General features: G+C 37.3%; 7 protein-coding genes and 1 non-coding gene across 28 annotated transcripts in view; 4 read left to right on the forward strand and 4 right to left on the reverse strand.

Annotated features, from left to right (window-relative positions):
* The window catches only part of LOC141608477 (uncharacterized), a 1,236-nt gene extending 47 nt beyond the window's left edge, over nucleotides 1-1,189 (forward strand). The window contains exon 1 of the mRNA XM_074427827.1: nucleotides 1-1,189. This exon is cut by the window's left edge and continues 47 nt beyond it. Coding sequence (XP_074283928.1) covers nucleotides 1-1,189 — 1,189 coding nt within the window.
* A 282-nt stretch (nucleotides 1,190-1,471) lies between these two features.
* Nucleotides 1,472-5,792, reverse strand: LOC141606302 (putative fructokinase-1). Its single transcript, XM_074425386.1, has 4 exons — nucleotides 5,253-5,792; nucleotides 3,406-3,738; nucleotides 2,054-2,170; nucleotides 1,472-1,868 (listed from the first exon to the last, which is right to left on the reverse strand). The coding sequence occupies exons 1-4, from the start codon at nucleotides 5,682-5,684 to the stop codon at nucleotides 1,737-1,739; spliced, it is 1,014 nt and encodes a 337-aa protein (XP_074281487.1). The 5' UTR covers nucleotides 5,685-5,792; the 3' UTR covers nucleotides 1,472-1,736.
* Nucleotides 5,793-8,294: 2,502 nt separating this feature from the next.
* LOC141606303 (calmodulin-like protein 3) lies at nucleotides 8,295-9,183 on the forward strand (the record flags this gene model as incomplete). The annotated part of the gene is made up of 1 exon (XM_074425387.1): nucleotides 8,295-9,183. A coding segment is annotated over one exon (579 nt), but the record flags the coding sequence as incomplete, so codon positions are not given.
* A 780-nt stretch (nucleotides 9,184-9,963) lies between these two features.
* LOC141606300 (uncharacterized) lies at nucleotides 9,964-18,909 on the forward strand. 18 transcript variants are annotated; one of them, XM_074425372.1, is made up of 11 exons: nucleotides 9,972-10,160; nucleotides 11,010-11,113; nucleotides 12,187-12,346; nucleotides 13,376-13,493; nucleotides 13,850-13,935; nucleotides 14,815-16,104; nucleotides 16,191-16,228; nucleotides 16,443-16,650; nucleotides 18,091-18,174; nucleotides 18,286-18,349; nucleotides 18,622-18,909. In XM_074425372.1, the coding sequence occupies exons 3-9, from the start codon at nucleotides 12,212-12,214 to the stop codon at nucleotides 18,130-18,132; spliced, it is 1,917 nt and encodes a 638-aa protein (XP_074281473.1). In that variant the 5' UTR covers nucleotides 9,972-10,160; nucleotides 11,010-11,113; nucleotides 12,187-12,211; the 3' UTR covers nucleotides 18,133-18,174; nucleotides 18,286-18,349; nucleotides 18,622-18,909. The 18 variants fall into 18 exon arrangements, with proteins under 18 accessions (XP_074281471.1, XP_074281472.1, XP_074281477.1 ...); XM_074425367.1 differs by lacking the exon at nucleotides 11,010-11,113 and adding an exon at nucleotides 11,305-11,432 and having other exon boundaries at nucleotides 10,008-10,160; XM_074425368.1 differs by lacking the exon at nucleotides 11,010-11,113 and adding an exon at nucleotides 11,305-11,432 and having other exon boundaries at nucleotides 10,008-10,160; nucleotides 18,091-18,169.
* Nucleotides 18,910-19,754: 845 nt separating this feature from the next.
* On the reverse strand, nucleotides 19,755-19,826 carry TRNAT-UGU (transfer RNA threonine (anticodon UGU)). The gene has a single exon. It is a non-coding gene; the product is annotated as a tRNA-Thr (tRNA).
* A 1,987-nt stretch (nucleotides 19,827-21,813) lies between these two features.
* LOC141606304 (eIF-2-alpha kinase GCN2) lies at nucleotides 21,814-40,416 on the forward strand. 2 transcript variants are annotated; one of them, XR_012526647.1, is made up of 30 exons: nucleotides 21,814-22,306; nucleotides 23,569-23,637; nucleotides 23,726-23,785; nucleotides 23,926-24,031; nucleotides 24,661-24,765; nucleotides 24,869-25,270; nucleotides 26,407-26,535; nucleotides 26,619-26,705; nucleotides 26,796-26,882; nucleotides 26,994-27,105; nucleotides 28,304-28,421; nucleotides 28,667-28,721; nucleotides 29,521-29,696; nucleotides 31,082-31,266; nucleotides 31,551-31,702; nucleotides 32,164-32,413; nucleotides 33,366-33,645; nucleotides 33,729-33,822; nucleotides 34,131-34,211; nucleotides 34,320-34,376; nucleotides 34,841-34,972; nucleotides 35,070-35,153; nucleotides 35,302-35,410; nucleotides 35,514-35,650; nucleotides 36,183-36,287; nucleotides 37,806-37,891; nucleotides 38,292-38,394; nucleotides 38,479-38,601; nucleotides 39,599-39,770; nucleotides 40,039-40,416. XR_012526647.1 is itself a non-coding variant. In XM_074425388.1 (29 exons), exons 1-29 carry the CDS (start codon nucleotides 22,185-22,187, stop codon nucleotides 39,707-39,709), a joined length of 3,717 nt encoding a protein of 1,238 aa, XP_074281489.1. In that variant the 5' UTR covers nucleotides 21,826-22,184; the 3' UTR covers nucleotides 39,710-40,416. The 2 variants fall into 2 exon arrangements, 1 of the variants encoding a protein (XP_074281489.1); XM_074425388.1 differs by having other exon boundaries at nucleotides 21,826-22,306; nucleotides 39,599-40,416.
* An 846-nt stretch (nucleotides 40,417-41,262) lies between these two features.
* LOC141606305 (tetrapyrrole-binding protein, chloroplastic) lies at nucleotides 41,263-42,343 on the reverse strand. Its single transcript, XM_074425389.1, has one exon. It carries the CDS (start codon nucleotides 42,250-42,252, stop codon nucleotides 41,389-41,391), a length of 864 nt encoding a protein of 287 aa, XP_074281490.1. The 5' UTR covers nucleotides 42,253-42,343; the 3' UTR covers nucleotides 41,263-41,388.
* Nucleotides 42,344-43,180: 837 nt separating this feature from the next.
* On the reverse strand, nucleotides 43,181-50,143 carry LOC141606306 (uncharacterized). Of its 3 annotated transcripts, XR_012526648.1 has the most exons (13): nucleotides 49,796-50,142; nucleotides 48,825-48,898; nucleotides 48,549-48,624; nucleotides 48,393-48,465; nucleotides 48,099-48,150; nucleotides 47,161-47,222; nucleotides 46,336-46,399; nucleotides 45,528-45,585; nucleotides 45,350-45,436; nucleotides 44,508-44,601; nucleotides 43,845-43,949; nucleotides 43,444-43,496; nucleotides 43,181-43,229 (listed from the first exon to the last, which is right to left on the reverse strand). XR_012526648.1 is itself a non-coding variant. In XM_074425390.1 (12 exons), the coding sequence occupies exons 1-11, from the start codon at nucleotides 49,858-49,860 to the stop codon at nucleotides 43,857-43,859; spliced, it is 798 nt and encodes a 265-aa protein (XP_074281491.1). In that variant the 5' UTR covers nucleotides 49,861-50,143; the 3' UTR covers nucleotides 43,181-43,496; nucleotides 43,845-43,856. The 3 variants fall into 3 exon arrangements, 2 of the variants coding, with proteins under 2 accessions (XP_074281491.1, XP_074281493.1); XM_074425390.1 differs by having other exon boundaries at nucleotides 43,181-43,496; nucleotides 49,796-50,143; XM_074425392.1 differs by having other exon boundaries at nucleotides 43,181-43,535.
* Between the last annotated feature and the right edge of the window lie 15,503 nt (nucleotides 50,144-65,646).

Here is a 65,646-nt window from a genome sequence, read left to right on the forward strand (position 1 = left end):
GGCTATCATTGTCATACCCGGGTTGAGGTTGGCTCGCTCGATAACCTTAAATACAGAGGTTGATGTCCTGCGAGCGCTCAAAGAAAGGATTGACCCTAACTCGATTCCAGATACCGCGTTCCTTAACACCTGGGATTTTGCGCTGGACCCTTGTGAGAGTACTGGTGCTCACTTCTTAGGGGTTCTGTGCAATATCCCAGAGGATAATTCTAGTAGTAGAATAATCCAGCTTGATTTAGATGGTGTCGGCTATGACGGGTTTCTTACAGTGGACATCGGAAACCTAACGGAGCTTACAACGATAAACCTGGGCAAGAACAAGTTTAGAGGACCGATCCCTGAGAGCATCACTAAACTCACAAAACTGACAGCATTTGTACTGTCTGATAATTTCTTCACTGGGAGTCTACCTATGGGATTAAGAAGACTTAAAAGACTCCAAGAGCTTGATGTCTCTCGGAATAAGCTAACCGGTCTAGTACCCTCCTGGATAACCAACTTCCGAGGGTTACAGTCGCTAAAAATGGCAAGCAACGGATTCTCAGGGAGAATCCCGAATCTTGCAGGGTTATGGCAACTAACCACCCTAGATTTAAGCGGAAACCAACTATTTGGGATTCTTCCTCAGCTACCTACAAGTTTAAGGACACTGTCTTTGAGCCACAATGTACTTTCAGGCAGTATTCATTCACTGTGGACACTTCGGAACCTCAAGATAGTCGACCTCAGTGATAACAGGTTCAGTGGCCGAATAAGGGGAATTGTTAGTTTAGCAGAGATCACTACCCTCAATTTGTCGGTCAATTGGTTCACCGAAATCCAAGTTCCCAGGTTTGCTGGCGAATCAACGAATCTTGAGGTGCTTGATGTGCAGGAAAACCGACTGCAAGGCCACCTACCTGCAAATTTACCAACAATGCAGAGATTGACAGCCATATATCTTAGTCATAACAAGCTATCTGGGCCTATACCCAGGAGTTTTGGGGTCAGACTTGGGGCACCTTGGAGACGGGTGTACCTAGATAACAACTTTCTTGTGGGGAATGTACCCCCAGAGTTCGTCACTGCAAAACTAAAGGTTAAAGGCAGTTTAGCTCATAACTGCCTCAAGTGCCCTAGAAACGTTACAATGTGTGACGGTGGCCAACGGCCGGCTCCAGAGTGTGCCGGGCAAAGCGTATCTAGGTGATCCATATCAGTAGAGAAACGAGGTCCTCAGACGACGCGAACTTGTAACAAAAATTTTATTCTATAGTCATCAGAATAATGTACTGGTAACACATATATAGCCAATAAACTCGAAAGAGTTGATGAATTTTGCACATATGCTCTCAGTTTATATATCACCCCTCCTGTCACAGTAAACGAAAGCGCAATGAAATTATCTTTTTGCAAATTTCTGAATAAAATCTCGAACTGTGTATGGCATTTTTATAGGCCAATAAAGTAGATCTGTAAATGGCTCTTTGTAAAAGCTAAAAAGAAACATTTATAAAAACACAATAAAATATCAGTCAATGAAATTCCAAAGGTTTTCTTCTCCATTACATAATTGAAAGAAATTGGGGGAGGGAGGATTTCCACTGTGAGACTTTCTTCCTCCATCCCTCCTAGCTAATTCACTAATCGAATCCCGTAATATCAAAATCTGACCTCTCTTTTGTAAGAGCACGGATTACTCGAGACACAAGAATAACCTATAACAACAATGAAGAGTGAAATGGTATTGAGAATGTTTATGCGTAGTTCTTCATGAACTCCAGGGTTTCAGCTTCTGTTGGAAGAGCAGGGATTGCTCCTTTCTTAGTCGTGGTAATGGCTCCGCATGCATTAGCAAATTTCAATGCTTCTCTCAATCTTGGTTCGTCCTACAGACATTAGTAACATTCGTAGTCAGAAGACGTTACAATGTACATATAGCTAAGTCATTGAGTGAAGCCGTAAGGGACTCGTGAAGTCATGACCTGTAAGCATCACGAATGCCCTTGTGGCTCCTATACCCAAGAAAAAAAATATTCAGCAAGATAAATATAGCAGAGCAATAGGGATTAACCTCAATAATAGAGTGGTCATCGACTATCTTGCTTAGAAGAGCACCAATAAAGGAGTCGCCAGCACCTGTGGTATCTACTGCCTTAACCTTGAATGCTTCTACACTTCCCTTGAAGGTCTGCAGAATTTTAACAGATAAGGTAATCAGAACATGATAATAGTACACGAGTTTCTGGGGATCAGGATGAAAATTGGATCGAGAAGTGAGAACTGTATGTATAATAAAAAAAAGCGCGGACAGTTTAATAGTCAATTTTGCTTTATGTAATCACAATCCAAAACCAAAGAATAGTTGATCTTTGGCTCCATTGGAATGGTGAGGACGCGATTCATAACTACTCGGAAAATCAGGGATTTCTTGGATGGTCCCTGCAGATCAATAGGCAACACTTACCCTTGAACATTCATGATTTAAGATCCCTCTGACCTATGCTACTTGAACATGCACCCATGTCGGATACTTTTAAACGAGTTAGAGTAACAGTTTTTGACACAACATTCAAATTCGACTTATAATGTCATTGAAAACAAACTATTTGTTCCTTCAATAATTAATTTTTCTACTACCTTGACAAGATGATTATATTACATTACCGTCACACTTATTTGTGTCTGTATGTCGATTAAAAGAATCATCTAGTCTTACTATTGTGTTGTTCTAGTTTTGCATCGGCCAATACATATACAAGGTCTTCACCCGATTTTGCTGATATGAAAGGGAATATTAAAACTAGCTAACAGAGTTACAGCCCAATTATGTCCACTATCAGTTACCTGCATTTTTCATGCATCTGTTCTATTATAAAACAGCACCGGAAACATCTGGCCGAAACCAGGCAACAAAACAACATAATAAGCCAGCTCTATACTAATTAATTCTGAACTAAAAAAATATAAAGGCAAGATGCATGACAGTTGACATCAGCATGCAGATCTTTTATTATATACAGCTAATGCATATTAATTTGTCATCTATAACTAGTAAAGGGTGGTTGTGATCCAATATAAAAATGGGAAATGATTCATTAAGCATGCGTTTCTTTAATTTAAAATAATGATGTTGCAATTGTATAAAGTAATGACAATGAAGTCAGCAAAATTATAGTCTATCATGGAGGTTTGTACCAATCACCATCACTCATAACTGGAGCATTGTGGACCCGTACATTTAACACGTAAACTTAAGAGTCGTGTCACTCAAGACTCGTTTAGAAGTATCATATATGAACATGCCGAGTAAAATACACTAAGACTGTAATGATTGATGTCTTGGTGATATTACGATTTTGAGATAAATGTTACGAATAGGACAAATACATTTTAAGTGCTAAAAAATAAACGGAGGAAAATTACCTTAGTGTAGTATCGACAGCCATGATCACCGAGGGTGACCAAAAGGAGCTTCAAATTAGGATGCCACAAAGACATAGCAGTAGCATCGCCAATGTCACTGTTGCCCGTAAGGAATTCAAGCTCGTTGTCGCTGACCTTGATGACCTCAGCCTTGTCCCAGATGCTCATAATCTTTGTACGGGCTTCCTCGGGTGATGGCCACAGTGGCAAGCGGAGGTTAGGATCATATGAGAGTAGAGCTCCGGCTGCCTTGGCCTCTTCCATTGCTTTTAGGTGAGCAGATCGACATGGCTCCACTATTAAGCTGATTGACCCATAGTGAAATATCTTTGCCTGTAATCACATAATTGCTCAGTTAATTACACTCTTTTCATTTACAAATCACGACAACAATTTTGGTCACTTTATTTCAAGTCCGAGTCCATGATGAAGGAGGTCAGTATGGAAAAAAAAAGTTGCATATTATTGGCGGACTACTACTTCATAATCTTTTAGTAATATCGGTACAACATCCTTTTACTGTACTAATTTTCCGAAATTATACACTTAATAATGCTAGATTTAGAATGTAGTGATCAAACTAAGAGCAACTAAACCATGTGTAATGTGTATTGATTCTCTCCAGCTAAATAATGTTTATTGATCCAACAACCAATCTTAGCTTTTCTGCTAAATTGGTGAATGTTGCTCATAACTATAGGTCAAAAGCATAAATCAAACTGTAAAATAGTTCAATACTTGTATTAAACAAGTACCTTTCCTGGTACCCATTTGACAACATGGTTGCACTAGCCAATTAATTACTCGTATATTTCACCAGTTTCAATCATTTATTTACTTTTACATTGTTCGTGACACGTGAGATATAATAATCTAATGTCTTTGCTTCTTATATGGAGTCAAGTCGAGTCAAGTCAATCAAATTACGATGTTATTGAATCAACTCATTAAGTCGGGTCAATTTTATCAGGTCGGCGACTTGTGACCAACTTTTGATGCAACAGAGAAGGCATTAAGGTTAATGCATGGAATAGTACTGTAAATAACGTGGAGCCCATGTGACATTACCAATGTACCTCGGAATCTGAGATTCAGACGCACGAGATGCCACTACCAAATTCCAAAGTCAATCTTAGACAGCTCAAGCTAACCGACAATTCCACATTCTACTCCTCCTCACACCAACCCCGAACTTCTTTACTCCTATTCCACCTAACATCACTTTACTGTGGTTTTTGCTTAAAATCGTTTTTAACTTAAATTTCTCCTAATCTTTTATTGTCACCTCTATTTTAATTGATTGTTTAAACGTAATAAGTTAAAGATGATTTTAAACAAGAATTGATACACACTTTAATCATACTGCATTTTTTCTTATAGCCCGATTATGTTATAATATTCGTATAATATGGGATCTTAATCAATTAAGAGACCCTTTCGAGAAAACTCAATCCGTTTATGAAATTTATCTACTACTCCATATTACTCACTATTGATATAAATTCTCCTCTTTTTATCCAATTATTTATTTACCTTTAATTAAAATAATCATCACGAAAATAATAAAAGGTGAACATAATCTATATCAAAACGCAAATTACTCGCTGCAAGACTACAACTTACACAAAATTTAAATCAGTGAGGTGGGCAACAAGACATCACGTATATTCGAGATTTTACCTAGAGCATACTGCACACTAAAGATAGTGACCGCGGGTTTCCTTATTCAGAGAACATAGAAACAGAACAACTAAAGAAGTAGAAATTAAACTAAGTAATCCGTACAAGAATACAATCTAAGAACAAAAGAAAACAAGTTAAGACGGTCTCAAGCAAAATACGCGTACCTTACGAATAAGATCAAGATTAAGTTCATCAGGACGAAGTAACATATCAGCACTAGGATTCCTATAAAACATAAACTCCCGTTCACCATCAGCTCTCAAAGTAACAAAAGCCAACGCCGTCCTGGCCGCTTCATCAAAACAAATCCCTTCAACATTAACACCATTCGCCTTAAGTATCCCAGCCAACATCCATCCAAACTCATCCGCACCGAGTTTCCCAGCAAACCCGGCCGCGCCCCCCATTCTGGCTACGGCTATAGCCACATTAGCGGGGGCGCCCCCGGGTGCTTTCAAAAACCCCGGGGCTTCCGCTAAGGATACCCCGGAGACTGTCGGTACGAAATCTATCAACATCTCTCCAAATGTTAGGACGAACCCCTTGCTGTCGGGGTTCGTCCCGTTAGTAGTAATTGTTGTTGTTGTTGCGGCCATTGTTTGTTTGTTGGAAGGGAAGAGGGAAGGAGATTTATGAGAATAATAAAGGGGGTGATTATGTTTGACTTGAGTATTACGAAAGAAGGAGGTTAAAGGAGGAGTAAATTATAGGCAAAGGGTGAGGGGAGTGGGGACTATATATAATATATGAAATCTTGGATTAATGATGAGGTTAATCCGATTAAGATTGTGAATTATTTTTAACTTGTGAATCACGACAACGATAATAACCACTTTGTTTTTAGATTCTTACTCTATTTAGGACAAATAAACGGTTCAAGTATTATATATTTAAATTAAAATTAAATTGCATATATGAGATAAGATAATACGGAGGAATATTTGAGGAATAACAAAATTTTATCTAAATAATGTGGTATTTGATCCATTTTAACTACTCTAAATTAGATATCTTTTGCTTAAAGAAAACTAATTTATTTAAAAAATAAAGATAAATAAAATAAAATGGAATGATTTGAGATCCCGAGTTGACAAAAAAAAACATGCACCCTAAAACTTGGCCATTTGGCTAGATGTATGGATGGTAAATGAGGTAGTAAATCTTGAGGGATTTTATAAGTTTGGAAAACCTCCATATCTATAAACACAAAATCTCATTTGTGACGGCACGTATCCGTCATTTTGGAGTGACGGATACCATTTTCCCTCACAATTGACCCAAATAGAGAAGAGAAGGAAGCACATGGGGGTGCCCCCATCTTGTCTCTCTATCCGTTTTGTGAGTGACATTACCCGTCACTTGCTCCGACCCATCTTCAACAAGACTAACTGATCTATAAATTCAGTTTAAATTAAGTATAAGTCTCAATAATGGAGTAATAAAAGTTTAAACTCGAAAGAACACGGCCTAGTAAATAAGATACATAAGTTATTAAAAGTTCATGATACGACATAGGATGCGACATAGGATGGTACACAAAAATTTGAGATTTGAAGATTTACTCTCCTTTGTAAGTTTAAACAATTACTCCACTAATATCTTATCGAATTCCAAATAACGCGAAACCAACGAGGACAAGCATAGGCAGCTAGGCACTAATTAGGGTGAGCAGTGAATAATTTGAAATTTTTAGCTAAAATTTTGAATTTTTATAATTCGTTATTTTATTAAATTAATCGTTCATCCCTTCCAAATAATCACTTAATCCAAATATCCAATCAAAATCGAATGAGAATTTGTGATGGTGAAAAGTAGAAGAACTCCACTTGTATTAGAACTCCACTTAATCCAAATATCTAATCTCCTAACTAAAGATTCTGGTTCCGGACTCATGTCGTATTCCATTTGCAAACTACCAATTATTTCCTAATCTATAACGGGTTTAGAACATGACCCGTAAAAAGTAGGACTGCATGTCCAGTATTGTATACCGGGTACAATAAAACTTTACCGAGCTGGTTGTAGGGCCATAGCCCATACATTCGTATGTAACCCAATACTATTATAGCTTATTTAATCGCCATTTCGGCCCATACATTAAAACGATCCATTCAACCCATAACATTCTATATATGGTTTAGACCCTGATCTTTTGGACTGAAATCGTCTGAATTGAACTTACTGGAGCTGAACTGAACTGAACTGAACTGAATTGAATAGATCTGAACTGAACTAAACTAAAATAAAAAGTTAATTTGTGCAGATAAAAGCTGAACTGAATAGAGTTGAATTGAACTGGAGTGAACTGAAATTAAGGCCAAAAGAAATAGGGCCTTAGTCGTATAGCCATAGGCACAAATGGATACTAATATTTTCCTACTCGATTATTTATAGGGAAATTATGATCGATAAATTATATTCCGTAGGTTTCGATCATTTGTTTACCTTTGATTTTAGCACAAAGACGAAAGAAAAAGGAGGCCCGGGAGGGGGTCAATTATTAGGTGACAAGTGGACCAAATTGGGTGTGGTTGATCAAATTGTTCATCAAAGACATCCTAAAATAAAAAAGTAAACAATTGACTAAAACACCGTAAAGTGTAATAGGTAAATAAATGACTGAGACATAAGAGAGTAATATTATGGTAGATTAATTTGCTAAAATTGTTTTTAAAATATTTTTTATAGTTGTTGGATTCCGTTTATGACCTCGATATTTTCAAACTTACATGTTTGATTTAAAAAAAAGAAGGGTTTTTACATATTACATAGATCAGTTTAATAATGAATTTAGAATGAGACATAAAGTTTAGGAAATTGTGATATTACAACCTAGATAACAATACTCATATATTTCTGTGTACTTATACGCTAATATATTTCAGACTTTAGAGTATATGTCTTCTCTTTTTTTTGTGTAGAGAGAGTCACAGAGGCAAAAATAATGTCATTGTACTTTGAACTAGATTATAAATATCACTACTTGTAACTTTATCAATTAAATTAACTGACATCTACAAACTTCAGAGTATATGGAAGTAAATAAACATACAAGAACTTTGTAGAAATGATCATATATCCATCAATTTTATTTGAGGCACAAAATTTTCTCAACATAAAAACTTACCAATCATTTGTTGACCAATCCACCAAAAAATGTCAACCAACCATACCCTTTTTTTTTTCCTACTTAACACCCTAATCTTTTCATTTCTTCTATTCCAACACCAACACTTCCAAAATATACATCCCACATTCCCACCTCCCTCCTCACCGTCACCATTTCGACACCGCCACCAAAACCGCCATCTCACACAATAGACATGGCGGACGTAAGGCGGGTATTCGACATGTTCGACCAAAATGGTGACGGGAGGATAACAATGGGAGAGCTTAACACATCTTTACATAACATGGGCATATTTATTCCAAACGATGACCTAGCTCAAATGATCAACCAAATTGACATAAACGGAGACGGTTGTGTCGATGATCACGAGTTCGAATCCTTGTATAAACTTATTATGGAAAGGGAAGGTGATGATGGTCAAGATGATGAGGATGATATTAAAGAAGCTTTTAATATTTTTGATAAAAATGGAGATGGATTTATTTCTGTTGAAGAACTTAGATTTGTTCTTGAATCTCTTGGTTTGAATCAAGGTAGAAGTTTAGAGGATTGTAAACTTATGATTATGAAGGTTGATGTTGATGGAGATGGGAGAGTTAATTTTAAGGAGTTTAAGAAAATGATGAAGGAGGGTGGTTTGGCTTCATTTAATTAATTAAGAGCTAGGTTAAATTATTATGAGGTGATTAATTCATTTTTGTAGTTTTGATGAAAAAAAGTTGGTGTAATTAAGTTTTATATTTTGTTGTTTCACAACATATATAGAATTGTGTCTTATGAGTAAGATTGATTACCCGTTATTAAATTAGATTCGATCATTGTATTAAAATATGTAATTTAACTTGGTAATTGGATACGTATGATTATTAAAAACTCTAACCGTTATGACTTTTCCATCATTGCAGATGTGATAGTAAAATTGAAAATTATATAAACTCATGTGTTACCCTTGTTTAAATAAGAAAGTTATTATGTGTATATGCATGTGTAATTGTGTATGCACACTTATTACTCGGTTAAACCTGTGTTGGATCTTTTTTCTGGTGGAAATTGGGGTATTCATCATTAATAATAGTGAGCATTTCCTCGCCACAAGGATCTCAAGAAGAGGCAAAAGGCTAGCTAGTAAATCGATCGAATCCCTACCTTCATTATTGTATCCCAATCAAGACACATGAAATGTAATCCCCGTTCAAAGTAAAATTAGACAAGATAAGTAAGTCGCCAAATGGTTCCTAAATCAAGCCATTTTAATAGACTCACCTTTATAAAATTCGAAAAAACAAATCTGTTAATTGTTATTAATCCCTACAGTAACAATTTCAACCCTAAATTTATAACTAATAGACAAATACTCAATAATAATCGATCTCCATCTTGAATCTATTTGTATCCCTATACTCTTCACTTTGATGTAACTATGTAAGTACCCCCAACTCTTAGATGACCAAATCTAATCTTATCGGGAGTCATTCTTAAATGTTTATGGTATAATGACGTTTCATTAGATGGTACTGAGTCTCGATATCACCCTCTCATATAATATCCGTGTATATTATAAATCAATTACTTTAATAGACATATCATCATTATATTTTCAGTACCACCTAATACCCGGTGACGATATTTCATTTTTTAATGCCCTAAACAGATAAAAAAACATTGAAAATACATTGTACAATACATTTCTAAAAATGGAATGTAGAGTTAGTTTTATACTGTTAAAATGTTCACCTTATTTTCCTTCCTCAAAATACACAAAAATACATCACTACTGCCCTTCTTCTGTACTTGACCTCATTCTCTCTCTCTCTCTCTCTCTCTCTCTCTCTCTCTCTTCCACCCCTTTGATTTCCCTTTGACACTCTCTTTCTCTGTCCTCAGTCCTCACCCTTACTTTTTCTTCACTGTTCTTCCAACTTTCTGGAATACCCTCGATCAGGTACACCCTAATTCCTTAATTAATCTGTTTTATTTATTATTTTTCTGTTTTTTAGCTCTGATTTTGGTTAATTATGTTTTTAATTATGTGGGTATGCTTTATATTATGTTGATTAATCATGTGTATTCTTGTTTTATGATTGTAATTGGGGGAAACTCTGTGAATTTTTCTGGGTTTTGAGTAGATTGTGTTGGTTTAGGAAAGTAAGAATTTTTATTACAAAACAGGGTTTAATTTCATAGCTTTATCATGCCTTAATCATGATTGTATTTTCTAAGGGTTAATCTTGGTTGTTTTGATTCGTAAAGGGGTTAAAGTTCGATACTTTAACGGGTTTTGATCCGGGTTTTTGAATATACGGCTTTATCTGCTGAGCTAGTTGACATTGTTTGGGTATCGTATCATTCGATTGTGAGTGATTTGGGGTGGCGGGGGAGCTTTTGTTTTTGCTTCATTGAAAGTCGATACTTTAGTGGGTTTTGAACGGTTTTTGAATGCGCCAATCTACCTGCTGCACTAGTTGACACTGTTTGGCCATCGTATTATTAGTTTGTGAGTGAGTTCTAAATTGGGGTGGCGGGGGCCTTTTTTTTTTTTTTTTTTTTTTTTTTTTTTTTTTTAAATAACTTCCTTGAAGGTCGATACTTTAATGGGTTTTGAACCGGGTTCTTGAATGTACCCTTTTAACCGCTGAGCTAGTTGACATTGTTTGGACATTGTATCGTTTGTTTATGATTGAGTTCTAATTCGGGGTGGCGGGGAGCTTTTTTTTGCTTCATTGAAGAGCAGTTTTGTATTCTTATTGTGGATAAATGAGCTCATTGAGTGTTTTGTGGATATGACAATTAGGGATAGGTTTACATATTCAGCTCTTTGCTGTGTAGACGAGTTAAAGCTTATGAATCAGCAAAACTGTGATTCGATGGGTTCCTCACCATGATGGATTAACAAAGGTCATCACTTTGTTACGCTCTTGTTGTGATAGAAGCTTATACAAGCACATGCCTGACACGGTTTTTAGATGCTCAATTAGTTGTCGATTGTAGACATTCCGAATCGTATTAGACTTTTGAGGCAAGTCAGCTTCCATTTCGATAGAACAATCAATTTAAAAAATATTAATAGTCACCTTCGCCTGTTTTAGATTAAAAATGTCAACTTTCTTCAACATCAAGTGAACAAGATATATTGTGGAGTTTAAAAGCGCAACAATCTTTCCTCGATGGATGTCAAAAGGAAGCCAAGAGTAGAATGATGCTGATTATCAATGAAGTAACAACTCTTTTAGGTCTCGATGGGAATAATTGACCTTACATGTCTGTTTTACCCATGGAGCACCAACCATGTATCTAGGGTACTTGTGGTGGGGGTGCGGTTAGGGCTATTTCATTCATCATGGATAGCTTTTCCGTCGTCATACGACGAGTGCTTGCTCTAATAAGCATCTTTAGTTACTACTTACTACATTTCCTTTTACTGTAGGCTGTAATATGTCCCTTATTTTTGTTTTAGATTTCTTGTTGTACAAGGGCTATAAGTTGAAAATGGTTTTCGTCTATGCAAAATAAGTAACTGGATATATAATAATTATTTTCAAAACTCGGGACTATTTAAGATAATAAAAATTATTTGTATCAGAATTTGATACATTTGAGTTTGAGTGGACATTAACATGCCTTAATATGCGCTTCAACATACTTTTTGATTTTCCTTTTAAGTCGTGGCTCAAGTCATAAGCCATCTCTCCTTGGAGTGTACAAGGAAAGCTAAACTAAACAGGAAAGCCTGTCTATACTCACTATACCTCATGTGATTAGCCGTATTTTTAAAACAATCAAATACTCCTTAGAAAAAGAGAGAGCAATTCAGTAATGATTAATGACTGACTTCTCGCTGCAAAGAGAGGACTTGAATCTGATAAAACTTTTTCACGTTGTTCCCTTTTATGATTTGTACATATATTTACCAGATAATTGGTAGCTGTCACTGAATTAAATGGCCTAAACTGGTGGTTTCGCTGGTGTAGATGTTGTTGCTTTTGTTGGAAACATATGGGAGAAAAGAAAGAGGAGGATTTGTATCGTAACTTTTCAAGGAAAGATCTTCAAGGCTTGTGCAAGAAATATGGGCTACCCGCTAACAAGTCAAGTTCTGAAATGGCAACATCTTTGATCCTTTATCTCGAGGTATTATGCTGATATTGGTGCAACTTTTCGAACGTAATTTGTAAAATCCAGTATTGAAATTTGAGAAACTTGAGCTGTTCCGTAGCCGAGTTCTCAGACTATTTATGGCCGCAGTTTTTCTAATCTTCATCTCATTAGTTGGTTTCCTTACCCCCTTAACCCCTTTCAATCTAGATGCTAAGCTGGGGTTTGTTTGTGAGAATGAGTTGTAACTTGTATGGTATGTGAAGGGAAGGATTAAATGAAAGTTGAAGTATTTGCCTAGATTTGAAACTATTGGTGATGAAATGAAACTTTTGTCGTGTTGTCATAGAGCCCTATGGAGGACTGTAAAGTTCCTACATTATCATGTTGAGATCAGTTACTGTGAATGTATTCCCTGGTGAATGCCCAAAGCATATACCACCTTTCATGTGTTCCAGTGGGTTCCTTACATCTATTTTTGGCACAATTTTTACTAGAAGAGAGAGGGTGCAAGTTGATGCCAAAAATACCATGTGGTTACTTTCAATTGCTTACCCAAACGGCAAAAAGGAAGTTATGGCATTTTACTCCCCAGTGTGGACTGAGCTTTTCTTTTCAAATGCCTTCGTGCAACACTGCAGTATGGTTTTTGAGTTCTGAGCTTTGAGAATAGAATTGGACAGAGAGGATTCGCTGCATAACATAGTTGACTGAGTGAATGTTCAATAGTTTTATGTGAGAGAATTCTATGCCTTTTAATCTATCACTCCTCGCTTTCAATTGGCATGCTGTAGTGTTGAATAGTTTCCCTTATTTATGAATATATGAAAGGTATGCCTTGTGTGGAATATGAAACCTAAAAAGATTTCCAACAATAAATATCATGCGCGCCAAATGAAATTCTTTCTTTAGTAATTGAATTTTTCCGGTCGAGTTTGAGCATTTACAGCGAAGCAAAGATGGTCCTAAATATTCACCTTTTTTCGCATGCCTCTGCAGGTTCTATTCTTGATATATTTCCTTTCAGGGGTTTAGTGATTAACGTTCTTCTTCTTTTTAAATCAGAAAAAGAATATTAGCTCAAAAACCATATGGGACGTGTCTAAAAGTGATCCTTATTCTTCACTGTGGTCAGAGCTGCAGCCTGGAGTGAGGATGAATTCGGCTGGTAATAAGAAAACAGGTATACTCTGATAAGGCCCCTTATTTTTCGCATGTCTTTTTAAAACACAAAAAAAATGTAGATTACTAGATACGTTGCTTAGAATCAACAGATCCAATTTTCTATCAAAGTCTGATCTTATGTTGATAAGGTTTTTGCCGTTTTTCTTTGGCTGTTTTTTGATGATTGACGATTTGCAATCTTATTTAATACCTAGTTCTACTATAGACACTAGGTTGTTGGAATTTAATACCTGATTTCTTAGTTTGGCATTACTCTCATCTCTTCTGAGTCAAGCAAAGTTACTATATAAAGGGCAGATTGTTACCTTTAGTCGTGTGAATCACGCCTTCACTGTTCCATTGGCTGGCTTTCAGATATGAGAGAGATGTCATCCCACAATGGCTTTGGACAATTCCTAAAGCATGGAGATCCAGATCAAAATGATTTCCAAAGCCGCAAGGTTAGTCACATCTGCAAATTTATCTGGGAAGAACTTGAGATCTGCAGGCACTCATTGATCTGTAATTTATTATCATGAGGTTCATTCGACAACTATGTTAGTTAGACACATCGACAAGTTTGTAACACGAGTGCGTGTCTATGTGTCATACCCGGTTATTAGTTGAATTTTGTCAATTAGTTTCTCCAAATCTGCCGTGAGGTCACGGGTTCAAGTCCTTGGATTGGCCTCTTGCCAAAATGGCAAGGGAAGGCTTGCCCCAGTTACACCCTTGTGGTGGGACCCTTCCCCGGACCCTTGCCTAGCGGGGACGCCATCGTGTACCGGACTGCCCTTAGTTTCTCCAAATCTGCCACCAAATCTACACTGAGTCATTGACCATTAGTGTCTCCATGTGTAAAACTCGGCTTCTTAAATTCAAGACACCAGAACGCTCTCCTAAAATAAGGGTACAGCTACAGGGACTCGATTACTTAATTGAATTTTTTTTATAAAGAGGTGTCCCTGTAATTGTACAAGTACTTATTAGGACAGCGTTCACGTGTCTTGAGTTTAAGTAGCCGAATTTGAAACGTGAAGAAACTAATGGTTAGTGTTTAACTTTAATTTGGTGCCATACTAATAGTCACAGTTGATTTCGGCTGACCACCGAAGTCAGATGGGAACGATAAATTCAGGATGGAGGTAGTGCTACTGAGTACTGACTATCTACACCATTGAGAAGGCGTCGCATATGGATTGACCTGTTAATAACAAGGTTACATTATTAAATTATGTGGAACTAGTAGATTGCTATGGGTTATGTTAAAGACTACTGCAGACTTGCTCAATTTAAAGTTTTGAAGATGTGATTCTTGACTTGGACGTTGTCAAATGCAGGCTTCTGAGGATATGGGTCGTTTGACGCAACTTCAGAGAGATAGCAATAGTGGTGCAGGTGATGTCGAGAATACCTTCTCGTCTGTCTTAAGTACTACTGCAGAAGCTTCGCTCCCTACTTTGACATATGATATTAGTTGTGAGGATGGAATTCAACTTTTTGTTGATTTAAACTCAACCGCATCAGACTGGATTGAAAGTTTGAAAGCTGGAGTGCATATATGTAACGATATTCAAAACCTTCAGTCAAGTAGTTCTGATGAAAAGAAAGGTTCTTTTCTCATGGATTCACGTAACAATCCGCAACTTGAAGATGAGTCTCGCCCAACCACAGTAGGGACAAATGTTGTACGTCAAGATGAAGAATTTGGTGGAGGATCTTTGATTACGCCCAGACCCGACTCCTTTGAAAATACTGTGGAGGAAGTAGGTGAACAGCAAGCAATGTTATCATTTAAGTCGAAACATGATACAGAACAGGAAAATCGTGGTTCAGAATGTTCGGTAAGAAAAGAAAACGAGTTAGTAATACATAAGTTCTCAGGAAACACCATGCAATATGATCCTAAATGGTCAAAGATGGGTGATGACAAGTATAAGGAGATTCGTTGGCAGCAAGCTTGTAGTCCTCCAGATCCGGTCCTTAAAAATAGCAGATTATCTGCAACTCCTTTTATCGGCATTGAAGCATCACCCAGTGTTAATTTCTTGCAGTTTCGTGATGTTGCATCTTCTTCAAGGGTTGCGACACGTTTGGTCTTGGCCGATCAGCCACAAAAGAGCAGCATTCTGCACTTCGGACCGTTCACCCCTGGTCAACTTCGTGGGGATGTTCCTCAGATGTGGCCTGTTCAAGCCATGGATCAAAGCCGATATGCATCCTCTTCGTATCATATGAGCGGACTTTCTGATGCTGGCCACCAATTAGGAATCGAGCATGGTAGAGTATCAATACCGAGCAAGTCCAGTAGGCTGGCCCAAGAGGTCCAAATACAGTCTGTCCAAAGATGTGAAAAAGTCGGGCCCTATTTTCCTTTCCAGGGATTACCTTTGACTAATCCAAATCCTGATATCAAAATTATAGCTGGAAATGGTGGGTTCATAAGCTCAAATAAAGTTGGTCAGGAAGCAGTTGAGCTGCCAAAGAAAGATGCATCTCTTGGTCCTTTCAACATCGATGGGCCTCTACACTTTGCTATTCCAAAGAAAAATCATGCGGATCATCATGTTTTTAATTACTCTAATAACCTTGATAAGGACGTTGACCGAGGTCAAGTGAGAACTAATTTGGTACATGTAACTTCAGTAATTTTTTTTGGCTTGGTCTCCTCTAATTTACTCATTTGGCTTCTCAGTGACACCTGCCTTTTATACAGGGTAGCAGCAAAGCTGGTGATGGAACCCAAAACTCAGGGTAAGCTCATTTCTAAGGACTTGCTTAAATTGATGGCAGTTGTTACTTGTTAGGGAGGTATTAGAGGAATAATACAAAGAAAAGTAGATGTAGCGATGGCAGTGGATAAAAGAAGGAAATAAAGATAGGCTGATAAGAGTAATAACCACCTAAATGTGACTATGCTGAGTCCGCTCGATCCTTTAGCTAACAAGCTACTGTTTTTCTCTCTCAGATTGAACAGTTTTAGACAATCAATGGAAGAACCCCGGGTAAAGCCTACTAATTCTGATTATAGTGAATTTAGGATGAAGAGGCATTTCAGTAGTGCTGATGAGCAACGTCAATCTGAGAGCGCAGAGGCGAAGTTCTTAAGAACCTCAAATCAATTTTCTGGTGATGCTCGTGCAAGTCGTAGAAGGTCAATGAGACCTTTTACTAAGGTTTACCATCTTTCTTTATTTCTTTTTACCTTTTTGTCTGCTTATATCTATGTTCTTGTATCTGTTTAAAAGATTAACTAGTATTATCAGACCTATTTTTTTGCCCTATGAAGAGTGGAAACTCTCTCCTCTTGGCTCTTACTGAATCTGCTTTGGGCCTTGGAAGTTGAAATCCGTCGAAATATTTTTCCTTTGTTGATTTAATTTTAAAAAAAATTATTTGTTCTTCTCTCCTTTATTACACCTTTTTACCAACCACTTTCTTATATATTTTACTTGGTTTACTTTTAAGGTATCCCGGATCCTTAAATTCTACTTCGGTTTTCAAAATCGTTTTAATCTTTATTCTCGATTTAAATTTTAAATTTTTTTAAATGAAATCCGGAATTCGATTTTAAAACCTATAAGTTTACCTTGACTTTGTATTATGTTTCGCTCCTTTTTTCGCATTTTGAGGTGTGCGTTCACCCATGGACGGTTCTAAAGGATGATTCATGTCAGCCGAGCCCAAATCATTTTGGGACTAAGGCTCTGATGTTGTTGTTGTTGATTGAAGTGAATGAAAGAAAGTGTAACAATGATGAAACTGCTTAACTGATGAATTTTGTTAGGGTTTTTTGTCGAAAACTACCTTATATTTATGGGTATTTGTAAAAAAACTACCTTATATTATTTTTTTTATTTTCAACTACCTTGGTTTTCTTTATTTTTGGTCAATACCTACGCTAAGCGTCTTGACAAATTTGCTCTAATTAGTGGCTGTAACCTATCCTACATGACTCTTTTATGCTTTAATCTTGCTTAGGCCCGATTTTGGGAAGTCATGATGTACTTATGCTTAGCTTTAGTAGATGTTCGTAGTTATTATTGAAATGTGAAAATATAAATCTTGCTTACATGAAGTTAAATTGTGGTTTGGACGCAGTTGATTATTGTTGTTATATGCAGACAGAGTCATGAGAGATATGTTAATGTAGCTAAATGGACCAAATCTCGTCATAGTTTCAGCATAGGTAGTTTTTGACCAAAAAAGGAGAAAACAAAGGTAGTATAATACAAGAAAAATAATACAAGGTAGTCTTTTTACAAATACCCCTAAATATAAGGTAGTTTTCGACAAAAATACCCATTTTGTTATTCATTCAGAATTAGTGGATGTTATGTGCTTCTCTATATCTACATGTTTGAGTTATGCTGTTGGGTATTGAGAACAATACTGAAAGTTATGCAACAGTTTCTTGAATCTACCACCTTAAATTGTCTAGAAAGTCAGGAGACTCGAGAGCAACTTCAGTCAATAACCAATATAATGTTTGTTTACATTGTGTCTAATCTGTTTATTTTCGTGATTTCGTATATGAAATACAATAGTATGGATCAGATCACACTCATCACATGAGGCTGATTTTGTAACTGTTTATATTGGCTGGCTAACAACAGGACATGGTTACATCAAATCATCAATGCCCGACTAAGCTATAAGCCTAAAAGAGGGCGTGAAGTCACTGAAGTCGATTCCGTGGTGTAGTGTGTTCATTATGTGTGAACATTCCTTTTCAGTGTGTAGTCTTGTGTTGTTTATCCTTGAGATTTTCGGCTCTGTTAATTAGGCATTTGCATTTGCTTCTGTTATAGTGAGCTGTACAAGACGAAAGTGGAGATGCTTGTGAAGATCTGTGAAGCTGTATTGTACTTTACGGTTTGTACTTATTCTTTTACTCCGTATTTCCCTTAATAACGGACAAAGATTGAAAGTCTTAATTTTTGCCTTAAAATGAAGTTTCCGTGTGTTGTGCATGGGTCGTGAGGTAATAAGAATACTCGAATAGTAAAGATATACGGAGTGTAATACTGTAATCTTATATCTTTCAACCTGGATATTTAGTCGAGCAGATGACTCGACTCACGATGTATACTACATATATATAGGCCATTATTGATGAATGACTAGGAATGTGAATTGTGTTGCAGGTTGCTTTTGATGTTGGAGAACATACACAAATACAAAGAATAAAAATGCTACATACCATATACATTCTAAATAGTCGGTTTTTGTAATATAAGTCTGTTATTTGTTGTTATATTAGTTATGCCCTTAGTCCCTCCTTACATCTATATTTTTCTCCAAGAGGCCATTGATCTTTTCATGATTTGGTCTCTATTTTCGGCTTTTATATGTATTATATTAGGTTGTATTTTAAATGCTTCTTTGTGGGCTTGTAGTTATTTATTCAGTTGGTTCTCTCTTCTTCTCCTTCTGTTTCTTGAATTCTTGGCATCCATCCTTGACATCTCTTGCTGGTCGAAATCTTTTTACGCATGAACTACTGACTACTGAGCTGGAACGGCTGTATTAAGTGTCCCAACTCCCGACCATGTTCATTTGGTGGTCTCATGGACTGAGCTGGTGAGTAGTGAGCTTTGCAGTTGATACTCCATGGCTTGGCATCGCTTGTAGTTGACGGCCCATGTTTATTTGTTGTTGACAGAGAGTATCTTGAGTCATTCAGGGTATTAACTCCATGGATATTTTGCTTTGATATCGGGCAATTTCATTTGCAAGGATCTTAAGTTGAACCCTTACTCGAGACAGAAAAAGCTCTTTATCATTCGAACCTATCAATTTTACAGTTGAAATGCAAGACCGTGACGAATCACTTGTTAACTAGACGAAAACTCGAGTCTTTTCCATAAACTCAAAGCAGGAACTTGTCGAATGGTGAAAATCATGTGTGTGGTTTGAGAGAACTGTCGGAAAAAAAAAAAAAAAAAAAAAAGCAAATATTGTGGTGTAAACTATAATCATATTTGTAGTACCGAGTTGTTCGTCCTTGCAGCGCAACTGTCGCAACGTTTTCCTTGTGGTGTAAACTTTGGTGTTCCCATGGACAACAATGAATAATCCCCTTGCCACTGTGCGAAAAAAAAGAGGTAAACAAGTAAAACAACTAACCAAGAAATTTGCTCCATTTCCATGGAAAGGAATTGAACCTCTAATCTCATGGATAATTACTCGAAAATTATGGATCATGCATAAACAGTGAACGGTGAATTGGTTTAAGACTTTGAGAAAATGAACTGCGGCAAAAAAAAAAAAAGAATTATGCCCTCACGCAGGATCGAACTACGGACCTTCAGTTTACAAGACTGACGCTCTACCACTGAGCTATAAGGGCTTGGTGTTTAATCAATGCAAGTTCAAGTGTTTATTAAATAAACGGAGAAAAAAATTAATTGGCCATCCTTTAGGTTCTTCCATAATTAGCTAGCATTGTAGACCACTAAACCGTTTTTGTACAATGATGACCTTCCATAAATAAAACGAGAATACATAATATTCAATTACATACTACCCTGTTACAATACAAAACGAGGGATAAAAGAGAATCCCTAACTAGTAAAATGGCGACATTTGGCCCGTCTTCACCTTGTGATGAAAAGTGTCCGGCTTCAATGAAAATTGGTGCTCTAATTCAGCTCGACTCATTTTAATCGGATCAACTTTACAAGGTCTATCCTTTAGACCATCCTCAAACAAGGTCAATTGCTAGGTTATGACCTTGCTTGGTCACACTAATTACCACTTAACACAAAAATTAGGATCACCTTTGGAGCCAAAAGGTCAATTTGTGAATTGTGACCTTTACCAACCAAATTGACCTTCCTCATGACCTAGTGAGAATGAGGTGTTCTATTTTTATTGGGTAGGAGCAAAAGTAATACTTCCTCCATTCAACTCCACTTTGCAGGTTTCTCTTTTGCACACTATTCAATTAGGGTTGAGCAAAAGCGGGTACCCGACCCGGTTTTACAAACCGGTTCGGGCACCGGTTTCAAAAACCTTAAATTTCGTAAACCTAAACCGCACCTCTTTAAATCCGGTTAACCGTTTTTTTCAGTTTTCCAACCCGGATCCGAAAATCGGTTACCCGACCCGGTTTTCAAACCCGGTTCTGAGTTTAAACTTCTTGTTCCAGATTAGTTTGAACTTTCTTTTTTGTCAAATTTGAGAGAAAATTCTTTCATACAAAAGTCATCTATTGTCCATAGTTGATAGTCCTCGTACATCCATACATAATAAAGTCCAAAGACATCGAAATAATGTTAAGAAATTACTATTCAATTAAGACAGAATAATGAGTACATACAAATTGATTAAAAGTTTTCACTAATTAACCATCCCTACTGCAAGTTCTCTTAAATATCCATCAGAAATCCATGACTACAACAGCCCATATGAATAAATAAATAATACTCCGTAAGACGAAACAAAAACGACAAAAAATAAATATGATAACAAAAAAAAAATAGAATCAATACAAACGAAAAATATATAAATACAAAGGAGAAAACCAGTATAAATGAAATAGGGGATAAATATAATCCTTGCTTTGTGATATCTTGAAGTTTGGTTGATAACAGCTTAATGTTTGATGAACAGATCTCTTAGAAAAAAGGGAGTGAAATAGTGAGGGAGTGAGAGGAGGCGGTGTGGATTTAGAAAATTAGGGTTATGTTGAACTTTAAAGATTTTGTTTGATTGCCAGCGTACTCTACTACTCACTGTCTTTGTAGTTGCATTTTTCGTATTTTTTTTTAATTAATTAAACCGGTTCAAAAACGGGTTCCGGTTTTCTATTTTTCAGACCCTAAACCGAACCTCTTTTACTCCAAAAAATGCGGTTCGGGCGCCCGGACCGGAAAAAACCCGAATTTTCGGGTCCCTAAATTCGGATTTCGGTTCGGTTTCGGTTTAAAAAAGCGGTGTGGGTTTTTTTGCTCAGCCCTACTATTCATAAGCGGACATTCAACTTCAATTTTCTCTCGATACATAAGTTAAAATATATTCATGTGGGATCTTATTTGATTCGTCTTTAAGAGTACATTAAAAATATCTAACTTTTATAAGTTTTGTAAATACGTAGTTAAAGATATTTATCGCGTAAAAAAGTCGCGTTAAAAACGTGATAAAAGAAAACGTGGAGTTGAATGGAGGGAGTAGGATGAGAGAGTTTATTTAGGGAGAATAAATGATAAATAATTGGAAAAATGAAAATTTTTGGGGAAATAAAAAATAATTAAAAGTAAAGTGTAAATGGTGACCTAATTAGCATGACCATTGCTTGGGATGGTCTTAGTCCACAATATAAATACAAGTCCGACATTCCTTATAATGACTGATACAGTGATTCACTGATACTCCGTAAACAGACCTGAAAAAGTTATACGATTGCAACTATTAAAAATTCAAGGTCAAAATCACAATCAATCTTTACACCAATTTGCCGCCATGCTTCTACTTCCTTCTTCCAGCGCCCACCAAAATCCCCTTGCCCACAATTCCAGTCAAATTCGTCAACAAAATTCCAACATTCTTCATTTCCAATCCCCAAAATAATCAAAATCCCAAAGAAATATTCAATCTCTTGCACAAATACATTATTTTCCGGGGTTTTGAATTGTGGGTCGAATTCAAAATCTCAATTTTAATTGATTTACTCATCTGGGTAATGTTACAAACATCAAGTAAATAAATGGGTCAAGGTTCGAATAAGAAGAAGAAACGGAAGAATAAAGGAAGAGGGGTTTCTAAAGATCATCATGGTTTACATTCTGCTGATTACAGTGAACTCATTTCCGAGGAACTTACTGCTTTGTAAGAATATTACTCCTGCTGTCCCTGTGGACTCGTTTTCTTTATTTACGTGTCTCCGTCATTTCTTTACGTTTCTATTTACATTTCCATTTGTATTATTTTATTTTGTTATTTTGTTGGTTGCTTAGTTGGTAATGCAATTGAGTAATTGGATGGTTGCCAGTATAAGGCTATGATCATGATAGAATAGACCAAGAGAAGATAGTTTTGTTTTGTTGGATTTAAGTGAGAGTTGTTGGTAGTATGGTCGCAGGGTGAGGGAGTCGGATTTATGCAGCCTTACATTTGTGTTCACAATACGAAGACATTGTTTTTGCTTTATCGTCATAATTGAGGTTGAGTAATACGGAGTCTTTGGCTCAGTTGGAGACAATGGTGACCATGATATGATATATGCGTAAAAATAGAATAATACAGTAGAAGGGTTATGAAGTTTCAACATGATTGTAGGAGCTAGCCAGTATTATAAGATCTCATCAATGCTGTGTGTTTTCTATGGAACCTTAGGCCTCGTTTAGATAGGAAAGGGAGGGGAGAAGGAAAGAGAGGGGATATGGAGAGTTTTCCCGGGGAAATAGGGGGGGATCCACTCTCCCTCCCCCTCCAAATCCCTTCATCTCCATTTTGTTAACCAAACAAAGAAAGTTGACTCTCTTTAAATCACTTATCTCCCTGTCACTCCAAATTATCCTATCCACACACCTTAAAGCATGAATGTCGTGAAATTTGAAGTTGGAAAAATATGGATGGTGAGTTGGTTTGTTATTTTTTTGACAAGTAAGATATAATATTAGTTAATGTCCTAGTGTGAATGCGTGATTTCTTGTTGCTTAGTATGTGGAATTGATTTTTTTTTTCCGCTTCAAATAATGGTGCAGATTGTAAGTAATTAGACCATGGCTCAAACCGGTCTTTTGGGTTTTCATGAACCCGTAAACCGGTTCTAGGTGTGTTTGGGTGAGTGGTGACCGGGTGAGGCAATTGTTTTCTGTAATGGATCCCAGTTTCATCAAGTTAAATTGGAACACATGTTGTTTGTAAGCTAAGAGAACTTGTTCTGTTAAGCTTCTTTTTCCTTTTCCATAAAAACCATGGTTATGGTTGGATTAACCAAGAGAATTTGCTAATAAATTTCCTAGGGTTAGTTGATATAGGTAAACTTGGATGCAGTTTAAACTTCACACACATAATTTTAAACTTAGAACTGTCAAGGACTTATTTGTTAACCTCACTGACTGTTTTCCCTTCTTTTCTCACGTCAGGTCTGCAATATTTCAAGATGACTGCAAGATAACTTCAGATTCTCATCCACAAGTCACTGTCAAAATCAGGTTTTTTATTCCCCTCTGTGTGACCAACTCTTGCAAACGACTATTTTCTGTATTTACTGGACTCTCATCCATATATATTAACTAACAGGCCTTACTCAAAGGACACAGGATACGAGAACCTGAATGTTTCAGCCTACTTACTTGTACGGTTAGTGTTTCTTATTGGTATTGCTCTTGCAATTAGTACATCATTTTCCATATGAAAAAATAAATAAATAATCAGTACATCATTTTCAACTTATTTCCACTTTTGATTCCCTCTCGTTCCTGATTTTGTTTTGTGTCTAGGTGTTTACCAGGGTATCCTTACAAGTGCCCAAAGCTGCAGTTAACCTCAGAGAAAGGTTTGTCCGAAAGTGATGGTGATAAGCTTCTATCTCTACTACATGAGCAGGTATGTCATGTCACTTTAGTCAGGCTTCCAGAGCAATACTCTGGTGTGGCTAAATTTTACCTCTGCTGTTGATCAACTATTTGCTTCCTTTGGATGTAATAAGAGCAATTTTACGAGTACTTAAGACATTGCTCTGGTGGTGTAGATGCACACTGCCTTGCTTTGGTAGTTTAGGTGTTTACGGTCTTTCTAGTCAACCTGGATTTACCGTCCCTTACCGCTTTTACGAATGAGTCAAATGGAAAATCATAGTATTTGGAAGAGATGTGCCAAAGCCAATACTTGTTACATCTCTAGCACATGCTTCAAATGAAAATAAAATCCAGCAAGGTTATTTTTTGGAAAAACCTTTGAGATAGGATAGTTCATTGTAATTCCAGAATTAAAAATGTTTTTCCCCCCCTTAATCTGGATACTTTCGCCCCCCCCCTCCTTCCTCTTTGCTAGTATCACGTCTATTCGGAGGTGGAAGCAACAACAACAACAACCAAGCCTTGCTTGCAATATAATTTGGGCTTGGTTAACATGAAATATTGTTTCAAATTGCCATTGTTTTTATATTAAGTATTAAAGAGTACATTATAAGCGTTGCGAAAATTTTATTAATATTTTATTAGCAACTGCTCTAGGCAAACGCTAATGCTCGAGAGGGCCGTGTGATGGTCTTCAATTTGGTGGAAGCTGCTCAGGAGTTTCTCTCTGAAATCGTTCCAGTGAGTCAGCCGCATAACCGGGTAGAAATTTATATTCGACTACTCAATTAAAAATGCATTTATCAATATGCTGTCTATTATCTTGTGCATTCTTGGTGACAGTTGTATTTTATTCTTTGACAAGGTTGTGTCGTCAGCTGGTGACAGCGCTAGCCACTTGTCTTCTACAGATGTTGCAGAATTACCCGTAGATGTTACTTCTTCCAAGGATATGTTTGTTTATGTATCTATGGATCTTTTCAGCAGTTATGAGGAGTCATGGAGTTGGAGTTTTGGAACAGGTGAGGGTGATGAAATGGCCTCTTCGACGCCTTCAGATGGGTCATCTCGATCAAAACAGGTGTACGAAGGTGTTGAAAAGAACTTCAAACAGAAGGATATGAAAGAGGATAGTCGACTAGTTAAATTGGAAACTGTTGAGGAAGGAAGTGAGGATGAAAATAAAAGTTTGTCCTCGGCTGGTTCTAGTACATCTCTTTCAGAAGATATGGTTGAGTCTGCTTCTAATTCAGATCAAGACAATAAGGTATTTAAGCCACCCTTTCTTTTGTGTTGATAAAAATAATAATAAAGTAATTAAGAAGCAGTAAGTAACGTTATAACCCAAATCTATGATCACTGCCTTCCTTAGAGAATAAAGTTAACATTATAAGCATCATCCTAACCGTTCAAACTTGAATTTACTTGCTCTTTCTTGGCAATTATACAGCTGACCTATATTAGGGCATTGTGATAAACAAACATCATTACTAGTCTTTTCGTTCTTCCACATTTATGTGGGATAATTTGATCCGGAAGTTAGAATAGACCTTGAGGAATAGTTCATGTAATTACTAAGAACCGGTGTTCGAGGCCAAGATCGTGGTCATTCAGTTGGAGCAATTGAGCTAATAATACCAAGGCATTGACCTCAGCAAGGTGTCGGAAATAAAAATGTCAGGGAATTACAGTTCATGATTGTGAGATGGGATCTGGTTTTCTGCATTATTATGTGGACTTTCACCATTATGTTTCATGACCAAAGACCAAACTATTTTAAATCATGGTTTCCTTGATTGAAAAATGTTGGGATTTCTCAGGTATTTAGTCAAGAATCTCTGGCTACATTACTGGATTTTTGGAACATTAATCCCCACATTTGATTGGTTGGTTTATGCCATATGGGGTATATATTTATTTCCCAATACCTATTGAATTTAGATTTTAATCCGAAACTTGGATAATGAGATTGAATCCCAACTTAGTGATAAATTAGCGAGGGTAAGCATAAAGAGAATGAATCCTAACTTTGGATGATGAGTGTCAGACAGACAGTGCATTATAAAACTCAATGGACTCAAAACTAGAAGTATAAGTTGGATTGAACTAGCTTTGTCTTTACCTAGATTCATCTTTTTAATACGTGAGTCATGGACACATAACAAATTTCGTTTAATTACTCCCCCCGCTTCGTTTATTTCTTCCACATCCAACCATTAAGAAAAAAAATTAACAATGAAAAATTTGTTAGGAGAAAGAATACGTGGAATACATAAAAGAAAGAAACCGAATAGGAAAACTGGAAGACATCAAGGGAATCTGTTTATATCAAAAGGCCAGCAATGCTAGGTTCTCTGCTTCTGCTCCATACCTAATAAATGTCTCTAACTGATGCCTTTTCAGGATGAGCATGAAGGATCCTTCTTGTTTTTTGGCGACATTGATGATCAAGAATCTGGATCATCAAAGTCATCTTTTGCAACTCTAGCGAATGGCCAGACATCTCAAAATATCAGAAGAGACCTGGTTATGGTATTGCTCTCTTCTCAACTTTTTCGTTGCCTCTTTACGGGTTATGTCTATTTGGTTTCCAACTTTTCTCATTTTTATGGCAGGCCCATCTTTTGCGTTTGGCTTGTGGCTCTAAAGGCCCTCTTACAGATGCCATGCCGAAGATAGCATCTGAATTGCACAAGTTAGGAGTAAGCCATTGATATCCTCCTTTCCTTTCAAATTGAAATGCGCTCTCAATTCTGTTTTTATAACACAGTTATCCTGTATCATTTTGCTAGATTTTTTCGGAATGGGCACGTGACATTGCTACTAACCCGTCTACTCTCTATAGCAAGAGTTTTGATCATGTTTTTCATCATCATATGGTGATCTTCTTCTCTAGTTCTCTCTATATCGTCGTGTTTATTTTTCCATCAGCATATATTCCAGGTTTATTCTATGTACTGCTTCATAATTTTTGCTCTGTTATGATGCAGGTCACATCTGATATATCTGAGTTCTGGGAGCCAGTGTCTGATTTTAGTGACCAGAATTCATCTCTTTTGAATTCTCGGTATCTTAGTGACTTTGAGGAGCTGCAACCTCTTGGTAAGCAAGGATTAATTTAATTGGCTCATTGTCTGGGAGATAATAGCTCTCTTGTCTTTCAGGCCAAAATGTTGTTAAAGTAGCATAAGTGTTCTCTTTTTAATGTTTAATCTAGTGCTCTTGCTTCTTTGAAATCGAAGATTTGTATATGAGTATATCTATTAACCATGCTCATTTCTGTATAAAAAACTAATCAGTGTGAACTGCGTAATACCGACTATCCAGTCGTTTGTTCCATTAGATTTCTATTACTTTAAAACAGTCACTTTTGCTGTTATTTGTATTTAATTCTTTTAGATATTCTTCAAGTGTTTCATTATGAAGACGTGGGATAAAATGGAACCTTACATTGAGATAGCAAACATTATGGGAAATTGAAATTTTATTTTAACATGATTCTTTATTTGATTGCAATGTATAATACACACATTATTTGCAAACAGACTAAAAGTATAAAGGCAAACCGAATCCATCATCAGGTGGGCAAATGATTATCCATGCTCTCATTTGCACCGGACTCTTGTGTTACCTCAAAATATGGAGATTTATGCTTATAGTAGATGTGTGGCAAATGTGTAATCCGAGTCAGATCAGTGCCTGGTCAGTTCAGGCCTATTATACATTTTGGGCCGGGTTGGGTCAATTCAGATTTCGGTTGATATGTTGTCGGGTCATTTCGAGTAAAGGTCACTTTGAATAGAGCCATTTTTGGGTAACAATTTAAATAAAAGTGTTTTTTAAATTACATATCTATAACGAAATGTTTGACAATTGGTCCTTTATTTTACTATAGATAACATGAAGTATGACTTGAAATTAGTCACGTTGAGGTCATTTCGGGTCACTTTGGATCATTTCAGCTTTGGCCAATTACTAGTCATGTGGTTTCAGGTCAGGTCTTAACGGGCCGATTCAATTTCGGGTCCAACATAGCTATACCGGGGATCTAGGTCAGGTCACTTAGGGTTTCTAGTCATATTCAGGTTATGCAATTGCAGGTCAATTTTGTGTCTCGTGTCAGCCTTATCAGGATAGGGTCAATTTTGTTAAGTCTATGTATGGGCACATGGCTATGATCCTTCTGTATATTAAAACAAACATGTTTTTGGCAACATGGGGCTGTATGCTGCAAAGATGAAGTACATAATATAAATGTCATGTTTGGTCTGTGCCTTATGTGTCTATACTTGTGAGACAGGTCAAGGTGGTTTTGGTCATGTTGTCCTGTGCAAAAATAAGTTAGATGGAAGGCAGTATGCTGTAAAGATGATTCTTCTCAAGGATAAAAGTCCTCCCGTTAATGATCGAATATTGAGGTATGATATGTTTGACTAGATTTGACATGTTTTCATAATATATTCCTATGTTGGCTAGGTGCTACTTTTTCTTACCAAGAATTCTTTAGGAGAAAATATCTAATGGATTTTATATTTTTGTCGACGGGAACCTAAGAAAACAGCAGAGAATGATGTTTTATTGTTATTTTTTCAGTTTAAATATTTATACTCTGTATTTATGAAGTTGTTATTGTTGTCATGGTATTACCATTTGTGATTTATAGGGAAGTTGCTACTCTTGCTCGTTTGCAGCATCAACATGTTGTCCGTTACTATCAGGTAGGGATTATGTTTATCATCCGCATAACATATTTGTCATGAGGAAGTTTGTTCTTGATAGTTAAATGTCATCTTGTCATTTTTTTACTCTACTTATTGAGATAGTGGTCAACATGATTGATTAGTGTTCCTACCTCGCATTTTATATGCAGCGTGATTAGTTTTACGAGGCGCGATATATGTTTCAGTTTATCGTTTTATTCTACTCCCTCCTATTCAATGTAAACTTCCCCTTTCATTTGGGCTCTTGGGATTGAGGAAGTGAATTTGGACCACACAAAACACACTACCCCACATGCAATTGAATTTGGACTACACAGTTAAGTAGGTACACTAAACAATAATGTTTGCTTCCAAAAAAGGAAATAGGGAAGAAAACCTGAATAATCCGAAAAAGGAAATAGGGAAGTTTACATTGAATAGGAGGGTTATTCTTTATATACTCTTTCGGTTTGCAGTTCACTACCATTATTGTCTAGTGTACCTACTTATGCTCCTCTTTCTTCAAGTTCTGCCACTTGTTCGTGAATACTGATGACTATGTTACAAAGCATTACTCTAATTTTTTTCATTAGTGATTGTGAAAGTATTGTTGGCGTGTTGCTCCTGTAAACTCCCTAACCTTCACACTGTCACTTAAGAAGTATAATGCTGTTTCCTTTTAAATGCATTATTATCACAAGGTTGTGAATTCGCGATACATTTAACTATATTGCCATGAAATTTTGTTTAGCTCATTTTTTGTGTTCTGTATCAGTTTAATGATTTAACACCTTTTCTTGTTTTCTGAAACTTTTAGGCATGGATTGAAACCGGAGTTGCAGGACATATGGGTGAGAGCTCCTGGGGTTCACAGACTGGTGTAACCCCCAGCTTCACCTACAAGGGTGGTACAGCTGGTACCTCTTCAGATATTGGGCAGGAAAACAAACTTGAATCACCTTATCTGTATATTCAAATGGAATATTGCCCTAGGTAAACTCTTATTTCTACCCTTGACTAAATTTCACTTTAAACGAGACTTCTCTACTTGTTGGGTGACCGGTTCTTGGCTCAGAACCAACTTGTCTCACCCTATGGGGACGGAAGGGGGGTGTCCTTTGTTGTTATCATTAATCTACTTTATCATTGCTCCACTCACATTTGTACCAGTTTATTAGCTCAGTTATGTCTCGATTGACTTCCATTAAGTTAGAGGTTTTCGTCTTTATCTTGTGAAAACTCGATTTCTTTCTTTTGTTTTGTCTAATCTTTTGGAGGGATGCTAGTGTATTTTTGGAGCAAACCACAATGCTGAAGGCATCTTGAGGATTATAAGGTGGAATCGTTGAGAGTAGATATCATAGTAGGTCTGTGAAGAAAAAGGGTCAGAGCAACACCATATCGCTGGTCTTTTGAGGATCTCCGTTATTGGCATTGTATTCGACTTTGTATCAAAATGTGCATCACTTATTGAGCCTAACCCGCAAAGCGCATCTAAGGCATTCCGAGATGTTTTGGCTAGTGCCTCAGTCCTCACTAGGCGCACCTCGAGGTGCATTTTTTCAACTAGGATTCAAAATGGCTATGTACCCTTGGGCAATGGACTCACAGTCAAAAACCTGCTTGTAGCATGGGAGAGAAAGATAGATAAGCTGTGGAGTTGAATTCTGGATGATATAAGTGCATGACGGTTTGTGTTCAACTTCAACCGTCTCTTTGAGCTTGATGAGTCCCCCCCTCCCTATAATTTTGGAGTGTACCCCTTCTTTTGTGCATGGAAGACATTCCCTTAACTTTCATTTAGTTATGTTCCTTAAAAATTTCGGATTAAGGATAATGTTCTTTTTGTAAGTAAGATATAATATTAATCAAGGATAATGTTTATCCGAATGTTTTAACAAATTGGTGTATCTGCAATCATAAGCATTACCTTCAAGTTAACAGCCTCTTCTCCAGTTATTTTGCTACTTGTGGTGGTCAATCTCAAATGTCTCTTTGAGCTTGAGGTTGCTTTGATTCCCCTATCTGTGTATAGACCTACTCTTTGTGCATGGTAGAGATTCCTTTCAAGAACTTCTAATTATGTTCTGTAAAAATTATTGAAATAACCATAATTTTCATGAGAGTATTATACAATTGGTCGTTTGCAATCCTTAGTAACACTCTTTGTGCATGGTAGAGATTCCTTTCAAGAACTTCTAATTATGTTCTGTAAAATTTTTTGAAATAACCATAATTTTCATGAGAGTATTATACAAATTGGTCGTTTGCAATCCTTAGTAACACTTTTGAAGTTGACTGTCCCTTCCTCGGTTTTTTTTGCATCGTGTGGTCATTTTCAATTTTGCATTATATAATATATATCCCATAACATGCAGGACTCTCCGGCAACTGTTTGAATCATACCGTCATTTTGACAAGGATTTGGCTTGGCACTTGTTTCGTCAAATAGCTGAAGGTTTGGCCCACATACATGGCCAAGGAATTATCCATCGTGACTTGACACCAAATAACATCTTCTTTGATGCCCGCAATGACATTAAGATTGGTGATTTTGGGCTAGGTATGCTCCCCTAGTTTTCAACCTTAGTAAATTTTGCTCACAAATTACTAAATTTGGAAAAATGAGAGGACTGTACTGTAGGATGGCAGCAGCCAGCTGCCAGTAGCTTTCCTGATTAGAACCTGTTGATGAATAGTAATTGATAATCCTCTTTATGCAGTTGAGTGCATTACAAGTTTGCAAGTTTTTATCTGTTGTTCCCATCATGCATTTCGTATTTCTTTGTTTCTCAGCCCAATAATTGACAACCTGCTCATAACCGTGGCTGACCTTATCTATTGCAGCCAAGTTCTTAAAGCTCGAACAGCTGGATCAAGACACAACTTTTCCTTCAGATGCTGCACCAGGTGTGTCTATGGATGGTACTGGTCAAGTTGGTACTTATTTCTACACTGCACCTGAAATTGAGCAAGGATGGCCGAAAATTGATGAGAAGGTTAATGTCATTCTCTTTTGTTAGGTTATTGGCATAGTATTAAATATCGATTTGAGACTGGACCTTGGAATCAGCCGCCGCAGCCTGATTTGGTCGTTGCGCTGTAAATGCGGACGATACCGCCTCAAAATGTGGCCACAGTAGCCTTCCTAACCACAATACATGCCCCATGGCACAAGCTTTTCAGCGTGTTTGGATAGAGATTTAGGATGGAAGGAGAGAGGAGGGGGATGGAGAGAAGTAGAGTTAACTCACTCAGTGGGGTAGATCAAGTGATCTGTTGTGTAATATTTGATGATAGTTTCTGTTATCATAAGGTCAATAGGTCATGACGAGGATTGGTATATTTAAACAAGGAAAGTGAGTAACTTGACATGGATGGAGGGCTTACCAACTTGGTGTAGCATGTCTAAAAATTTATTTCCTTCTAGCTATGAATATATCCTACAACATTGCTGCAGGCAGATATGTACAGTTTGGGAGTAGTATTCTTTGAATTATGGCATCCATTTGGTACTGCAATGGAAAGGCACGTCGTTCTCTCTGACCTGAAGCAGAAAGGAGAACTTCCTCCAGCGTGGATTACCGAGTTTCCTGAGCAGGCGTCCTTATTGCAGAGGCTAATGTCTTCTAGCCCATCAGATCGCCCATCTGCTACCGAACTGCTGCAGCATGCATTTCCTCCTCGGATGGAGTATGAGTTGCTAGATAGTAAGTAATGTATATTTCTTTTAATCTTTATGCTTGATTAAATGTTATAATATTTGTCCTCAGTAAACTCAAATGATATTCCATGTGAATGTAGCTACTTGCTGATAAAATGTCTTTGGTCCTCGTGAATTTATCATCTTTCGGCTGTAAAATCACAAGACAAGGGTTCTCAAGAATAATATACACAAAGTATCACCTTCCAAGCCACACACACACACACACACACACACAAAAAAAAAAAAAAAAAAAAAAAAAAAAAAACTACGAGAGTCCAAGACTGCAGAACAGAGAAGGCGCACTTCAACAATTTTCATTTGTTTTAGCAGACTTGCCATCAGAGGAGATACGGGATACACTATTGTCACCAAATTTTTTATGCCAATTTCTGTAATCAGTGGCAAAAGTGATTACAGAAATTGCCATCATAAGGTTTTAACTACTGAGTTGGAAGTTATCCTACCTGGAGTGACTAGGCTTTAAGTGATTCGTATCCAAATGGCCCGATAACAACACAACGAAAGCATAGTCGAAACCCGGAATGACCTGACCAGACACAAAAAGTATAACACTCCCTAAATGACCCGACCTAAACTGATCCGACCGGAATGACCTGTTTGTCAGGTCTACTTTTAAGCTTGTATCTTGTAAGCCTTCTGGCCTCGGGTCCTCAACGGAAGACGTGTTCGTGCATCTTACTTATCAAGTGAAAAATGACATAGCTAAGCTATGGAATTAATGGTTTTATACGACTCTTATGCTAATGTCACATTTATTTTTCTATTTCTATTTCTTTGAGTTAGTGGGAAAAAGCTAATTTACCAGTTTTTTGTGTGCATCTGACGCTCATGTTGAATCTTATGTCCGTATACACTGTAATCGCTAGGCGATGTTAATACTTGTCTCTTTTGCTTTAGGAGGCGCTCGCTAATGTCAATGAATTTGGTTTTTGTAGATTTTTTGCAAACAATGCAAACTTCTGAGGATACAAGTGTTTATGATAAAGTTGTGAATGCAATCTTCGATGAGGAGATGTTAGCAACTAGATGCAGTCACCATTCTGAAAGATTGAAACTAGCTGGAGGTATCACTTCTGCTGTACAATATTCGGATGTGGAAACAGAATTTCGAGATAATGTAATTGATGCATGTAGAGAACTGCTTAGACGACACTGTGCAAAGCATATGGAGATAATCCCATTGCATTTAATGAATGACTTTGCGGATTTTGGAAGGTTGGTTATTCTTCACTTGTCTAATTGCAATCTTTGGAGTCAACTTCCAACTATGAAATTGGTGATATTATTTATTTATAAAGGAATACAGTGAAGCTTTTGTCTCAAGGAGGTGACATGATCGAGCTTTCCCGTGAACTGCGATTGCCTTTTGTTAAGTGGGCCGCTTTAAAACAGGTAATTGATCAAAGTTTCTCTCCAATATAATATTTTCTTACTATACATGAGGCAACAGTGTATCACATATCTTCTCTGATGGTAAGTCTGCTATACTATGTCTTGCATTCTTGGTCTCTAAAAGTAGTTTTTTTTTATGGCTTGGAAGATGGCTACTTTCTTTATGCTATTTTTGAGAACCCTTGTCTTGGGATTTAGCAATAATTTAGGAAAATAATGTTATTATTCTCTCTTTCATTTGAATACCTTCTATTTACTTTTTTCTTTTAGTGGGTTTTTGTCGTGATCAAAATTCTTATTATATGCAGAAAATGTCTTTCAAACGATATGAGATATCATCTGTTTACAGAAGAGCAATTGGTCATTCACCTCCAAATCCTTACCTTCAGGTAGATGTCTCATATGTGAGCTGTACGTGATTATATGTGTTGCTCAATGTGACACCGTTTCTTACTTTTGTACTCTCCTGTGTTTGTTGGATGTTACCCTTTTTTTAGGGTGATTTTGATGTGATTGGAGGTGCTTCCCCCCTTACAGAAGTAGTGGTTATTAAGGTATGCTCATTTTGCACTTGTTTTAGTGTCTTTTGTTGCAATCGATTTTGTTTAATTTTTTCCTTTATCAGTTCCATCACACAAAGACAAAGTTAGAAGTTGATATACAAGGTGAATTATGACAAATGTTCACAATTCCCCAAGCATATATGAACCTTTCTGTGGTTATTTATAGATAGACGGGGTCACGGGGGAATAAATTATTGCTGAGTTTGCATGTGTAGCTTTGTCGGACAGGGGTTTATGGAACTACGAATTTGTAGTAGGAATGTAGCAAATGAAATGTTTGTAGACATGATTAGTAAAGTTTACTATTCTTAATTTTATTTTTTTTAGACGTGAATTCCATTTGGTTGTGTCTAATCTGTCTATCCTTGTTTGCCTGTGTAAACATTTTGTGTGACAACACTTTTTGGTTTTTTATATATATTTTCTGCGTTATGGCTTATGTTTTTGTTGGACAGGCGACTATGGATATCTTGACACATTTCTTCCATCCGGATTCACTAGATATCCATCTCAATCATGGTAATCTATTGGATGCCATGTGGTCTTGGACGGGGATAAAGACTGAGCATCGACAGAAAGTAGCAGAGGTATTCATGTGTTTCTCATTGGATTATATATACATATGCATATATAGCGTATTCAATTTTATTTCACTAAACAAAACTTTATGTTATCTCAATCAAGCTTTTATCTATGCTGGGTTGTCTACCTCCTCAATCCTCTGAACGGAAATCCAAATGGGTAGTCATCAGACGTCAGCTTCTTCAGGTATGACCATTTGCAACTGTTACAAAGTTCAACACTCTAACATAAGACGGCATGATGGTCTTGCATGTTTGTAAAAATTAAATATGAAGGCTGACAGTATGAAAGATTTTCATCCTCAATCTGATGTTCAATTCTCTCTGATTTTCAGGAGCTTAATTTGGCTGAAGCAGCTGTAAATAGATTGCAGACTGTAGGTTTAAGATTTTGTGGGGATGTTGACCAGGCTCTACCAAGGCTGAGAGGAGCTCTACCAGCTGGTAATATCTGTAAATTGATGTTTGAAAGTATGCAAGACACTTTAAAAAGTTAACCGTAAAATTGAATAATTATTTGGGTCCCCTGCTGTTATTTCTTTTGTAGATAAATCTATACGCCGAGCACTTGATGAATTGTCTGACCTCTTCAGCTGTCTCAGAGTCTGGAAGATTGAAAAGCATGTACACATTGATTCCCTTTTACCACCAACTGAATTCTACCATAGAGACTTGTTTTTCCAGGTACCTTCAGGCTCCAGCATTTTAAAGGTTTTCATACTGTCACATTCCATCTGCTGTTGTGTTGATTCAATTAAAAGAATTACTCCCCAATCATTTAGATCAGCCTGCAAGGGATTATTTAGCTTTCTTCTGAGGTCTCATATTCCATTTATCTAGCTTTTTTCAGAGGTCTCACATCTAGACCCTGGGAAAGCAAGAATTTAAAACTGAGAAGGGAAAGCATACCCCGGTATTATATTTTTTTTTTTATCAAGATTTTGAAGATAAATATTGGCGGTGGCTATGCCGCTATGACCGAGATTAGGAGGGACAACCGATTTTGGGAGCAAATCTTAAACCAAGATATTATACCATGGTTGTACCCTGGCTGAATCTGCACCATGTCACATCCAACGTGTGCCAGCCAGTCAGCGTAACATAGATGCAGTTTTCTTTGTTTGTTACATGGTCATGTGGTCTATCTTCAAGTGGTATCTGCCCCAAGTACATATTTCCCACTTTTTGTGTTTAGTAAATTACTTATTCATATTAGGTATACTTGAGAAAGGAGTCCTCTGGATCGCCTGTTGATGGCACCTTATTGGCTGTTGGTGGCCGGTATGACTATTTGCTGAATCAGATTTGGGAGCGGGAACATGTAAGCTGTTTGCAATTTTACTTTTGCTGTTATTTAAGTTAAATGTTTTCAGTTTCAATGGAGCTAAAGACTCGCTATAATTCCTTGGCTATGGAAGATTATGATTTCTGACCTAAAACAAAATGACTCCCTTAACCTTATGCGTTCCGTAAATAGTGTAGCAGCCGTAGAGGCGTAGATAGATACAATTATCAATGCAATTTATTTATGGGTCTTGTGGAAACCACCTCTTTCTGTTAAAACAAAGAGGTAAGGATGCATACATCCTATTCCGTCACCCTAGAATCGATTATTTTTTGGGCATGTGCTAATGTTGTTGTTGGTCAGTCTTTAACCTATTCACAAGTATGAGGTGACTGGCTTCAAAAGTGATTCAAAGATAAAACTGTGGTACAGCTTTCACTGTGTTAGGGAGACTAAATAAGGCCACATCTCTACAGGAAAAGGGGGTTTTCTATACTTTGCCCCTTTTTTCAAATTCTATTAGACATCCTTAGTTTTGTAAAATCATCAAATATACCCCAAAACTCGATTAAGGTTTGTAAGTTCCTAAATTAAATGAAGTACCACAATTCGGTTTCTGTAGCTGTTAAGGTTTGTCCTGAAATGATGTTCATTGATGAGTAAATGATGATTATGTTGATGGCTCCAGGAATCATGTATGACTGTATGAGTAACCAATTAAATTGCCTAAACATATGATTTAAAAGAAGAGAATTGAGTATTTAGGTGTCTTGAAGAACCTCCCATTGAGTTTAAAAGTACATTAGAAGATTTTCGAAAACCGGGTGTACATATTAGAATTCAGTAAACCATAAAGGTGCGTAATAAATCTGAAAAAATTGTGGTTGCATTTTTCAAGATATTATTATATTAACACATGAATCCAACTGATATCATGCATCACAGGGGTAAATGAACGGAGTTTTTGCGAGCGTTACAACTTATATGGATGCTCTCTTCAGTCTCTTGTTAATATTGTGACTGAGTCAGACTTATAATGATTCAAGTCTCTAATTTTTTACGAATCGAGGATCCTAAAATTTTTATAAATGATGTCCTTGTATAATTTGACTCTTCTTTAGGTGCAGCAATGTTGGTATGAGCAACATAGAGATTAGTGATCATCAGTGATATACAACTTATCTAAAGCATATAGGCTAGGATAAATAATTCTCTTAAAACACAAGTAAAATATTGTCACAATCACATTTCTCTAACGGGGATGGATGGTTCATGTAAGTTGCTTAGCTCATAGAAGGGCCTGTCGTTGAGTCATTTCCACACAAGATTAAAATGACTTTCTGATTGTGTGGACTATCTATTTTTGTGGATCACGCTGTGAGTTGCTGGCTGGCCTCTGCCTGAAACTTGCTGCTTAAAGCCTTAAATATGATTATATCAAAGAAATATATGTGGCTCTCTTGGGATAAAATTACTATATCCTTTTCCTTTATGTCATCCCATTGTACAGTCTCTTACATTCACTTTTTTTGCTTATATCTATGGAATTTTCAGAAATCATCTCCTCCTGGTGCTGTTGGGGTCAGTCTTGCACTAGAAACTGTTATTCAACATCGTTGTGCGCAGTTCAGACCTGTCAGGTTTAGTTTCCATGCGTGTCATATGATTTTTTTTATCAATTGCTCTCCCACCCTCGAGGCTAATTTCTCGTCCAATGAGTCCAATTACTTTAATGAAGCTAGTGTTTGTGATGGTTAATACTCCCTTTATTTCTTTTTGTTCTTTTCATTTGACTTCATTGGTCTCCACTCTCACGACGACACTTTGACCTTTTTTTTTTGTCTTTATCTATTACGTGTTTTTCTTGAAAATATGTTTTTGAAAAAGATCCTTTGATAACAAGTGTAAATAGTTTTATTTACATAATTACGGTTGAGTTTTTCAATTTTGAGCTCAAAATGTCAAATGGAAAGAACGTTGTGAAATGAAGGGAGTAATAATGTCCCCCCATCTGTGATGGAATTCTTCTGGTATGTGCAGAAGTGAAGCTAGTGTTAGCATTCTTGTATGCTCAAAAGGAGGAGGTGGTTTGCTGAAAGAGCGCATGGAACTTGTAGCTGAACTGTGGGAAGCCAATCTCAAGGTAAAACATATCCTAGAATTCTCAAAGAACCCTACTGTATGACAAAATTGTACAGACCTTATTTTTACTTGTTTATTTGTTCAGGCTGAGTTTGTGCCCTCGATTGATCCAAGCCTTACTGAACAATATGAATATGCAAATGAACATGATATCAAGTGCCTTGTTATTATCACTGATTCAGGAGTCGCTCAAAAGGATTCCACAAAGGTTAGTTTGATGTTATCACAAATCATCCTCTTTAACATAGTACTTCCTCCGATTCGTTTGATTCTTTATTTTTGATTAAAATTATAAAAAATGATAAGAACCAAGTGAATCGAAGGAAGTACCATTTAATAATGTTGTTTTAAGTGATGCACATGCTGTTTGAACACAAACAGTCAGGATGATATATTGTTAAGCACTAGCTATTGTGTTTCACACTTGAAAACGAAATGTCTTAAGCCAATGTCACATGAGAAGCCTAATATTCCACATTTCGAGTGAACTTTTGGAATTTGATGGATCAACGCAAGATCCCTCTCTAAGCTCTCTTGTATTAGGAAGTATCTTGATGCACTATACGGCTCTGTTTTCACTATGGGTCATTTTGAAACTGTCTATTTGTGTTAGGGTGAGGCTGTGTTGCCTGTGTATAAGTCCCTCCTTCTGCGCCGCAGGTTGGAGCCACTGAGGCACTAGGGTAGTGTTGTTTAAGTGTGAATTTATGATGTCAATTTGTTAACTTAATATGTTGTAGTCGAAATGTAGGATTGAGACAATCTTGCAACTTTTAGTGGGTACATATTAGATAACAATCCTCGCTTGTTGACAATTTCATACCCTCTTTTATGCTGTCTCTTATATTTGTTCTCTTAAATGAGACAAAATTCCTCTTGACATATCAAGGATGTTTAGTAGTAATATATTAATAGTCTTTGCTTCTCTTAGGCTGGTGATAAACCTGTCTCTAGAATGTGTTAACACGTACCGTATTGAGACACAGCTTTTGCAATTGAAATAATTCACACTGAATGTAGTCATTAAAGCTATTGGTCGTAAAAGGAAACAAGTCATGATTTTTCATGGCACCAACCAGTTTTCCCTGACCTTGCATTGTCATTCATAAAGTTTCCTTATATAATTTAACTACAATATTGGTGGTTGATTATGCAATTGCTTTCAGCACTTGATAATATTTGTAAATTTATGCGTGTATCGTCAGGTCCGTCACCTTGAACTGAAGAAAGTGAAAGATGTTGAAAGGGAGCATCTTGTCAGATTTCTCTCAGAGGCAATGGCGTCTCAATTTCGAAATCCCACTCTTTGGAGCTGATTGTGCAGAACAGCGCTCGGTCCATGTAATTATGTTTGGAATTTGCCACGGGGAACTAGAGGTAAGAGAGTAATTATTTGTCATCGCGTATGCTTTGAGATTTCATAGGAACAAAAATAAGGGGCATGCCAATTGCCATCAGTCACCACTTGGCTCGAGGGATAGAAAACTGTCTATTAACTGTCTTTTCGGGAAAGGAAGGGGAAAGAGTGCTAGAGCTTAGGCATGCTGCGTCACCTTCTCAAGGAGTGTCAGGTTTTTGTATCTGGGTTCGAGTGTCAGACACTTGGCTCTGTTGGTTTGAACTTACCTATCTGTCCTTTTCACAGATATAACTTGCACCTGTCTTCTTATTGATCGATCCTTTCATTATGAGTGCCTGCTCGGGATATTTGACGGTGTACAGAAGTTGTTTCAAGTCCGATGAGGTTTTACCCAAATCAACTTGGTATAGGCTAGGCTATATACTACTACCTATATTGTTAGCACTGTAGCTTTCTTTACAATGCAGATTTAGCTCGTACTGCGAATTTTTGGAACATTTATTTATGTACATGAGTACAGGTCAGTCAAACTAGTGGTTATATGAACTTGTACATATGCTGGATGATTTCGTCCCAATCAGTGGCTTGGCTAAGACCACTTCCCATCGTTATTCTTCAACAAAGCTAACGGTGAAATTTTAACTCGATTTTTTTTGGCATAAATAACTTGCGTGTCAACTGTCGAGAGAGAAAGTTCTTGGCATGCCAGAATTTTAACTGTGATCATGAGATGTTTGGGAAGGAAAATTTCCTTGAATGAAAAGGTACTTCCCCTGTAAAAGTCAGGATTTGAGAGATTAAGGTGCCTTTAATTGAGGAGGTACCCTATACAAAAAGGAATGGTTGGCGTTCGAAACAGTTGTAGTGACCTTCATTTGTGAAAGGCTTTAGTAAATCGTGTTACTTGAAACTCGTCAACAGGCTACCTATTTATGCTGGTGATTCACTTTGTGTTCCAGCAAAGCCTTTTCAAGCTGGAACTATTTATATCGGCCACGGTATAAAACCAGGTTAACGACAAGTCGACAAAGCTCTACTGACTATAATTAAATACTCCACAGTTGTATACTTTCATGTATAACAATGAGTGATACGTATATTTAGAGCGACATATACTTTTTTTTTTGGGTAACGAGGGAACCCGCAGCCACTAGGCATTGACTCAGACCAAGAATGCTCCACAAGATTTTGCTCTTCAGGCTTGAACTTGGGTCTCATGGGAATTTCACCCAAGTTTTAACTATTAGATTCCACCCGCATTTGATAATATAAGTAACGTACTGAATATATTTTAAACGGAAAATTCACGTGATACCCTTGAGGTTTGCCGATAGTGCTTAATAAAGTGGTGCAAATTAGAATAGTGTGCATATAAATAATATGGTTGTCCCAACATTAGAGCCGTTGAGACCACCCACATTGGATAAAATGAAGTACAAGGAATCCTTTGAAACCACCCACAAAAGAAGAGACAAAAATAAAATAACAGCATGCTTAACACTTCTAAAATTCCTGAAAATGCCCTCAACATGGACATATATAATCATATAATAATAATAACTTTACTATATGTATACATACAAACTATATATTTTAATTAAATTATTAAATTATTACACACTCAAACCATCCTAATTAAAAACTATAATTAGGTTTAAACAATCTATCTCTTAAAGTAGCAAGCCTAGATTTCTTCTTCCCCATTTCCTCTATTACAACTTCACCATCATCACCAACATTTTCTTCATTTCGATGTTTTTCGTCGTCTCCTTCGTCGAATGCAGGATGACTGAAAATCATGGTTAACAACCGTGTTCCTCTTAGAGCATTAGTTAATGGTAAGTGCCCTTCTGGAGCAACTTCCTCTGTATTACTATTCTCGTCGTTATTATCGTTATTAGTCGTAGTAGGGTTAATTTGCCAAATAAATTCATTCGGAAAAGCTCTATAGTTATACTGTAAAATTTCAGTGTCAAGTTTCTTCATCCAACAAACCTTGACGAAAAACTTGGTAAAATCCTTGTCTGCCTTAAGCCATATCTTCTTTTGTACGCTGTATCCGAATCGTCCTTGGCTGTACTTCAACCAAAGCTCGTCTATCGCCTTAAGCTCTTCCTTTGGGATGAACTGTACTTCCGAAAAGAAGACGTACCCTCGTTGAATAGCGGCTTCGCCAGCTAGGACGATGAGGAGGCGGCGGGTTTCCTCGTCTGCTTGTCGGAAGTTTTCTTCCGACAAGTAGCGTTCGAGGGTGTCGAGTGAAAATGGGTTGGTGGTTTTGGTGGCGGTGGTAGGAGTGGTGGAGGTGGGGGTGGTGGAGGCGGTGGCGGAGAGGGAGAATGTAGGTGTCTTGGAGGAGGAATGTAGGGTGGTGGAGTGTTTTAGGGTGGATGAGGAGGATGGGAGGGAAGAGTAGTCTAGGGAGTGGCGACGAGGACGACGCGAGGATGTCGTGGTGGCGGTGGAATGGTGGTAAGGTTGGTGGTGGATAGAAGCCATGAAGGAAGGAAGAGGAATGTATATAGTGAAATGGGAAGTAATTGTAAAGGAGAAGAGTGTGGTGTATGTGTGTGTGTAGTTTAGAGTGATGACAATTCTAAGGGAGATATAGGAAATAAAAAGGGGGTGATCCAAGAAGATAGACAAAATGATTTTGATTGGTTGGAGACTGAGTGTGGGATTTTCTCATACTATCTTTAAAAAAATTTAAAAATTAATTTATTTTTTAAAAAAAAATTTAAAAAAAATTGAAAGAAATGAAATTAGAGGTTGTGAAGAAATGGTGGGGTTGAAGATATATAATGAGGAAGAACACAAAATCTCATTTATGACGGCACGTATCCGTCACTTTGGAGTGACGGATACCATTTTCCCTCACAAATGACCCATATAGAGGAGAGAGGGAAGCATATGGGAGTGCCCCCACCTTGTCCCCCTATTCGTTTTGTGAGTGGCATTATCCGTCACTTGTTCCGACCCGTCTTCAGCAAGACTTATTGGAGGAAGAAGACATTATACTGTATATGGGATAATAATACAAGGACAATTGGAGGAATGAAAAGTGTAAAGCATGCAACTTTTGTACTAGCAAATGTGAGGACAGTTTTGCATGTAAGTTATAAGAACACATCCTCCTTTTACAATCACATAAAGCAAGCAAATTACTCCTTTTCAACCTTGGTTTTTATTTATTCCCTTCGTCTCGATTAAAAGTAAACAAATAACTGATACAGACTTATGGAGGGAGTTTTAGGTTAATTTTGAATAATAGATGGTCGTTAAAGTCGGATATCAGTAGTCATAACGTCAATGCAGTCGCGATATTGTGCTGCGGCTCGACTTTAATAGTGTGTTTCTAAGCAAACCACAAAAACTATGAAAATAGATCAAAATTGGCATGGCTATATTAAGGTTTGAAACTCAAGTACATCAAACCATCTTGCTTGACAAAAAAAAAATATATATCGCTAATTGATTGTCATGAAATATGTATCATTCGGAATAATTTCGAAATAATGATTAAATGTATGCACTACACAGACTTGAATATATTAGTACATTCTCCCCTAGCTGTGATCAGAAACTAGATAAAGATGTCGGAAAAGATGTGCTAAGAGTTGAGAGTTAGATTACCACTTTCTAGACCGCCGTAATGAATTGCTCCTTTTTTATGCGCACAAAGAAAGACTATTCATCCACAAATGAAATCCGGCACAATCCTCAGAGTGTCGTGTCATCATAATCTGCCACCGGTGAAGTATGGAAATTATAACAAGTGGAATCTGAAATGTAAAGTTGCCAAATTGAATTGTCGAAGTAACATAGTCGACAAGACGACAAGTAGAAAGAGACTGAGGTCAGCTACCCTTACCACTCAACCCTACCCTCTCATTGCCAGCCAAACAATGGCATTATCAAAGTTCCTTACCTCCCCTTCTAGGGTAATGCATATTTCCCATATGGGCAAAGAATCCCCCACCACCACCGCCTAGTTGCCTACCACTTTCTTCCTCTTTAATTTCGTTCGGAGATTTCTTACCCTGATAAAAATTCCCCCTTGTCCCAAACAATCCCTGAAGAAAGGAACTTACCACAAAAATAAACTAAGCACAGGGGCAAAGCCGCTTCGTATGTTTATGAAGACCATCACAAGATAACATTTTCTGGGACTTCGTGTATAAACATGCTCCTGGGTACTGCAACCAATCAATACAAATCATGTGTAAGCGCATAAATCAGTTATTAATACTTATCAAGCTGCTTGGGAAGGAGCCTCTCGTTAGTAATTGCTTCCTTCCGCTCATACCTCCTTGGCTCCTCTAAATCAGTTAATTTCTTCTTTTAAGCTCAAGTCTAAGAGAACAGTGCATGAAATGCCCGGGGCAAGAAACACATGAAACAAACTTTTGTGTTCCCCAGGTGTGCAAAGTCATGGGTTAGGATTCAGAAGACTTATTTTATATTATGGTGGAATTTGTAGAGTTTGCCATAAATGGAAAATATGATGTGTCTGGGTATAATTATGAGTACACAATTAAAAAAAAAGTAATGAATGTTTTATATTCTATCTTGGGTTAGTTCTCATGCTCTAGAGTTATTTTACAACTACGTTGGATGATTGGATCCAAACACGCAAAGTCATAGTAGCGTACCACGTGGATTTGAATAACTATCAAACAATCGACATTACAAAAGAGACGAGGTATTTTTGAAGCAGCCACATTAAAGGATTGGTGCTTAATAGTGGAGAATACCAGATTGTTGGGCGCATCATCAACAACTTCAGCTGGTTGATCAGAACCCAAGCTAGCTATACAGCCACCTTTGCAGTTCAAATATTTCTGCATACTACGATAACAGACAGCAAAACCATCAACAGAGTTAAGTTCAAAAGAAGCATAAGACTATCCAAACAAGTGGGTTTGAGCAGTTTGATTACCATAAAATAAATCATGAAAAATTTCCATCCAAATGGTAAATTATGTTTGCAAGAATGAGGATGAATTATATCACCGAAGAGTAATAAGACTATAAGAGTTCATATTTGCAATAACTTCCCCACCAGTACCCTTACGATTATGAAAATATGAGACAGCTTAGAAAGTTCCTATTTATGAAATTTTAATCTCCCAAGTCCCAACTACAATTCCATCTTAGAAAAAAAAAACCAATGAGCCTAAATGGACTATGTTCTATGCCCCTTCCCAAAGGTTTAATGTAGTTCTTTAAGAAACCAGAGGAAAATGACTCCAATAGCTCTCACAAGGTGCCCCCCTCCCCAAGTCCCCATGCATAAAGATGTTTCAATTGAATCAATAAAATACACTCCATGCATAAAGATGTTTCAATTGGATCGATATTCCTGTGTTCTTTTACGCTAGTGGACATGTACTGTACATTTATAGGATCTACTATCATAACATTTTTTCCTGTTTTTCAAATAGACAATGGCTGATGGTTTGTTTGGTACACAGTTCATAATAACCAGTCACCATAACAATTCAAATTATACAAATTAGAGCAAAATGGAGGTAGCGAGAAAAAAATAAAATAAAGGTAACTTGGCAGAACTAGCAGAAATAGTGTTATAGCTTACATGTCACATTCATTCAGCAACAAAATCCTGCTAGAAACACATGACTGCCCACGCAATTTACAAACAGAGTCGCATGATTCACCCTGCCTGTCTACCAAAAAGTCCACATTATACAATGCAAATTTATCTGATAACCAAAAACAATATGCAGACCATTTATCAGGAGAAGAGTTCAAACCTTCCAACAACAATATTTATTCCAGCCAACTTTGATTCCATCAGTTTATCAGAGGACCCTGTTTACAAAGCAAAAATCAAAACAAGATTAAAACAGCATAGTTCAAACTAGTCATTAAACAAACCTCTGCAGAAGCATAAGTTCAATATCAATGGGGATGAAAACAGCTAATGTGTGAGCCAAAATACTTCAAACTTCTACAACGGTTCAGATCAAGTGTGAATTATACAAAAACACTCTGTAATTAGATATTAGATTATAAAGTAAAATAAACTGGATTTGTATTACGAGAATGGGCAGTAGATTCACGCAAGATTATCTCAATTCGTTTGGTTTTAGACCGACATCAGACGACTTTTTCAGAATATGTATGTCCTTAAAATGTCTTGATGGCTTTAGGAGTTTAGGGTTTCCCAATGCTTTATAGATGTCACATATAGCCTGCTTATTCTAAACATGTGTAATTCCTGTGTTTGTCATCCCCGCCCCAGGGGTTGAATTCAAATGCAAAACTTGGGCATCATTTTTCCACAAGACGACTTCGAAGCTATGAAGCATATTAGTGTACCGTAGCAAGTCTTTTAGCAGAGACAGCAGCAAATTACATTTAAGTTTCAACACATAAGCAAAAGTCGGCATCTTGAAAGGCCCAAAACAGCATTCAATAGCTTAAGCATGGACATTTGCTTTCTTTCCCCTCAAAGATAAAGCTGAATTCACCAACTAATTAACTCATTTTTTTTTGAAGCCACAGAAAACAGATAATGCTAATCATAGGGATGGGCTTTCTGAAAGAGCTCAAGCTGACCTGATGAATTTGATGGTAAGGAATAACAGTGATGGAAATCGCTGACATACGCATTTTCATGAACCTGGAAAACAGTTGCAAGAAGATAATGAGAAAATTGCAGTATAAATTACCATTTGACGTTCTAAATTATACAATCATATCACCTATAAGTTATAACAGTAGTTTGAGTGTTTGACCTTAACAGCTCATTTTGACCAGGGCTACAAGTTAGATGAATGGTTATAACTTTCCAGAATGTACCGTGTTAATAGAGATTCACATCTTCTATAAAGTTTTTGTTTTTGTTCAATTCACTGTCTTTAACACACCACTTAAAACTGCGAAAACCAGTAGAGACAAATTGTGTGTGTTTTGAGGGGGAAAAAATAAGAGGAACATCCATGGAAAGATCAAACATTCTTTTCCAGTGATTTCCACACACTTGCATTTTGAACCCAAGAAAACTATTAAATTACAACTAAGTCATCTAGAACGTAGCAAAGAGGCCAATGAACCCTTCTTTTGCTTGAGCGCATTAATGGCCATTTTTCTTTTTGTAGGTAGGACTACTCATCAGTGTTTGAGAGAGAATTCAACCATCTAGCACACAGTTTGTATTGGGTGTTTCCTCATGGTGTCAATTTGTAAATGGATGTCATCCCCTTGATGTCCTTCGATGAATATTTTAATACTAATCATTTAAACATGGAACCACTTGAGATAATAACACGGTCAGACACTAAATAGCAAAGTCAGCATAAAAATCTCGCAGCAAAACCTGTTGATTTATTCTACTAACACCATTGGATGAAACTCTTAAAATAAATGGAGACAGATTCATACCACGCTCTCAGAATTGTGGCGGCACCTCCCAGCACAGAAATCAAACACAGTATTATAAGTACCTGCCAGAAGTAGCCACATGAACACGTTTCCTCTCATGCAACAAAATTATGCACCAGAAACTACATGCTGACAGAAATCAGGAAGCTTTGCTCAAAGCAAATGGAAACAAATGTGTCCAAAGCTCAAAGCTTTGTGCTATAGTTACGTATATATTTCGCACACTTCTAGTGGTTTTTTGTCTATACAGTGACAGTGAAACTTTATGTCCATTATGATTATGATATTCAGGTGCGCGACATGCCTATGTTAGACGTCTTTAAATCCTTCTGTTATTCTTATAACGCTCAAAATCTTGACTACATCCATTTTCACTTTGCTTATAGATGTGTTCAGCAAACGCATGCATTCAGACAGTTAATCAATGTGTTAATTCTAGTAAAAACTTCACTACATGCAAAAGCATCAATTATTGTAGTACATATATATAGATAAGAAAGAGGTATATGACAATCCAGATTTCCAGATATTGATCTCCTGATTGAAGACTGTGTATGGAGAGTCATTAGCGACAATAAATTAAGATAATTAACGCATATGCACACTGCATCTATCCCATAACGATGAACTATGCCAGGAGTCAAATCAAATGTTTAATTTAAACCATTTGATCTCCTCCAATGAAACATCCTATACTACAGGGTCGTTGCTGAGTCCTATGCATGTTATAACTCCAGTAGTCAGCTACTATTCAGGAATCAAGGCTTTCTTACGCCAATGCCCACAACAACAACAACAAAAAAAAAATTGACTAACCCATCACAAGTAAAATCACAATCAAAAATAGGAAGGTAGCAATGCATCAATGGAAACATTAGAAAAATAATGTCTAATACTAGAGATGGATCACACAGCATGTAGCTTTTAGTATAGTATACCTGCAGTTTCTGCCTTGGCTATCTTCACCTGTACTGCCAGCTCTTTGTGAGTCTGCCACAACACAGTGAATCCTTGTAAACTTGATGAAAAGCTTTTAATAATACCTTCAAATTTTTATATTATTTTTTTGTCGTAAGAGAAGGCACAACGTCAGTACAATACAAGGGGAGGATAACAACCTTTGGCCATCTCTACCACTAGGTCAAACCCTATTTGGTGTGCCATTAAATGGCATTAAATCAATCACAAGTTTACATATGGGTTCTTGAAGGGAAGATGAGATTAACAAGTACCTTTACAGGATTAAGGCAGCATGAAACACAGAATTCATACGAGTTGCAACATTGTGAAATGAGGTTACATCCCCTGCACATAATAAAGACAAGAAATGTCTTTTTTTGTATATTTGTTACTTGAAGTCCATGAAAATAAATGAGAAAATAACTCACTGACAAGAGAACTGACTTCCTTTCTGAGGACAGCAGCGTGAATCAGAATTTACCGATAGAGCATCACACACATAGCCTACAATGCCCAAAACCAAGTATGTGATGCTAAAGTACAGAAAGAAACAAGTTGTGTGAACTAGAAACCGAGTTACAAAAACGTATGGAATATAGAGTTTTTCCTCAAAAAAATAATACAATCAAATAGAAAACCAGGAAGGTATCATAGAATCAGCCGAACTGGGATTATCATACTACTTTCCGAAAACAAGCACATACCACTATCATCTGCCAATAAATATCTTCCTTGGGCAGTACTCCTGCATGCCTGAACTTGAAAACCAATATCATCCCTACAGAAAAGAAAGACACCACATGTCAAGCAATTTCAAATATCAGACGTGCCAGCAAGAAAAGAGTTAAAGCTCTGTAGTTTCATCCTCGAACTCTGTAAACAAACATCTAGAAAGAAACATTTTTTGAGTCAATCTATACTCCATATTATACTCTCTCACCCTAGCCATGCCTCCTAAGAATTGAAGACAACCCGCCACAACTCTACAGCTTATACTCCATATTTTACCAATAATCAGACAAGGCAACATATATTCATTGCTGAAGCTTAACTACACCAATATTTCTTTTCGGAAGATAAAAAGCAATTGATTGGAAACAAACTCCGAAAACTATCAGAGTTACAGTAGACAGCCTATCATTTCCAACGAATGCTGTGATAAATATCAAACTAAGACAATATTTCCATCCAACATTCAAAGCATACACAATCACCGAATCACAATGCAATATTCGACCGAAAACTGAGCCCTTCACTTCCACTGTCCTTTATATCAGACAACATCTAACTATCTAAGTTCAAACCTAAGATATATGAGAGAAATTCAAAGAACTTGTGCAGTAAATTCCCATTTTTATCACATCCGTTTCGATAACATAACAAAACTAAAAACAACTTATAAAATTGAAAATCTCCCCTGCACACTCAAATTTGATCCAATATTCCCAGAAAAGGGCCACTATTTAATCAATTACAATTATGGATGATCACAAACAAATCAATAAACCCAAAAATTTGTAAAACCCAGATAAAATTTCATAAAACCCATCAACCAAACAATCTATAATCACTCAAAAAACATTACATACAAATTAATCGAAATTATTAAAGATGTTCATAATATGAGCTTAGGATAAAAGTTGGTGAACTAAACAAATGGAGATGAATAATTAACCTGATTGACAATGTTATCAACGGGAATTGGGTGAAGAAAAATTGGAAGACTACCCACTTCAACATTTTCGCGTTGCATCAAATTGGGTACAATTTTTAAAACTCGCCTTTAAATGTAATACGAGCCTACGAGGTACAGAGTACAGACTATCGAGGATAAACACTTCTACTTGGGTACGGATCAATTGTAATAACCCGTATAACAAAAATCAATTATTATTCGTAATTGCTAAATCTCGCACATCTTTCTATTAAATCCCTTACATTTTGCCCTGAAGTTACTTATAGTTACCCTTCATCATGAAAAAGACCTAAAAAGAGTTTTTCTTTCTTCTCTCTCACAAACTTAACCAATTTATTAACAATTTGACAATTATAAATTGTAATTCACACATACCACACGTAATTACTCCGTTTTATCAATAATTTTGTTAATTCCGTCTTTTAATTGATTTAATTAATGTAATTCTATTTAAAATAATTAATTTTTTTACAATTAGGGATTGGATTGATATTGATGTAGTGTTCTTGAAGGGGTGGTTGTGGGGTCCTCGATCTGGTCGGAGCAAGGTGGTCGAGTGCACGGTGGACAACCGAGTTCGTGGCACGGACAGAACGTATTTGAACATGTCGGAGTTGTGATATTGTTGTTGGATGTTAGGCGCGGGGATTGAGTGGACGGTGGTCGGTGTTGGAGGGGGCGGGGAATGGTGGTCGGCGGTGCTGTGAGAGGGGTAGAGGGGTTGTCCGGTACTCCGGTGGTGACTATTGGGTGTTGGGTGTTTGGGAGAGTTGCGTTAAAATGTGACTGTTTGTTTGTGTGTGTGTGTGTGGTTTTTTTTTTTTGGCTTTTCAATCTTTGTTGCTTCACTCACTTGTTTTTCTTTTGATTGAAATGAGAAATGAGAGGGGTATATTCGGAATTAAGGGGAAAATGTACGGGATTGAGTAATATGGTGTGCGGGATTTAGCAAGTGCCATATTATTTGGGGATACCGAAATATGATTTTATAGGGTGAGATATAATTAATAAGTGTTTTGGAATTGTTGTAACTTGTAAGTGGTATTTCAGAGTTATAGAAATGAAAGAATAAAATATTGAGTTAATTTCAGAATTAAATAGAAATTGAGTATTTGTAAAATAACTAAGTAAAAGGATAGGAGAAAAAAAATTGTCATTTGAAGTCAACTTTTCATCATCGACATAGATCTAAGAGGTATATATTAGTACCGATGTCTGTTACTTAAGAAAGATGTATAGTGAACAATAGATCTTAGGTGCAAATTCCTCAACCTCGATATTGTATGGCCCTTGTGTAGAGATGGAAGTGGTTGTGCCTCGTGCCAGGCAACCGTGCTTGGAGAAGAAATTGGCACGGTCCAAGCATGCAAAGGTGGGTTTCGTGTCGTGTCTTGCCTATGAATTATAAATCGCGGTCCAGAAACGGCCCATGGCATGTCGTGTGGTACCGTGTTTGGACTTGCCCATACAAATCTCTCTTCTTCATATTTTAAGCGTGACAAAGCGAGTGTCCAAGTGGGTCGTGTCGTACTCGTGCCTGGATTCGGCACGCTCTTTTTTCTCAAAATCCAGCCAAGGCACGACCCATTGTGTGTCGTGTCGTGTTGACTTGTGCCAATCCCTTGTCGTGCCGGCCTAACGGCTCACTTCTATCTCTACTCCTGTGGCTTATTCAAGAGGGGAGAGGCCAATTCGGATCGGGTCGGGTTTGGATTTGTCACATTATCGAGTTAGTTCGGGTCGGATTTCGGGTATGTTTATTGGGTCACTTTCGGGTCAAGCGGGTCGTTTCGGGTCAATAATTAAGAGAAAAAAAAAGGCATTCAAGTATTTTAGGGTAAATTAAAGTTAGATTTTATCGGGTCATTTTCAGGGTGGGTGGTTTCGGATCGAATCATTTCGGGTTGAGTCAGTTAAAGTTATGAATACTTGTATAGAGTTGTAGAGTTATAGTGTAGTGCATGTCTAGTTGTCTACCATCTTCGGGAAGTCGTACATCGGATACATTCTACAATTCGTTAGTCTGCAGTTTTAATAGTCCGTATTTTTAATTTTAAAATTACCCAATTGTTAAAAGGTCTTTTCATCTTAGCATTTTTTTTCTTTGATTGATTGTACATTGTATACGTTTGTGGAGGTTAATATAAAAAATAGGGCGTCTCATATCTAAAAAGTGAGCACCTTTGCCTTGCGCTTTGCGCCTTATGACTCATCACCTCGGCCCCACTGAACACCTCAATGTGCCTTGCGCATTTTAAAACTAAGATCAATTGTAAATCTCAGTTGTCTTATAGAAGTATCTATTTCCTAGTTTTCTCTCTCTCTATATATATATATATAATTATACTCAAGAACTCAGGGGAGTTGATAGCTTTTTTTTTATAAGGTAAAAAAACGGTTGATCCTCTAGGGTAGAACGAACCTATCTCATCATTTGACAAAAAAAAACATAAAATTATAATTACCCGTTCTATTGTGCATAATACTATAATAATTAATGCTATTGCATGTAGTGATGTTTTTACTAGAAATCGCACATTATTGCTTTACAATTTGAATGCGTATGTATGTCTAGTAATCTCTCTCTAAAATTCTCTCTTTAAAAATGCTCTCTAATGAAAATTCACCAACTTCTCTGGAGGAGGAAGAAAATCGATCAACTAAGAAGTTCAAAATGCATCAATCCTTGGACTCTGAAATGGATCTTGACCTATCAATGGTACCGGAAACACAAGTTGGGGAGACAACACAGATACAAGGAAATCGAGTGTCTTATAAAGACTCTTTGAGGAATGTGGGATCTCCTTCATTTGCCATTAATCAGAACCCGGAATACACTGTAGTAGATAATATGGTGTATGACGATATATCTGATGACGATGTGGCGGAAAGCGAGTTTGTTAATGACCCGACTTGCCCTACCATTCTTCTAACGAAGGAATAGAAAAGGAAGATTCGAAGCCATTGGAAGGATACTTTGATTATCAAAATGAACATAGGCTACTTCACATTACTTCGTCAAATTAAGAAGAAATGGCCGCTTAAAGGGGGTTTAACTCTCACTGATCTGGGATTCTCATATTATGTAGCAAGATTCACAACCAGGGAGGATTATGAATTTGTTCTTACGCAAGGTCCATGGATGATTGGAGATCATTATCTCACCATCCGGAAGTGGATTCCTAATTTCATTGCTACTGATGAACTTATTCGACACATCACTACATGGATTAGAATCCCAAGGTTATCGGCGGAGTATATATCATCAAGAGGAAATCCTTAAAAACATTGGTGGACTAGTTGGTAAGGTTATTAGGATTGACAAACCTACCGCTTTAGCAGAGAGAGGACAAATCATACGTATGAGTGTGGAAGTGGATCTTTCGAAACCGTTGTTATCCAAATTTCATATGAATGGTAGGACATGGATTATTCAGTATGAGGGGCTTCGAATGATTTGTTACAAGTGTGGCAAACTTGGGCATAGTAATGATAAATGTCCGTCTTTTAGTGAGAAATGAGGGACGGATGGACCTATGGATACTAATTCGAATATTCCAGGAAATGAAGATGGTGACCGTAATCGTAGCAACCTGGAGAAACTGAATCTCAATGAGTCATATGGCTCATGGATGCAGGTGAAGAAGCATGTCAAACGTAATGTGGTGCGTATGGAGAAGCCTAAGTAGCTTAATGAACAAGTCCTACCTAAATCCCTTGTTTCGATTCTAAATAATCATAACCGTATGTCAGGAACGAGGTTTGAAGCTTTGGAGGATGAGGGAGATACCTAGTGGAGTTCTTGGTGGTGAATGGTCAGTCCATGAATCGGGGTCAAGTTAACCCATTAGTGGAAGCAGGTGTGGATAGTCATGTCACTAAGAAAACAGGGATGGCGGGAAGACATAAGGGTTTGAATAACTCTTCTAATGCCATTTCGACTCCGAATATTCTGAATAATGGAATAATGAAAAAAATCATCCCGGGTCAACAGAATAATGGTTTGAAGGCAACCAATAATGTAATTCGGGTGATTACTCCTCGTTCTGAGGAAAGGATTTTGAATGCGATAAAATCTTCCAAAGATATTTCTTTAATTGAACCTATTATTCCACCAAATCCTCTTGTTACCAAAAATAAGGTCAATCAAAATATTCCGGTTTCCATGCCCTAAGATTTGCCAAAAACATCCGCTAATTATTCCTCTTCTGTTAAAGAGAATCATAGGAAAAATCCGCTTGCTTGCAAGGTATTGCGTAATTCACAAAAAAAATCAAGCAGGCCAGTTGTTCATGTTTCTAGAACTCACCATTATTCCAACCTTCTCCCCGCTCCTGATCCCTGTAACTCGTTACAAAATTATCCCTCCATCTCAGTACCTCTTCTTAACATTACCAACGGAAGGCCCAGCAATGGAAACAACCTTGCCTCTTGCTCACACAATGGAGATGGAGACACTACTACAAATGAGCACTTGGGTCACGGCTTAATTCGTGGCACAAGTGCTAAATTTCCGTGGCTAAATCATTTTGCCACGGGAATACCTACCGTGACGCAAGTGGCCGTGGCGAAGAGATAGCCACGGGAAAAACAAGAACGTGACTATTATTGAATTTTTGGCCACGGAGTCTCTCGTGGCTAATAACTCCCATGGCCAAAAAAATTTCCCGTGGCCAAAAATAATTCTCGTGGCAAACAATATATATGAAAATTAAATAAACAAAACGTAAAATAATTTGTTTTTTTTTCCACAATGAATATTTTATCATATATGGAACCGTGACAATCTAGGTACTTGTTTTGCTAGTTAACTTGATTCATTTGAACGTTAACATGTTTTCACCAATCATGCATTCATGTGCATCAGAGAAGCTTCCTAGGAGGTCACCCATCCCAACACTACTCTCACCTGAGCACGCTTAACCAGAGAGTTCTTTTGATGTGCTACCGAAATTGAAAGTTAACTTTGTTGATATAATTAGCGCTTTGAATCCTTTTAAGTTTATTTTTTCTTTCAAAATTTACCTTTAATACTATTTAATTAAAAAAATGTTACATGATTTACAAATTTTTGCGAGAAGAACATTATTTTGGCCAAAACAATCAAATTTTTGATGTTAACCTCCCGACTATAATTTTGACGTCATTTTTTTTTTGTTGAAGTCAGCAAAACCGTTTTCTCCAAAAAGTAAACTTAATCTTGTTTTCCTAACATTTTTTTTATTTCTTTAGTTTATCAACATTCTTATTTTTATTTCTCGTGTACTCATTTTTTCGTATATTTTTCTATGCAAATTCTTTAATATGACCGTCGTACTTGCGATATGAAAAATGTGACCATTTTTTTGTAAAATAATGACATCTTTTTATAACTAATGGTCTTTCCCCCCCCCCCCCCCCAAAGTGGTCACTATTAACAAAAAAGTAGTCACTTTTTACCCAAAAAACACAAAAAAGACCGTCGTCAAACAGAATCGCTTATTTTCCTAAGCTGATTTCTCTTTGTTATAATTTATCGTTTCTTTTCTCAAACATTTCACATTATTTGCACTTGTAACTTCAAATTATTATAATTTCTATATTTTCTCTGCTATGCGCTCATTTTAAATGAAAAAAATTCACCATATTGAATTTTTATATTGATAATTTTTCCAATATATTTTTTTTAATTGATTTGTGAGAGATCATTTTTTTACTTCCATTTTTAAGCGCACTTATTTTATTTAATCAATGTTTTAATCTAATTTTTGTTTCTTTTTCACTCCTAAAAAAATTTCCCAAATTTTTTTTCTCAACAAGTTAAATTCTATATCAAACTCAAATTTTTCTATAAATATCTTACAAATAAAGCTGTAAATCTAATTTTTGATGAAACGGTTTGACAATATATTAATTTTAGATTTCTCTAAGATATATGGTAAATAACTTATTTATTTAATTTAATATGTTATGTCTTTAAATGTGATACGATCATTTAAGATTGTTATTCAAGATTATAAAGTTTTAATTTAAAAAGTAAAAGAAATTCACGACTTTATTAAACAAAGTTATATATTAAAACAAATTTTTTAAATTATCAATGTTTATAAACACCTACAAAACATAATTGTGATTTGTAAAAAAAAAAAATCAAAAAATTTAGACGATAAACTTTTCTTTGCTTACATATAAGTTTATAAAATTTTAATTTTTTTTATTAATGTAAATAAAACAATAAAAAATACTAATTAAATTTATCAAAGTGTTTCCAAAATTTTATATTGAAATGTATTTTTATATTATTTTTATTTGATTAACTTTCATTCAAATTTTGTATTTTTTGTATAATCAAGCAATTTTTAGGTTTGTCTTAAAATGAAAATATCTTAATTTAAGTCGGAAAAGATACTCGCCACAGGTGTTTGTTTGTTCGTGGCTAAAAATTGTTTTTGCCATGGGACATTTCGTGGCTAAGTAAAACTTCGCCACGGGTGTGACATAGCTCGTGGCTAAAATGATTATTTGCCACGGGTGTAGCCTAATTCGTGGCGCGAGTGACTTTTTGCCACGGGAAAAGTTATCCCGTGGCATAAATTTTTTTCCAAAATAATAAATAAGTTTTTCCCGTGGCTAAGCAGAATTTAGCCACAAATTATAAATTCTCGTGGCATAATTCGTGGCGCAAGTGACAATTTGTTGTAGTGAGATAGAGGTGATACTACCACTAGTATCGACCCCGCCAGAACTCTTTGTAGAAGTGTAAGTCACCCCTCAGGTGATGAGAATTCTCCACAGAATCTCTGAGACTTATTTGTCCTCGATGACCTCTCGACCTGCTAATTTTATGGATAGATTCCCAAACCAATTAAGTTGGAAACCTGGACTAAGTCTGATGACTTGGAATGTGCAAGGAGCAGGCAGTGCGGTGTTTTTATCCATGCTCAAGGAATTAATTCGAGTCAATAACCCGCATGTCCTCGCCTTGTTTGAGACGCATATAAGTGATGCTCAACGAGTATGTGATCGTAACTTTGGTGGTAAAACCAGAGTTGAAGCGGAGGGGTTCAGTGGTGGTATATGGCTCTTTTTAAGACCTGGGGAGGTTAGTGTTACACCCATCATTCATCATAACCAGCACGTTACAGTAGAAATAACTAGAGTGAGCGAAATTCCATGGTATTATACTGCGGTGCCAGCCCTGATGAAATAAGTCTTGTGGAAAGAATTTGAGGACTTTGCTCGATCACATAATCGACCTTGGCTTGCCATGGGAGATTTCAATGACACTAGATTCATGCATGAGAGAAATGGTGATAATGAGAATGCGTCGGAGGTGTAGTAAATTCAATGCATGGTTTAAAACGAATAATTGGATTGACTCAGACTTCTCGGGTCCTAAACATACTTGGTTGAGGGGACATTCAATAAACACTCACACGTGGGCTAGATTGGATTGAGCAATTTGCAATTCATCTTGGAGGATAATGTTTGCTGAAGGATCGATACAACATCATGTTGCAAATCATCATTGCCCAATTATTGTTAATACTAATGGGTTTACTCCAATCCCGGGTATTCTCAGACCATTTCGATTCCAAGCGGCGTAGATGTGTCATGCTAAATTCTCAGAATTTGTTGCTAATAATTCGAATAATGAGATGCCTTTGATTCCGTTCATCTATAATTTTGCGGAGAAATTACAAACATGGAACAAGGTGGTTTTTCAAAATATTTTTGAACGAAAGAAGAGTCTTGAACGTAGATAGCTTGGGGTGCAACGTAAACTATCCAGTGGAGGGCCTGATTATCTTTGGAAGTTTGAAACAAAATTGAGAAGACAGTTGGATGAGGTTTTGCGGGAGGAAGAATTGCTTTGGTTCCAGAAATCTCGTATGGAAGCTATATGTGATGGTGACAAGAATAGAAGGTTGTTCCATTTGAGCACTGTGATATGAAGGAAACATAATCGTATTGAAGCTCTTCAGGATGGTCTGGGAAATTGGGTTTGGGATGCGCCTTCGGTGAAAAATATGGTGTTTGACTTCTTTCGATCTTTGTTTGTTGGTCTTGTGTCTAATGTAGATATGAGTCGAATCACTATTGGCTTGTTTCCACAGCTGACAATGCAGGAATGGATGAAGTTGGACCGTGCATACACGATTACAGAGGTCCAAGGTGCACTAAACCAAATGTCTCGGTTCATAGAACAGAGACGGATGATTTCCAAGCTTTATTCTATCAATCTCAATGGGATGTGGTTTCTCCTAGCCTCTGTCGATTTGTATTTCAAATTTTATATGAGGGTATTTTTCCTAAGGAACTGGGGGAAGCGTTCATTTCACTAATTCCGAAAGTAGATCACCCGCATCTCATGTCTCAATTTAGGCCTATCGAACTTTGTAATGTATCTTATAAAATCATAACGAAGATGATTATGAATCGTCTTAAGCATGTTTTACCTATCCTAATCAGTCTGATGCAATCCAACTTTGTACCAAAAAGACAAATAACGGATAATATCATATTGGTACAGGAAGTCCTTCACTCAATGCGTGGGAAACGGGACGAAAGGTTATGACAAATTGGAATGAAGGTTTATTGAAAATACTCTCACTGATATGGGCCTCCCTGCGCGTATGGTGAGTACGATAATGCTTTGCATAAGATCATTGTCTTTAAATGTTTTATGGAATGGGGAGAAAACTGAATATTTCCCCCCTACTCGGGGAATTCGACAAGGAGACCGTTTATCGTCTTATATTTTCACAATATGTATGGAGAAATTAAGCCAACCTATTGCGAATACTAGGCAAGGGGTGTGGAAAGGTTTTCAACCATGTCGAGGAGGACCTTTTTTAACGCATCTTTTTTCGCCGATGATATAATTCTGTTCGGTGATGCATCTGTTGAACAAGCACATGCCCCATCAATAGCTGTCTTGAGGCGTTTTGTAATGCTTTAGGTCAGAGCATAAGCCCGGCTAAATCTCGAGTTTACTTCTCGTCTAACACTGATGATGACCTTGCCGCAGAGATCGTCATAGAGCTTAATATTGAAAGAACAACTGACCTTGGAATGTATCTTGGCATGCCCACGATTAATGGCCGAGTGACTAAGGAAACTTTTGAGTTTATTGCTCAAAAGGTGGACAAACGGTTATCCGGATGGAAGGCCAAGAACTTATTGTTGGCAGGGCGCACTACTCTAGTGTTGTCTACACTCTCGACCATACTGTCATATGCAATGCAAACGGCGAAGCCGCGCCGATCTTTGTGTGATGATTTGGATAAGAAAGATAGACGCTTCTTGTGGGGAGGGGATCAAAGCTCCCGTGGGTTGAGTCTAGTCTCGTGGGACGGTCGCAAATGAGAAGTGTGAAGGTGGGCTAGGTCTACGTTCTATGCGACAAGTTAATGTCGCATTTATGGCCAAAATTAGATGGCGTATGCTCTCGGAACCAAACTCTTTATGGGCTCGAGTGCTCCGTCACAAATATTATAAGGGGCGGTTGGATATAGACATGTTTAAGCCAAAGCATGCTAGTTCGAATTTATGGAAGGGTGTAGTGGAAGCTGTGGACGTGTTGAAAGCAGGGTTGAGTACTTCGATTAGGAATGGGTGCAATACGTCCTTTTGGAAGCAAAGATGGGCAACTTCAGTACCCTTAATCGAGTTAGCAACTCTTCAAGTTCCTTCACAGATTATTGATGCTAAGGTAGAGGATATGTGGGATGTGGTTTCGGGTTGGAAGTGGGAGGTCTTTGCTAAATTCTGTCCTAATGAAGTGTTGCAGATAATAGCTTCGTATGAGGTTGTGGAAGGGGTGGATAATGAGGATCAATTCTCTTGGTCGATCAGTTCTGCTACCGTGGAAGGTCTTGTAACACCCCCACATACCAAGGTGCTTTACCAAGGACCACCCTAGCATGAGAGACTGTTACCATCTCGGTTGCCCGAGGTTAGTATATCAAAGTTAACAATCCAAACACAATTATTAAAGTATACTGAATAAAGTTTACATGTTCTCCAAAACCAAAAGCCAGAGTACAACGGTGAAAATCTAACAACTATAAATAAAAACTAAGTCACTTGACGGCGGAAGCTAAACTCGAGTGATGACTCCCCATGACTGCCCCATAGTTAAAGAACTGCAGTACCTGTCACAATCTGCTCATCATCCCCGAATGGATCACCACAGATTTTGTAAAACAACAACGAGGTCAGTTACTGAATAATCAAAGTAAGACAAGTACAAAAGGCAATCAGCTGATCAACATCCACCTCCGGTCTCCCGTTCTCACACAGTAACCGACTACACACTGAAGTGTGTAGCCCTGCCAGATTTCTCATCGCAACAGGTAATCCTCGCCGCCAGTGGCGGACCGCAGCCAATCCCCACCTAAGCCCCGCTCATCAACGAGCGATAACCCTGTCCATTAATGTGCACATTCCCTCCTGTGACGGGTTCCAAAGAGGGCAAAACTAGGGCGTGAAGCTACTCCCGCAAGTGACTCCACTCAGCCGAGGACGCACCTCGCAAACATCATCAACAACCATCACAATAACCACACCAACTCCACACACCAACAATAATCAGATAATCACAATATCGACGTACAACAATTATCACATAATCTTAAATCAATTAAACATTAAACCGAGTAGGGAAACCCTACCTTTTCGCAATCTGCTACGCTGCAAACAATCATACAAATGCATAACGAATACCACACCATCACCTACAACAATGATAATCAACAATCAACACACATATGATGACCAAACCCTAGACCCCCAATATAACCCAAATTAATAATTAGGACAAAACCCTAAAAGACAATCTATTAACTGATTACAAAGCACTAGAGACTCACCAACGAAATTGAGACAAAAGACGTAAGTGTAGACTTGCGATCGATCAATTAGCCTTGAGAGTGATTAGGGTGATTAGAGAGAGAGAGAGAGAGAGAGAGAGAGAGAGAGAGATGAACGTCGTTAGGTTTTGGTAAAAATGATTTAGAAACTGTAAAAACAAAATTTATATAATCTCTAATCACCTTAACCAAACCCCGGAAAATAACACCCGCCAAACCGGATACTCGGTCGAGTATAGAGTATACTCGGTCGAGTATTCCACATACTCGGCCGAGTATTCCTGGGCAGTAGCCAAACCAGGATACACGACACCCCTTACTCGACCGAGTAGGCTATACACGGCCGAGTACCGGCTTAGGAAAACCGTAGTGTTACCGGTCTGGTGCCCTCAAAAGATAAGATTATTTTTATGGTTAGTGTTACATGACAGAGTTATGACGAACTCTAATAGAACCAGACGCGGATTTACGGATGACCCATTTTGTGTTACTTGTCGAGATATGGAGGAAACCTCGTTGCACTTACTTCGAGACTGTACAGAGGCTAGGAAAATCTGGAGTTTTTTTCCCATTCGCTACATCTCAACAGTTTCAAAGTGCGGGGTGTGTCAAAGATTGGATAATTTTAAATATTTCCATAAGAAGGGAGAAGAGAATGGAGACGTGGCCGTCAGTTTTTGCTGTGGTGATATGGTGGTTATGGAGGTGGCCGAACTGCCGGGTTTTTGATAGAAGCACTGGTATCCCTGGAATGTCGTACTCTTTCTTAATGCAATGGGTTTAGGAGGTGTTGTTTGCTAGGAGCCCGTGGACATTTCGATGAAAAATAGTGCGCGTCGATATCATGAGATTTATGTGAGATGGATAGCTCCTCCGGTGGACTGGGTTGTTCTGAATATCGATGGTGCATCTAAAGGTAACCCGGGTATGGCAGGGGCGGGTGGTATTTTTAGAAACTCATCGGGACAACTCATTGAGGCTTTTGCGGAAAGATTGGGCATTGCCACTGTAACTAGAGTAGAGCTAACGGCACTAAGACGTGGGTTACTTATGGCGATTGAGCTTAACTTAAATAACCTCATAATCCAAATGGATTCAAGGATGGTTGAAGCTTTCATGAAGGAGGATACTACTCTACCGGCTGCCCATTGCCATTTGGTTCGTATTTGCCGTGTCTTCGTGAAGGATAGGAATTGGAATGTGAAAGTGACCCATATTTTTAGAGAAGCGAATGTATGTGCGGATTGACTTACTAACTAGGGTGTTCCTATGTCGCAGCAGCTAGTCAAGTTTGATCTCTCGAACATGCTGCATCAGTTATTCCGTCTAACTCAACAGGATATGGGGGGTGCTGCTTGGCCTAGGGTTGTCCCATTTGAAGCTTTCTAGCTGTGTTAGTTTGTTTTAGCTTGGACTTTGTTTTGCTTCCTGTTTTATTTTGTTTTTGCCTTGGGTTAGTCCCGCTTCTTATACAAAAAAAAAATTTGAATGCGTGCGCTGGGTGAACATCTATAAGCAAAGTGAAAATCGATATAGTCAAGAGTTTGAGAGTTATAAGAATCATAAAAGGATTTAAAGAAGCCGCCTGACATAGGCATGTCCAGTGCACCTCAATATCATAAACATCATGGACAAAAATTTTATATTAAAATTATTCATAGATTTTGTCCTTTGGTTTTGACACAAAGATCAAGAAAAGAAAAAATGAACAATTATAAGATTACAAATGAACTAAATTAAGTGTAAAAGATCAAATTGCTCATCAAATACAATCCTAAAATAGATAGGACAACAGATAATCGAGACACCCAAAAATAGAATAGGACAACAAATAATTGAGACGGATGAAGTATTCATTATGACATCATTACATAAAAAGTTTATAGTTGTAATTTTTCCAACAATATTTGTAACACCCGCAATTTCACATTTATGGGTAACATATTAAAATTAATACTCGATTTTATTTGGTATATTATTTATTTGGTTTTATATTTTCAAAATTGTGTTTTAGTTTTATAAAAAAAATTATTTGGTTTTGTTTTGACCCGAAACCCCCCTTAAAAGTCGTGTTGTGAGTCTTTTAGTGCAAAATCGAGTCATAAAGCTTGTGCCTTTGATTTTGGGCCTAAACAAACCTATGGACTCTCTTTAAGACAACCAAGACTGCATCTTTTAGGATTTTATTTTCAAAATTTCAGCAACCCCCCTTCATCTCTTTCCCTTACAAAATATGTGTTTTCCTCCATTAAAACCTTCACAAAATCAAACCTTAAGACGGATGCCATTTTTCTTCATTTCTCAAAGAAATCCGGTAATTTTTGTACCAATCTTCTCCTCCTTCTCTCTATGTAAGAAAAATCTTATCTTTTGAATCTATTAGAAAATCCATCTTTTTGTGATATGAGTTTTCTAACCCTTTTTGTCTTAACCTTGTTCCTAGGTGAAAGCTTTAGTATCTCGGAGTAGTCTTAGGTCGGAATCTTGTTCAGAGAAGAGCTAATAGGTAACGGTGATGGGTTACTCGACATTTATGTTAAAATTGTGTGAATTATGTGTTAGTAGACTCATATGAATGTTAAAGTTGGTATCTTTCTTGACTTGTGACAATTTGGTGTTGAGTAAAGTGCTAGTATGACAATTCTCACATGTTAAATGGGTAATTTCATGTTTTGTTATATCATAGTGGTGCATAAGGTTGTGTTAATGAAATTCCCACATAATTGCATGAATAAATCTAGCTTTAAAGTTCATAGTCAACACCATATGTTAATTACACCTTAAATGTGGTAATTTCCCAAGTATTTATCATATTGGGAGAGTATAAGATGGTTATAGTTAAGATTGATAAGCCTTGAAATTTTTGGATGAGTATTTGTCGAGTTTTCGTGTGCAGTGTATCCCTGTCGGTGGGCCGGCAGCGAGACTTTGTGTTTTGTTGTTAGAAAAATCATGAAATTTTGTCACTGTGCGCCTCTGCCGGTGGGCCGGCAGCCCGTCACTAACCGGCAGAGAGTACACATATATGTCCAGCATTTTATAAAGTAAGATGTTCCCTCTGCCGGTGGGCCGGCAGCCGGTCACCAACCGGCAGAGAGCACACATATATCTCTAGCATTTCTTTTAAAGTAAGGAGTTCCCTCTGGCGGTGGGCCGGCAGCCGGTCACCCAACCGGCAGGGAGACCATGTAGTTCCTTGTGTGTTTTTGATGTAGGGAGTTCGCTCTACAGGTGGGCCGGCAGTCGGTTTCCCAACCGGCCGAGAGCCCTGAAGGCTGTTTGTTGACCTTTTACTTAGGTTTGAGTCCCCAGCCGGTGGGCCGGCAACCGGCGCCCACGCCGGCTGGGAGCCCCTGATGCTTGTTTTACACTTGTGTTTATACTTACTTCACATGAATTGTTTACGTTATGTTTGTGCAATCATTGTTACTCTTATTTACGACCCAAATGTGAAGTTTTACATTGAGTGACGAATTGACTTTCTTTATTTCCTCTTTCGGACCTTTGGTTACGGTATGTGTGTCATGTTTCCAGATTTGGATACCCTTCCGCCTTTTTCGTACCTTTGGTTACGGTATGTGTGCCATGTTTTCGGATTTGTTTATCCTTCCGCCTTATTCGGACCTTTGGTTACGGCTATGTGTGTCATGTTTCCGATTAGAGGTTACTCGATCTTTGGTTACGGCTATGTGTGTCATGTTTCGAGTCTTGGATGCGATTGGTATATCGTATGTCAAATCGGGTGACGCCCATCCCGAGAGTCTGGATCCAGGTTTAGACTAGGACCGTATTATTATCGTCGTCCTACCAGGAGGTTGGTGTCTAGGTTGGTTGTCTTGTTCGTCTATACTTTGTATATGTCTTACAATTTTGAGTCGAGTCAATATATGAACGGATGACCTAACTATTCTCCTCTCATGTATGCATAATCATTCATATTTCACTATGCCTATCTTACTATGCCTACTAATTATGATCTCTTGTTACCATAAGTATTTGCCTTTGTACTTGTTTACTTAATTGAGTTCTTAATTACTTGCATTTTGACATATTGTGGCTGGGAGAACCCTGAGTTACTTCCCACTGATTGTGGCGTTCATGTTTACATGAATGACAGGTTCGTGATACAGATTATATGGGGAAGACGCGTGGGCTAGCGAGATCTTTGCCCCTTGGACCATATCTATCGTTTTTCTAGACTCACCTATCTTTAAACTTGTGTTCATTCGTGGGATATCTTTTCCCCAATAAATAACCTTATTTTGTAACCCTAAATTTAACTAACTATGTTTAATTATTGTTGTTAGTGATACCTCGCGTTGGACTTCAATAGAAGTTTCAAAAAGTCTTAAAAATCCCGTGTTTTCCGCTGCATTTTACTATTTATTTCCGATGCCTTAACAAGGGGTGTCACACTATTTGTGTAACACCCCCGATTTCCATCTAAATTAAAAAATTACTTTTACATAAAAAAAATGTCGCCAAAATTTAGGGATATTCTAATCATTATACAAAGTCTCTTTACAAAGTGCTTTTTATACAAAATGAAATAAAACTTTTACTAAGCCTATAATCAAAAGCTCGATTTGAAAATCTCTTTTGTGTAGTAGCAGAAGTCACTTGAAAATAAACAGTCACCATGACCGGGTTGCCAAAATGGAACAAACACGAGCTGAGTAACACACTACCTCGTGACAATTTAAATATTAGAACTAAAGGAAAGGAAAATGAGAATTCTTTAGTTTAGTATTTCCAATGATAAAAAACAAATGAACTAGGCTGAGGTAGGATTCACTCTACCTCATACAACTATAATCCTCGGCATTTTTATATGCCCGGCTCGCCACTGCGGGTTATGAGCCAAACTATAATCCTCGGCATTTTTATATGCCCGGCTCGCCACTGCGGGTTATGAGCCAAACTATAATCCTCTAATCTTATGCCTTTGAATTTTTGAGGATACAATAAATAAATTGT

This window comes from Silene latifolia, chromosome 10, assembly GCF_048544455.1.
Source record: "Silene latifolia isolate original U9 population chromosome 10, ASM4854445v1, whole genome shotgun sequence".
NCBI classification, from domain to species: Eukaryota; Viridiplantae; Streptophyta; class Magnoliopsida; order Caryophyllales; family Caryophyllaceae; genus Silene; species Silene latifolia.

Excerpts from the sequence above, each read along its gene's own strand:
- LOC141606306 (XM_074425390.1), bottom strand. The coding sequence starts at position 49,860 with ATGTTGAAGTGGGTAGTCTTCCAATTTTTCTTCACCCAATTCCCGTTG. Across the intron at positions 48,466-48,548 it reads GGAAGTCAGTTCTCTTGTCA|GGGATGTAACCTCATTTCAC; the intron begins GTGAGTTATTTT and ends TATTATGTGCAG. Across the intron at positions 45,586-46,335 it reads CTTACCATCAAATTCATCAG|GGTCCTCTGATAAACTGATG; the intron begins GTCAGCTTGAGC and ends CTTTGTAAACAG.
- LOC141606304 (XM_074425388.1), top strand. The coding sequence starts at position 22,185 with ATGGGTCAAGGTTCGAATAAGAAGAAGAAACGGAAGAATAAAGGAAGA. Across the intron at positions 28,422-28,666 it reads GTTAATGATCGAATATTGAG|GGAAGTTGCTACTCTTGCTC; the intron begins GTATGATATGTT and ends TGTGATTTATAG. Across the intron at positions 38,395-38,478 it reads TGTGGGAAGCCAATCTCAAG|GCTGAGTTTGTGCCCTCGAT; the intron begins GTAAAACATATC and ends TTATTTGTTCAG.
- LOC141606305 (XM_074425389.1), bottom strand. The coding sequence starts at position 42,252 with ATGGCTTCTATCCACCACCAACCTTACCACCATTCCACCGCCACCACG.
- LOC141606300 (XM_074425367.1), top strand. Across the intron at positions 12,347-13,375 it reads CTTTGATCCTTTATCTCGAG|AAAAAGAATATTAGCTCAAA; the intron begins GTATTATGCTGA and ends TTTTTAAATCAG. Across the intron at positions 13,494-13,849 it reads GGCTGGTAATAAGAAAACAG|ATATGAGAGAGATGTCATCC; the intron begins GTATACTCTGAT and ends GCTGGCTTTCAG.
- LOC141606302 (XM_074425386.1), bottom strand. The coding sequence starts at position 5,684 with ATGGCCGCAACAACAACAACAATTACTACTAACGGGACGAACCCCGAC. Across the intron at positions 3,739-5,252 it reads ATCTTGATCTTATTCGTAAG|GCAAAGATATTTCACTATGG; the intron begins GTACGCGTATTT and ends ATGTGATTACAG. Across the intron at positions 1,869-2,053 it reads ATGACCACTCTATTATTGAG|GACGAACCAAGATTGAGAGA; the intron begins GTTAATCCCTAT and ends TAATGTCTGTAG.